This window comes from Nicotiana tabacum, chromosome 20 (assembly GCF_000715075.1).
Source record: "Nicotiana tabacum cultivar K326 chromosome 20, ASM71507v2, whole genome shotgun sequence".
Classification (NCBI taxonomy): Eukaryota; Viridiplantae; Streptophyta; class Magnoliopsida; order Solanales; family Solanaceae; genus Nicotiana; species Nicotiana tabacum.
In genome coordinates, this window is record NC_134099.1 from 81,646,299 (window position 1) to 81,707,246 (window position 60,948).

The window sequence follows — 60,948 nt, forward strand, 5'->3', positions numbered from 1 at the left end:
CATTTCAATCTCCTCTTTTCATTTCTTTTCTAGCACTTGCTTGCTCATTCTCCTTCCCTTTTTTTTATTTATTATCGCTCTTTTCTTTCCTCTCATTTCTCACATGCCATGACTTCAACTTCTTTTTTTTCTCTCTTTTTTTTCCTTTTTCTTTTAATAAAATAAAAAAATAATTCGATCGAACCCTATGTGGGTTGCCTACGCATCATGACGTTGCATGAATCAGATCTTTGCGTAGTTCGGGAAGATAGGGAATAGAATAAACAAACTAACGTTCTCAATTTCTTTTTTCATTTTTTTCTTCTTTTCTTTCTTACCTTAATGACTACTCTGATGAGAAAAGAGATATAAAAGAAGCAAATCCTTTTTTTTATTCTCTAGACTTAATGTTCTATAACCTATTCTAAACTCAAGTTTAACAGATTTTTTCCTTTTTTTTTCTTTTTGAAACAAATACTCTATTAAGGAAAAATCCTAGAAGAGAAAAATATTTTTTGACCTTTTTTTAGGAAGGAACTATAAAGAATAAACCGAAGAAAAATATTTTGAATTTTCATTTGATATCCCTGAAGAAAGATTTAGAAACGAGAAATGAACAAGATAAAACAATATTTTTTGATTTCAGTTTGATTACCTAAGAAAGAAACTTTAAAGATAAAGTATGTTATTTTTTTTCCTTTTATGTACAATATCCTAAAGTTATAGCAAAAATAAAAAGAATTTTTTTCTATTCATTTTTCATTAATTTCCCAAGGAAGAACCTCAAAAAAAAAATCTTTTTGGATTTTGGAATTAATACATTAAAGAAAACTTTTAAAGAGGTACTAAAAGAAATTTTTTTTTTTTTTGAATTTTTAGTCTTAATGTACTAAAAGGAAATATAATAGCAATTTTTATTTTGAGTTCTAGATATTGATTTTCTAAAGGAAAACCACCTTAAAAGAATTAGTATTCTAAAGAAAACTTCTAACAGAAATATAAAACGCGAAACCTCTTTTTTTTGGATTTTTGAGTTACAACATACTTTTTCAAATATAAAGTAGAAAGTACAATAACAGAAGACTCGACATTATTGTACAAAACTAAAAGTAAAAGACGAGACTCAAAACATAAAAACTAAAACAAATCTCCTAAAGCAACTCCTGAATGAGCGATCTTGACTGGATGGTCACGAGATGTTTGTCATGCTCAAACCCCGGTAAATAGACCCACACTTGTATGAGAAAAACTCAAACCAACACTAGGTGAGACAATAACACTCCCTATTGGACACATGCAAGACATAATTGAGGTTGTTTTTGCAAAATAGCTTATTTGGCCAAAAGGTGGCTAGAAAAGCGAAATTTGGATAAGACCCCGCAAAGCCAAGAACCTAAGATTTATTAGGAAGACCAGACCCTATGTGGGTTGCCTACGTATCACGCCCCGAAAGACGAGAATTAGGTATGCGTAGTTCGGGCAAATTGGATACGGGCGAGAAATAAAAATAACAACTAATTCAAAGAAAAAAATATTTTGTCTTTTGTTTTGAAAAAATGATGAAATATGTAAACTCTTTTTGGATTTTCTTTTTCCTCTTTTTATTTTTTTTGAAAAGATGGTAGGGAAAGTGCAAAATCTTTTTGTTTTTTTTCATTTTTTTGTCTTTTTCTTTAAAAAAATGTGAAAGAAAACATAACTGAGCCCTACTTGCTTTATTTTTTTACATTTCACCTTTTTTTTTTCTTTTCGTTTGCCCTCAACTATCATTGGTTCGCCAGATGACCCTTTTACCCTTGAAAAAATGCAACATGTAGCACATAGGATGCATCAAGATGGTCTGTTATTTTGGGTACGTCTGTCCTAGATGGACCCAACCCCTGTGTTGAGTCCCCAAAGTCAAATGCACGTGATGAAAACAAGTGTTCCTACCAGGGATCCGACATAAGGCTATGTTATTCTAGGTTTAAAAACCTGGGTTTATTTATTCTAGACCTGGCTTACCTGAGCGGACAACTCGAGCAGGGGGGGGAGGGCAGCGTACCGGAAATACAGAAGCTTCACCGACTTTGCAACTTGTCCGAACCTCGTTCTAAAATTGGGATATGACTCTAACAGAAGAGAAGTCACACGAAGTGCACACTTCCCAGATGATTTAGAAGATTCAGAGAGAAGAGGGTTTCGTAACAATTTATATACAGTCCAAACAATAGCGGTAAAAAGCGACAATTACCACATTAGGCTCAAACATATAAAAATCAAATAATAAATAAAGTCAACTATAAAAGATATTCTAAGATCAAATTCTAAACCTTGAACCAGAGATTCTGGGTTCTTATTTCCCCAGCAGAGTCGCCAGAGCTGTCACACCTCCTTTTTACTACTCTCGAAAGGGATAAAGGAGTTTTTTCCAATTTAAGTGACAATCAAAACGAGATTATTTATTTAAGATCAGAGTCGCCACTTGGGATGATTTATGGTGTCCCAAGTCACCGGTTCGAATTTTGAATCGAGGAAAGATTGACTCTGTTTTACAGTCCGCAAACACAGAAATCCGGGTAAGGAATTCTGTTAACCGGGAGAAGGTGTTAGGCATTCCTGAGTTCCGTGATTCTAGCACGATCGCTCAACTATTATTATTGGCCTAATTATCTAATTAATAACACATTTAAAACATACGTGCATTTTAACTTTTTAGCCTCTTTTAATATTTCAGGAAAATTCAAGGTTATTTAAAACACATCGTAAGCCATGCTACATTAAATGCACCCGTGATTTACGACACGCTTTATTTAATCTTGTTGGAAATTAGAATAGGGTCACATAAAATGCACCCCCGGAATTAGCACATATATTTCATTATTATTATTCAAAATGTTGGCAAGGTCACATGAAATGCACACTCGAACCCTTTTAATCTAATTTGACGTAGTTTAGTTGGTGGATAGCGACTCAATTCTATACTATGACAAAATCATATTCAGCTATAATCAATTCAAGTAAACCCGAGCAGATAACCGAGCGAGCAAATTCAAAATTACAGAGATCAATTACAGAATCAAAGGGATCATATCACCAAACAAATAATTAATATCAAGCTTGCATAAAATGAATAGAGGATGAAAGAGTTGAACCTTAATATAGCCAGACAATTGGTTGTTTCAATGTTTAACACTAAAAAATGTGACGAACCGTAGACGGAACTCGACTTAGCACCGCAAAACTCAAACAAACCTGGAATCAGCCCCAAACGAGCTCAAGCAATGGACTTCTGATATTAAAACTCCAACTCTGTTTCTGTTTTGATTTTGTTCTTCTCGAAATGATATTGAATCAAAAGAAAACAAAACGTCTTGGTATTTTCTTCATTGCAATAACCCTGTCAATCCATTTCGGTATCCCATTTGTGCAAATTAGTTGTCACCTTGTAAATACAAAGGGACGAAACACGACATTTATGCAAAATCAACAGAAACAGAAAATAAGAGCATAATAGAACAGAAAATTTAAACCCTATGTTTCTTTTTAGTCGAGATTCAAAAGGTTTTGGCTTAAAGATAGCTCTCTTCAATTAGAAATCTTCCTCTTAGTAGTATACACAAGCAAAAACGAAACCATGACCAACTTTTTCACTATGTGAAAATCAGCAAGTATACATGAATCCGGCAATGAAAATTTGAACGAAAATAGCAACAAATCGCTACAGGGACTTGAACCAACAAAACGTGACCTCGACTAACACCTCAGATAAGAATCCTAATCGAACATCAGAAGAAAACCAGAAGTCGACATGAAAATCGAAAAGATTCGAATTCGAAATCAGAATGAAACACAAATCCCATCCGTTCACTTCCTCTGTTCTCACTGTCCGCTGTGTGTGTTCAGAGGAAGACGAGTCCTTGTTTTTGAGGTCTAGGTTTGCTGTTTTCTTCTTCAATAAGAGTGAGATGTGGGAGATGGGAGCTTGGCGACGGTGAGCAGGGGTGTGTGTTCAATAGCTGGTCGTGAATGGTTGACCTACCGGTGGTCAAATCCGGAGACTGGTGAGGGAAGCTTAGGAAGTTCAACCTTCTGCTTCGAAGATGGTGATAAGGATGTGGCTATGGAGGAATTAAGGGTGGCTCTTTGGCGTGGAGGTTTGGAGGTGATGGTCTTGGGGAGGAGGGCTCTTTGGGGTGTATTGCCGCTAGTTTTTTTTAAGGGGATGGGGTGTGAGGAAGATGGGTTTCAAGGGGGTGGGGTCTAGATAAAAATGGCGCTGATAACAGCCTTAGGGTCTTAGGTCCCTTAGGTCTCTAGGTCTAATGTGTATTTTTGTGTATTCTCTTTTTGTTGATTGTATATCTTTTCATTGATTTAGGCGTTAGTCTATATATAGCTGATTGTAGAGTCTAGGTCTAGATTTTTGTAGGTTTGTTAGGTTAGGGGGCATGAGCCTAGAAATTATGGGCTAGGTCCAAAAATTAGGCCTAAAAATGGGGTGCTCGAGCCCAAGTTTTATTCTTTCCCCGCGAACGAGATTAAAAGTGCGATCTCATTTATTAATTAATCCTACTTAAGTAAAATAAGTAGTAAAATAAGGCTGACTGTTAAAACAAAACTATTTTTGGTATTTTTCAAGATTAAAAATGACTACAAAACATTAATGAAACTATTTTTTTGTAATTTTATTTTCTTGAAATAAAATAAAGTAAAAGAGTTAAAATTAATTTAAATAGCGATATTAGGCCTAAATTAAATATTAACAAGCTAAAATATATAAAAAATATTGGGGAGGGTCAAAAATCACATGTCTATACCAGCCAACTAGGGAATCAGACAAAGAGACCCCATTTTACCCTACCTTTTCATCATGTGCATGGAAAGACTTTCCAAGCTCATTAACAATGCAGTCCATACCAAACAGTGGGTACCAATCAGTATCAGCAAGTCTGGCCCTAAGATCTTCCATCTTTTATTTGCTGATGACCTAACTCTATTTGCAAAGACTGACTCTAGGAACTGTAACATAATCATCCATATTCTGAACTCATTCAATGATGCATCAGAGGGAAAAATTAACCTAACTAAGTCCAGGGTCTTCTTCTCCTCTAATTGTAAACCTAATCATATGGAGGCACTTACTGCCAACCTTTCCATCCAAGACACCTCCTCCTTTAGTAAATATCTGGGCTTTCTCATATTCCACAAGAGACCAACTAATAGTGACTTCAAATTCATCATTGACAGTATGTAATCTAAGCTGGTTGGATGGAAAATAAGCTACGTAAACATGATTGATAGAACCACCCTAGCCAAAGCATCACTAAGCATCATCCTAAGTTATGTCACGCAATTCATCAGACTACCTTCTAAAATAGCCAAATTGATTGATAGGGTCGAAAGAAATTTTATTTGGGGCACCACGCCCAATAGGAAAGAAAATGCACCTAGTGGGTTGGGAAAGGGTTACAACACCAAAGAGTCAGGGGGGACTAGGTTTGCAAAAAGTGGAGTGCAAGAATAGGGCCTTCCATGCCGGATTAGCCTAGAGGATATTCCACAATACCTTATCTCTCTGGCAAGAGTCCTCATATCGAAACACTGTAATTGGAACTATATTCCAAAAAATCCAAAGCTCCAATTTGGCAGTGTATTCTCAGGGAATAGGATGCATGCAGGAGGCTAGTAAGTGGGTCTTTAACAAAAGGGACATGGTAGGTTTCTTTAATGACGCTTGGATAACAAATAATACATCCATCAGAAATATGATTGGGGGTCCTCTATCTTTAATTGACCTTAATGCAAGGTGTCTACCATCTACAATAATGGGGAATAAAATACCTCTTCCCTTTCTTTAGTCTCCCTGAAAACATCATGAATCTGATCATATCTACATTCATTATTACTAATTCAGTCAATGAGGATAAGATGATTTGGGGTCTGACATCAAATAACATATTTACCGCTAATTCAACATACACCTTCCTTAGTAGTAAAGCCGAGCCAAAATAGGCCAAGAAGAATAAAAACTTCAACTGGATATGGAAGTTAATAGTTCCCAATAAGGTTATCATCTGGCTGTTGTATCATGGATGACTGTCTACTGGAGCTCTCCTTCATAGGATTGGGTTTAATTGTAACCCTGCATGTTGTTTCTGCTCCTCTACTCCTGAAACATGTGCCCATATCTTCTTTGATTGTCCCAATGCTAAGCTGTTCTGGCATAATCTTACCACATAAAGCACAACTTCCAGCCAACAGCAGAGCCCCAACTTTACAGCTCAATCCTAATCCAATACATAGACCAACTTAAAGAAAAAGCCTTTCAAAAACATCATATCCTGGGAGGTTATCCTTCCCTTCTGTTTCTGGCATATATAACTAACAAGGAATCACAACTTATTCAAGAAAATGAAGGATCCCATCTCTACTTCTAACACCATTGCAAAAGCCAATGAATACTACATAACAAATATGAAGAAATTGAGAAATGCAGTTACTATAGGTGTTAAATGGGAACCTCCATTTAGGGATCATTATAAACTTAATACTGACGGGGTAGCTCTAGGTAACCTAGGGATAGGTGGCATTGGAGGTGTCTTTAGGACCTCCAGTGAAGACTGGATCCTAGGCTACCTGGAAAACATGCCCCACGCCACTAATACTCTAGCAGAGTTAACGTCCCTTTAAGGGGACTTCAAATTGCAGAACAAAGAGGCCTAACACCACTGAAAATAGCTACCGACTCTATAGAGGTAATAAGAATGTTAATAACTGGTAATAACACTTATGACTCTATTATTTCTGAATGCAGGGTGTTGATCCAAAGGATGAGCTGAACATTGGTCAAATACAGCTACATAGAACAGAATATGGTGGCTGATATGTTAGCAAAAGAGGGAGCAAAAACAAAAAATTTGGGAAGAACAACAATGCTGGCAATTCAGTATGCAAATGAATTTTGTTGGGCAAACATCCTAGGAACTATAGTACCTAGAACTATTTTGGATTATAATAGTGATAGTTTGATACAATCTATGTCCACCATAGGGGGAAACCAGTACCCTCCTAACAATCCTAACTTTGCTAACTAATTATTAATATATTATAATCCCTTCACAAAAAAAAAAAGAGTTATTCTTTATGAACTGGAAATAATTGACCCTTTCTTACATAACTATTTTAAGATTTATTTTCTTATATCAATAATAATAGATTCATTTTACTAAGTCTAAGAATGATATGATAGAAGAAATTCAATTCTATTATACCTTAATATATTACTTATTGTAACTTTATGTCATCTTAGTTTTGAATCGAGGGTATAATACTTTCGAATGGAAAGTAGAATATATATTTGATTGGTAAATTAATGTTGGTAATTAAACTTTTTTTGCATAAAATTAACAGTGTATAAACGTATCACTTGAAGTAGTCAAAGTAATCTCATAATCTCCAGTATAAGTTTTTGGTCAAAGCTTTATAATCAGGAGCACTTATGCGCACCCTAATGGAAGTCAAATTGCATCATTTCTCAAGGGAAAATTGGCCCTTATTCTTTTGTTCTGGAGCAACCGTTAGTGGGGAGGAAAATTTTGAGCTACTTGACTAAAGTAGAGGATATTTAAAAAAAAAAAAAAAAAAGACAGCGCAAAGTTATTCTATTTTGAATTATTCAGGGGTATATTTTGGCCATTTTCTCTAAAATCTATTGTCACACCTCCTTTTTCCGCCCCCGCGAGGGGTGAAGGAGTTTTTCCAATTAAAGGACAATCGAAACGAGATTTGTTTATTTATTTCAGAGTCGCCACTTGGGAGATTTAGGGTGTCCCAAGTCACCAATTTAATCCCGAATCGAGGAAAAGAATGACTCTGTATTACAGTCCGCGAACCAGAAATCCGGATAAGGAATTCTGTTAACCCGGGAGAAGGTGTTAGGCATTCCCGAGTTCCGTGGTTCTAGCACGGTCGCTCAACTGTCATATTCGGTTTGTTTATCTGATTTTATACAATTATGAGCTCATGTGCAAGTTTTAACTTTTAACCGCTTTCGTCATTATTATTATATATTTTTTTTAAGAATTGCAACATCATGGAAATACATCTCCAACCACGTCACATCAATGCACCCGTGGTTGTTGGCACATTTCAACTCTGTTGAGATTTGGATTTGGGTCACATAGATGTGCACCCGAGTTTTAAGAAAATTAAATTATTAAAAGGCGTGCCTAAAGCGACTAGCGTATCATTTACTTTGGGTAGGGCTGTGAAATTTTGCTAAACGGTCCATCCCGAAGTCTAAGCAATTTTAAAGCAAATATTTACCGAGGGCCCCACAATTTTGTATTATTATTCGGTGGGACTCATCTCATTCTTATTTTTTAAAGGAATTTGCAACGTCATGGACATGCATCTCGGACCACGTCACAATCAATGTACCCGTGATTAGAGACACATTTCGACTCCGTTGAGATTTGGATTTGGGTCACATAAATGTGCACCCGAGTTTAAGAATGTAATTTAATTAAATTGCGTCTAAAAAGTCTAACGCGTTATTATCTTTGGGAAGGCAGTGAAATTCACTAAACAGTCCATCCCGAATTCTAAGTATTTATTATGACCAATTATTGAGGGCCCCGCAATTTGCATTTTTATTTGGCGAGGTTCGTCTCATTATTTATTTATTTTCTAAAAAAGATAATCTTAGAATGACTACATTTTTTTATTTTTCGTTTTTCTCTAAAATAAATGAAGAAAATGTCCTACTTTATTTACATACTTTCGAGTTATTATAGTTAAGTTTCGAAAGTGAGTCGTTTAAAGAGTTTACATGGGCAGGGCATAGAATGTTCTACATACAGACAATAAAAGAAAGAAAAGACTACATTAAAGTACAACTTCAAATCTTTCTCATTTTTTTGCATTCATGTTTCGAGTAGCTTACAAGATGAACCAGTGTATCGTTTGTGTACCTGGTATTGTCAATACAAGAAGAAGAAGGTCAGCAAAGTAGTATGTAACACAGCAACATACAGCAGCAGAAAGCCCAACACAGTAGCTTCAACACCTCAATCCAGAAATCCCAGCAACACGGAGAAAACTAGTAAAAATGGAGAAGAAAAATAGTGCAAAAATCTCTCTTTGTTTTTTATTTGTAGATTTGAACTCTCTATGGTGTTCTTCCGCTCTCAATATTTCAGAAACTTTGGTTCTATCTTTTTTACTCTCTCCAAAATGAATTCTGTCACTGTATATTCCATGTATCCAGAGTGTATATCGAGTGTATACTGCTCTCTCCGCCCCCTTTTTTTTTTCTTCTCTCTATCTAGTTTTTCCTCTTTTTTCCCACTCCCTTCTTCCTAAATTTTCTCTTCTATTTATAGCAAAATTTTCGAAATTTTCAGATTTATTGTTTTATTTTTTTAATTAAAAGAAATCCCACTTACAATTTGCTTTTATTTATTTAGAAAAAGAAATCTCACCTTTATTTACTTTTATTTTTAAAATTCCAACTTTAATTACTTTATATTATTTAAAATCCCACTTTTTATTTTTTTAAAAGAGAATCTCACTTTATTTAACTTTTCTTTAAAAAAAACAAACCACTATCTTTTCTTTTTCTTTCAAAAATGCTACTTTCAATTACTTTAAATTTTTAAAATTTTCAGATACCTTTATATTTATTTTTTAATTCCAACCTTCTTTTACTTTTTACTTTTTTAAAAATTTCCACAAAACTTTTTATTTTTTTAAATTTTCTACATTCTTTACTTTTTTTAAAAAAGAAGAGAATTCCACCTATTTTTTATATATATTTTTTTATTCAATACTTCCCTTTTTCTTATTTTTTTAAATCATTCCCAAAATTATTATTTTTGTTTTAAAAAAAATATTTTCGGATTTTTTTATATAAAAAAACAAAAAATAATTATAAAAATATTAATAGTGATAATTCAGCTTTTAATTTTTTGGTATTTTTATCCTATAATAAAAAGTGTAATAAAGCTAAAATAATAGTAGGTTAAAACCCCCTAAAATATTTACATAAAAGAAGTGATAAAAAAAATTAAATGTTGTCAAAAATTAGGTGTTCACAGCTGCCCCTTTTTGCTCGAAAACACGAAGAGCTTTCGGGCAAAGATAAAGTGAACAATGCGACTAATTTTTGATCATATCGTTATTCAAAATAGGAAGAAAATAAAAAAGGAAAGGCGTAACCGAGTCCTGGTTTTGGACAGCCTACATATCCCTGGTTATAAGGGAATCAGGTCGCGTGTAGTTCAGAAAGTTTTGGTAGCTGGGACTACCATGGGATTGCGATGTTACTGTTACTGATGTTGCGTGCTGTTACCACTACTTTTCGATCTCCTTATTACACCATTGCTAGAAAGAAAACAAGAAGTTATACTAAGCTATGATCTATCAATTACAAAGATTTATTCTCAAGCTTGGTCATGTGATTGTTGCTGCCTTGTTGCTTTGTGTTTCCTCTGGTATTTCTTTACTTCTAGATCGACTTGTGGTCTTCCTTCTGATTTCTGCTGGGGATTTTTGTTGTAACCCTCTACTTTACTGACTTCAAACTTCAATGTATTCTCCTGTTCCGCAAGTGGGCTCCTGACTCCACCTTGACTTTTGAAAGATGACACAACCTCCATTCTCCAGGCGGGCTCCTGACTTCTTCAACAATCTTGGAATTTAACGCCATTCATCTCTTCAGGCGGGCTCCTGACTTCAACTTTAAAAATAAAATGTCATTCCTTTCTTTAGGTTGGCGAGATTTAAACAACTTTAAAAATAAAACGCCTTTCCTCTCTTCAGGCGGGCTCCTGACTTTGACAACAACTTTTAAAAATAATTCAGCCTCCGTTCTCCAGGCGGGCTCCTGACCTCAACAACAACTGAACATTGATAATCTTAAGAAAACTAAAAAAAATGACTCCCTTTTTTTCAAATTCAAACTTCTTCTTTTTCAAATTATCCTAGGAGAAAATTCATCAGACTAGATTTTGATCCTAGGAGAAGATTCATCCGACTAAGATTTTATTATATTATCTTGGGAGAAAAATTCCATCGGACCAAGATTTTGACTCTAGGAGATAAATCGTCAAACTAGGTCCATTTTGTTGTGATCTTAGGAGAAAGATTCATCGGACTAAGATTTGATATCTTAGGAGAAAATTTCATCGGACTAAAATTTCTATCTTAGGAGAAAAATTCATCGGACTAAGATTTGATATCTTAGGAGAAAAATTCATCAGACTAAAATTTGATATCTTAGGAGAAAGATTCATCGGACTAAGATTTGATGTCTTAGGAGAAAATTTCATCGGACTAAAATTTCTATCTTAGGAGAAACATTCATCGGACTAAGATTTGGTATCTTAGGAGAAAATTTCATCGGACTAAGATTTGATATCTTATCTTGGGAGAAAAAAATTCCATCGGACCAAGATTGTGACTCTAGGAGATAAATCGTCAAACTAGGTCCATTTTGTTGTGATCTTAGGAGAAAGATTCATCGGACTAAGTTTTCTATCTTAGGAGAAAAATTCATCGGACTAAGATTTGATATCTTAGGAGAAAATTTCATCGGACTAAGATTGTATCGGGAGGGAAATTCATCAGATTAGGACTTTTTATCCTAAGAGGAAAATGTAAAGATCAATGATTTGAGAAACTTACCTTTGTAATTTCTTCTTTTCTTTTCTTTTTCCTTTGCGCTGCTTTGTTCTTGCTTGCTGGGGATAATACCACTGAGGGAGTCTCCTTTCTTCCCCTCCTTCAATTTTTTTTATTTTCTCTCAACACTGCTGGGGATAAAAGTGTTATCTTCTTGGGATAACGTTGTTGAGGATAACGCTGCTGGGGAATTTTATTCCTTCAAATCGATGCTTCATTCTTCTGGAAGCTGCTGGGGATGATAATGGCTTTTGCTTTTTCTAAACACCAGTTTCATCTTTTTGGTTCTGTCCGCTGGGGATACAACTCCTTTTATTAAAACTTATTGTGTTGGGGGCAACACTGGTTCAAAGACCACTTCCTTTGAGACTGGTGTTATCTTTATTCTTCCCCGAATGGGTACCTGACTTCCAGAAAATTTTCTAAATGAAAGGAAAATTTTCTGCCCCAGTTTGACAATCTCCCTTATGGCATGCATTTCCGACATCAATGCCATTTCCTTTACCTGTTTCAAATCAAACAAAATTTGTTAGTTTAAAGTGCGGTAGTTGGTTGTGATACTCCTCTGGGATGACTTTTCCCTTTCTCCTTCCTTGTTCTGCGTTCCACAACTTGTTGGGGATGATATTATTTGCTGGGGATAATCTCTTTCTGCTGGGGATATCCCTCTTCTTTTGTAGCATAGCTCGGAAACTGGCATTTCCCCGACCTTTTAGTCTTGCATGAATTTCCCAAATCATGCCCATTGCTCTTCTTGATTTGTCCACAGGCCTTGGCCTTGAGGTTTATAACCTTTGATTTCGGCAAGGATATCGCTCTTGACACTCGTTGATCCTTTTGTCAATCTCCTTTTGCTGGAGATATCTTTCTTGACACTGGCCTCGCGCTTGTTCCTTCCTGACTATATCACTTGGATGTACTAGTCAGATCTCATCTTGCATGATTGGAAAGTTGATAGCAGATTTTGAAGTCATTATTCGTTCTGACCAAACAGACTCTATTGGGGAATTTTTCTATGAAAGGAGAAAGATAAAAAGGAACAGAATAAAAGACAAAGGAAAGAGATGACTCTCTAATGAGGAAACTATAAAATCAAAACCTATCAAATGTGGATACCAACTCTAATGGTCATGACATGCACATATGGCCTGTCCTTCGTCGTTAATCGCTTTTCACAACTTTTGTCTGGTGATTTCCATCTGATTCTCAATCTTTATTCGACTTATAGTGCCTGAAGGGTTTTAACTGTCAAGCCTCTCTCATTTTTTTTAAACTTTCATCGCCTTATGGTGCCCGTGAAGATTTTCACCGATAAGACTCTCTCATTTGTATCACTTTCCAGCTGGGGATTTGGAGTGTTGCCGGTATGACTCTTTCTGCTGGGGATTAGAGTCCTTTCTGCTGTGGAACAGAGTGTTATGTTCACCGGCAAGACTTTCATTTGTTTGACTTGACATCTTTTGAAGATTGATCAGAAGGTCTTTCTTTGGACCGTAATGTGGGTATTGGATAGGCTAGAAAGAAAGGGTATTAAAGGCTCAAAAATAAATTTGGGGTTCAAAATTACAACCTTCGGAACCATATTTGTTTACAACAAGCGCAACTCTTGCCCCAGTTTTTAGTTTGGGGATTTTTATTTTTGTTATACTATGTTACACTATGCACATTATGCACCCTATGACCGAGCCGTGAGGCGCCTACGTATCCTCTTTGAGGAATCAGGTCAAACGTAGTTCCCAATTCCTCTGTTTTCTTCTGACTTTCTTTTGTTTTTGTTTTTTTGTTAGCATTTTTCTTTTCTTTTCTCTTTTTTTTTTCTTTTTATCTTCCATGTTTTGTGTTTTTAACTTGTTGTTACCGATTTCGAATGAGGGGTATGAAAGAAAAATAAATAAAGTTCAAAAGGGGTAACGAAGGATAAAGTGTTTAGGTAGCAGAACAAAATGCCTTCGTCATTCCAGTCTTCAAAACATGCCAAGTGCAAACAACACAATTAAACATCGCAACATTAAATATCCACGAATTCACCTTTTTATTTGTCATTTTGAAAACAACGCTGGGCAATACTCTCACTTTCATCACCACGAACGGCCCCCTTGTCAATATGGATAATTTGCTTTTACGGTTTTCTTTATGTTTTACCTCACCCCAGTTTCACACGGTTCGGGCTTCAAATGATCTCAAACTGTTCTTATTTTCAAAGGGGTCCCGATCATCCCCAAATGGCTTTACGATCAACTTTTAAGATTAGGCCTAAACTGTGCGCGCATGTCATGTCACTAGAATCAGCGTTGAACAAAAGCAAAACAAAAGGGTAAAGAAAACTAAACAAAGAAGATGACTAGAGATAATAAAAGACCGGAATTTGCATTTAGACAAACAGTAGAACTGTTTAAACAACAAAATAAATAGTTACAACCCTAAAACCAAACCAGATAACACCACATTAGGTACTAGACAAATAAAAGGATAAGGGGGTTTGACCACAAGACAATATCCGAATTACAACCCTGAAATAATCCGGACGACAGAAATGACAACAAAATAAACCACCAAAACTCCTCTCTGGCTGACCAGGAGATGGAGCGCCTTTCCAATTGCCAAACACGGTGTTTTAGCCATTGAGTTCTGCATCATCATTGCCAAGACCATTACCAACTTCAATATCATTATCATCAGTTAGCAGCTTCCCGGGATGACTCTCAAACTCCATGTCACCAGGCATCCTCCCCATAAAGTGTGCATCATGATGTGCAGGTAAAGGATTCTGCGCGATATTCTGGGTGTCACTATCTTGGATCACAATCAGATTTTCCTGGATCATCCTTTCTATTTCTCTTTTCAAATCCCGACAACTTTCAACATTGTGCCCCTGGGCATTGGAATGGTATTCACACCTTTTAGAAGAGTCAAAGCTTCTTGCACGTGGGTCCACATGATTTGGAGGAATAGATGCAATCATGTCGTGATGCTTTAACCTCTCAAATAAGCTTTCATAGGACTCTCCTATTGGTGTAAAATTATCTTTCAACCTTCATTCCCCTTTATACATCTGGCTTGGATGTGGGTTATAGGGCACCTGAAAGTTATGTGGAGGCTTCTGGAGATTTTGTGACGCTCGTGCTCGCCTTCTGGGGTGTTTTGGTGGCCGGGCAACATACTGAGGTGGAACAATAGAGTGTTGTGGGTTCTGAGGGGGATAATATTGCTCAGGGGATTCATAGAAAACTTGAGGAGGCTGCTCATACCTTCGAGATGTTCTCCTAGGACCTCTTCTTGACCCTGATGTCATCATGATTTCTTCAATCTTCTCATTTGTGTCGCAAAAATTATCAGACTCAACCCGGACAGCGTGAGTTGCAGCTTTAAAAACTGCTTGACTTATAATTTTTCCTATCTTAAGACCATTCTCTATCATTTCTCCCATTTTGATTGCTTCCGAGAAGGATTTGCCAACTACGAACATCATGTTCTGAAAGTAATCTGGCTCTTGCGCTTGAAGGAAGACAGTTATTAGCTCGTGGTCATCCATGGGTGGCTTAACTCGAGCTGATTGCTCTCTCCATTTAATGGCATATTCCCTGAAACTTTCACTTGGTTTCTTCTTCAGGTTTGAAAAGGAAATGCGGTCTGGGGCAATGTCGATGCTGTATTGGAATTGTTTGACAAAGGCTTGTGCCATGTCGTCCCAGTCATACCAGCGAGACGTGTCTTGATCCATAAACCATTCGGAAGCTACTCCCGTAAGGCTTTCCACAAAATAAGCCATTAACAATTCTTCATTTCTTCCCGCACCTCTCAGTTGATTGCAATACCTTTTCAGGTGGGCAATGGGATCTCCATGTCCATCGTACTTTTCAAATTTGGGAGTCTTGAAACCAGGCGGCAAGTGGACATCGGGGAACATACATAGATCTTTGAAGGCAACACTCTTTTGACCAGACAACCCTTGCCTGTTTTTCAACCATTGTTCTAAGCTTTTCACTCTTTGGGTCATTTCTTCTTGTACCATCTTTCGGGCAGGCTCTTCAATCTTTGCAGGAAGATCAAACGAGTACGGGTGGTACTTAGGAGAGTGGTACTGCTCTTGTTGTGTCGCAAATTGTGACTCATGACGAGGCTGTCCTTGCCCACTGGCCCATGCTTGACACACTCCGGTCATTTGCTGTTTCAGTATTCTATTTTTCTCCGGCACAGTAGACTCTTGTTGAACCCTCTGACTCTGAGTCTCTTGAGCATTTGTAACAACTTTGATGTCAGTTATCATTTTCTTTGGATCTTGTGTTTCCATCTTACCACAAACCGACCAACTCAACTTTCTTCACAATTCAAAACAAAACATGTTAGAATGGACTCAGTCGGTTCTAATTACTAGCAACATCTTTTTCCTTTTTTTCGATTTTTTTTTCAATTTTTTTTTGTTGTGGTCGAATCTTATAGAGATTGCCTACGTATCATGACCCCGCATGAATCAGACCTTGCGTAGTTCGGACCAATAAAAGATAAACAATAATAAACATTTTTTTTTCAATTTTCATATTAAAACAAACTGGGTTTCAAAGGTTTGAAGATGACCTACAAACTCGAAAATCAAACAACCCACATATTCTAATCAAAAGATTTACAAACTCAAAAATAAAAGGCCAGCTTCCTTTCTCTGTTTGACAAATGCAACCGAACGGTTATTTTTGCAAACGTGGCCCCTTCCAAATTTCACATGAATTTTGAGGCCGGGGAGGGTTATTTTACGACACTTTACCAACTTGTCCGTTCTTTTACGAAAATAGCCTTTCGACAACTGAAAGATACTCTAAGGCTATTTCGGCAAGAACGGTTTAAGACGCGGCCGAAGCTGGCTCGACTTATTTTTGACTAAAAATTCAAATGGTATTCACTTGACCGCTGACTCTTTGTTTTTTTTTTCTTTTCAAATTACAATAAAACCTGGTGTTGCAAACACGGCCCTTCAGCGCCTCGGGGACGGAGATTTTTAAGGCTGTGTGGGTCAACTGGACCAAAAAATCCTAAACATGACCCAAAAGGTGGCTGTTTATGCAAAGTCAGTCTTCCGGCGTTTCTTTCGGGAACATTCGGCTATGTTTTGACAAAACAGCATCACCTGACTTATTTATGACTCTTTTTATCATTTTTCAAATTACAAAAACTCAATATTGCAAACACGGCCCGTCAACGTCTCGGGGACGAAGATTTTTAAGGCTGTGTGGGTCAACTGGACCAAATCTTAAAAAATGACCCAAAGGAGGATGTTTATGCAAAGTCAGCCTTCCGGCGTCCCTTTCGGGAACATTCGGCTATGTTTTGACAAAACAGCGTCACCCGACTTCTTTATGACAGAATTAAAATTTTGACATGTTTTTTTTTCTTTTTATTATTATTTATTTATTTTTGGCTATTTTAGCAAAAGGTGGGGTTGGACCCGATGAGGGTTGCCTACATATCTCACATCCGGTGAGAATCAAACCCGCGTAGTTCGGGCAGATCATGAATAAGTAAATGAACTAACTTTTTTTTTATTATTTTATTTTTTGAAGGAAAGACTTATAAAGAAGAAATGGAGCATTTTTGCAAAGAAGGATTTCTAAGAAAATATTTTTGGAATTTTACTTTCAATGAAAGAAATGCTTCTAAAAGTATTTTTTTGAATTTTGAATTTTCTTTTCAATTTTGAAAGAAGAAGGAAAATATTTTCGGATTTTTTATTTTATTTATTTTATTTTATTTTATTTTTAAAATAATTAAAAAGACTTAAAAAGACTTTCTAAAGAAGTCAATAATGAAAAATATTTTTGGATTTTTTGTTTTGAAAATTGGGGGTCTAAAAAACTTTTCTAGACTTTTTGGCAAGACAAATATTTTTTGCAACAAATAAAGATATATATATATATATTGGACATAAAGAAAAACTTTTTGGATATATATATATTTGCAACAAATAATAAAACTACTATATATATATATATATATATATATATATATATATATATATATATATATATATATTTGCAACAAATAATAAAACCACTTTCAACGCCCGACTCTTTTTATTATTTTTTTTATTTTGGCATTTTCATAAACAAATAAATAAATAAAAAAAATCATTTTAAAAACAAGACTCTTTTTCATTTTCATTTTTATGGCAAAACAAACTATTTTTTTTTCTATTTTTTTTGAAAAACAAGACAGAACAACGCTTTTTTTTCTATTTTTCCTTTGCTTTTAATAAAACAAACTAATAAGACATTTTTTTTTCATTTTCTCAAAATTCCGGCAGAGTTTTAACAGTATTTGGGCATTGGGTTTTTTTCAAAAATAAACAATCAATTCCCTAACTGCTATTTCTTTTTTTTTTCTTTTCAATTTCAACATATTATTCCTGATATTCAAAAGTTAGTCAACACACAAGTCCGAATCAAATAAATGCGCAAGTAGAAGAAAGTAAGATGCATCAGGATGGTCATTTTCATCTTTTGGTACACCTGTCCTAGACAGACCCAACCCCTGTGTTGAGCCTCCAAAGTCAAGTGCACGTGATGCAAACAAACGTTCCTACTAGGGATCCGGCATGAAGCTGAGTTATTCTAAGTGAAAAATCTGAGGCATATTGTTCTAGACCTGGCTTACCCAAGTGGACAACTTGAGCCGAAGTGGGGGCAACGTACCGGGAGCACGAAAGTCTACCCGGCCTAGTTACTTGTCCCAACTTCGTCTTATTTGGTATGAGTTCTAATAGAAAGGTGGGCCACGCGCACGTGTGCACCATAAATTCAGAGGACTCATAAAGAAGAAGGGTTTCGTAGCAAGTTTTATATACATAATTCAGATAATATTAAAGCGGTAAAAAGCAACATTTAGCACATTAAGCATAAACATGTAAAAATCAGATAATAAATAAAGCCAACTATAACAGTTATTTTAAGCTCGAATTTCTAACCCTGAACCAGTGGTTCTGGGTTACTAGGTGCCCAGCGGAGTCGCCAGAGCTGTCACACCTCCTTTTTCCGCCCCCGCGAGGGGTGAAGGAGTTTTTCCAAGTAAAGGACAATCGAAACGAGATTTGTTTATTTATTTCAGAGTCGCCACTTGGGAGATTTAGGGTGTCCCAAGTCACCAATTTAATCCCGAATCGAGGAAAAGAATGACTCTGTATTACAGTCCGCGAACCAGAAATCCGGATAAGGAATTCTGTTAACCCGGGAGAAGGTGTTAGGCATTCCCGAGTTCCGTGGTTCTAGCACGGTCGCTCAACTGTCATATTCGGTTTGTTTATCTGATTTTATACAATTATGAGCTCATGTGCAAGTTTTAACTTTTAACCGCTTTCGTCATTATTATTATATATTTTTTTAAGAATTGCAACATCATGGAAATACATCTCCAACCACGTCACATCAATGCACCCGTGGTTGTTGGCACATTTCAACTCTGTTGAGATTTGGATTTGGGTCACATAGATGTGCACCCGAGTTTTAAGAAAATTAAATTATTAAAAGGCGTGCCTAAAGCGACTAGCGTATCATTTACTTTGGGTAGGGCCGTGAAATTTTGCTAAACGGTTCATCCCGAAGTCTAAGCAATTTTAAAGCAAATATTTACCGAGGGCCCCACAATTTTATATTTTTATTCGGTGAGACTCATCTCATTCTTATTTTTTAAAGGAATTTGCAACGTCATGGACATGCATCTCGGACCACGTCACAATCAATGTACCCGTGATTAGAGACACATTTCGACTCCGTTGAGATTTGGATTTGGGTCGCATAAATGTGCACCCGAGTTTAAGAATGTAATTTAATTAAATCGCGTCTAAAGAGTCTAACGCGTTATTATCTTTGGGAAAGCAGTGATATTCACTAAACAGTCCATCCCGAATTCTAAGTATTTATTATGACCAATTATTGAGGGCCCTGCAATTTGCATTTTTATTTGGCGAGGCTCGTCTCATTATTTATTTATTTTTTAAAAAAAGATAATCTTAGAATGACTACATTTTTTTATTTTTCATTTTTCTCTAAAATAAATGAAGAAAATGTCCTACTTTATTTACATACTTTCGAGTTATTATAGTTAAGTTTCGAAAGTGAGTCGTTTAAAGAGTTTATATGGGCAGGGCATAGAATGTTCTACATACAGACAATAAAAGAAAGAAAAGACTACATTAAACTACAACTTCAAATCTTTCTCATTTTTTTGCATTCATGTTTCGAGTAGCTTACAAGATGAACCAGTGTATCGTTTGTGTACCTGGTATTGTCAATACAAGAAGAAGAAGGTCAGCAAAGTAGTATGTAACACAGCAACATACAGCAGCAGAAAGCCCAACACAGTAGCTTCAACACCTCAATCCAGAAATCCCAGCAACACGGAGAAAACTAGTAAAAATGGAGAAGAAAAATAGTGCGGAAATCTCTCTTTGTTTTTTCTTTCTAGATTTGAACTCTCTATGGTGTTCTTCCGCTCTCAATATTTCAGAAAATTTGGTTCTATCTTTTTTACTCTCTCCAAAATGAATTCTGTCACTGTATATTCTATGTATCCAGAGTGTATATCGAGTGTATACTGCTCTCTCCGCCCCCTCTTTTTTTTCTTCTCTCTATCTAGTTTTTCCTTTTTTTTCCCACTCCCTTCTTCCTAAATTTTCTCTTCTATTTATAGCAAAATTTTCGAAATTTTCAGATTTATTTTTTTATTTTTTTAATTAAAAGAAATCCCACTTACAAATTGCTTTTATTTTTTTAGAAAAAGAAATCCCACCTTTATTTACTTTTATTTTTAAAATTCCAACTTTAATTACTTTATCTTATTTAAAATCTCACTTTTTATTTTTTTAAAAGAGAATCTCAGTTTATTTAACTTTTCTTTAAAAAAAAACAAACCACTATCTTTTCTTTTTCTTTCAAAAATGCTACTTTCAATTACTTTAAATTTTTAAAATTTTCAGATACCTTTATATTTATTTTTTAATTCCAACCTTCTTTTACTTTTTAATTTTTTAAAAATTTCCACAAAACTTTTTATTTTTTTAAATTTTCTACATTCTTTTACTTTAAAAAAAAAGAAGAGAATTCCACCTATTTTTTATATATTTTTTTTATTCAATACTTTCCTTTTTCTTATTTTTTTAAATCATTCCCGAAATTATTATTTTTGTTTTAAAAAAAATATTTTCGGATTTTTTTATATAAAAAAACCAAAAATAATAATAAAAATATTAATAGTGATAATTCAGCTTTTAATTTTTTGGTATTTTTATCCTATAATAAAAAGTGTAATAAAGCTTAAATAATAGTAGGTTAAAACCCCCTAAAATATTTACATAAAAGAAGTGATAAAAAAAATTAAATGTTGTCAAAAATTAGGTGTTCACATCTATTATATCATACTAATAAATATGTAAATTGTAGTAAGTTAATTGAATTTTTTCTGTACTAATGTCCAACAAGCTTGAAGTTAATTATTTTTTTTTTCATAATGATGTTGTCTGGACTAATTTTGCATTGTTTTGCGAGTAACAATGTCCATTAAGAGATAGACATACAAAAAAACCTGAGCATTTTAATGATGTTGTCTGGACTAATTTTGCATTGTTTTGCGAGTAACAATGTCCATTAAGAAATAGACATACAAAAAAACCTGAGCATTTTTTTGTATAAATATATATGTATATCTATGAATTTTGAACTTTGTTGATACATTTCATTTTCCTGGATTGCTAGGTCACACCATTATATATGTATTAACAACTTGTTTGGATGGTTGTTACATATCGTTTTATAATGTATCTGCATTCTATTGTATTATTCCCTCTGTTTCAATTTATGATATATATATATATATATATATATATATATATATATATATATATATATATATATATAATGATGTTGTCTGGACTAATTTTGCATTGTTTTGCGAGTAACAATGTCCATTAAGAGATAGACATACAAAAAAACCTGAGCATTTTAATGATGTTGTCTGGACTAATTTTGCATTGTTTTGCGAGTAACAATGTCCATTAAGAAATAGACATACAAAAAAACCTGAGCATTTTTTTGTATAAATATATATGTATATCTATGAATTTTGAACTTTGTTGATACATTTCATTTTCCTGGATTGCTAGGTCACGCATATATGTATTACCAACTTGTTTGGATGGTTGTTACATATCGTTTTATAATGTATTTGTATTCTATTGTATTATTCCCTCTGTTTCAATTTATGTGAACCCATTTGATTGGATACAGAGTTTAAGAAAAAAGAGTAGACTTTTGAACTTGTGGCGTAAAATAAGGTACATATAGTTTGTGTGGATATAAATTATTGCATAAAAGTAAATTATTTCCAAATATGAAAAGAGGTCATTCTTTTTTGCATTGACCAAAAAGGAAATAGGTTCACATAAATTGAAACGGATGGAGTATTATTTTAATGAATAACGTGTGGATGGATTATATCGTTTGTTGCTATTATATGATATCATGTACCAACAATATGAATGATAAACTTGTAATATTACAAAAAAAAAAGTATTTTGAACTTTGTTGATACATTTCATTTTCCTGGATTGCTAGGTCACGCATATATGTATTACCAACTTGTTTGGATGGTTGTTACATATCGTTTTATAATGTATTTGTATTCTATTGTATTATTCCCTCTGTTTCAATTTATGTGAACCCATTTGATTGGATACAGAGTTTAAGAAAAAAGAGTAGACTTTTGAACTTGTGGCGTAAAATAAGGTACATATAGTTTGTGTGGATATAAATTATTGCATAAAAGTAAATTATTTCCAAATATGAAAAGAGGTCATTCTTTTTTGCATTGACCAAAAAGGAAATAGGTTCACATAAATTGAAACGGATGGAGTATTATTTTAATGAATAACGTGTGGATGGATTATATCGTTTGTTGCTATTATATGATATCATGTACCAACAATATGAATGATAAACTTGTAATATTACAAAAAAAAAAGTAGGGTAAGAGATAAGATTATTTAATAATAAGGAAGGCCAAGTTGAGAAAAAAAAAAGGTAACGATACAATCACACTAACTCGATTTTTATATAAAGTGACACTTTCCGTTACGCAAAGACAGATTTAACGATATGATACAATAAAATTTAAGTAACAATCAAGACTAATAGTATATTATAAGTAACAATACTAGTAAAGTATTAAAATTTCATTTCAACTAGTCAATTTTGTATAAATCATTTATTCTATTTTCATGTTATTCTTAAATATTCAAAAGTCTAATTATTTTTTAAAATATTCCAGCTTTGTAATTATCAAAATAAAAAGTAAAACTTTCGAATGGTGATATAGTTTATAGGTTATATAATAGTTACGAATTTCGAAAACCTCTTGAAGATATTACTAATTTTTTATTTCATGCAAACGATCGGCAAATAAGGTATTATTTCCTGCCTCAAAACACTAGAGCGATTTAATGAAATAGGAGTACTCATTTTCTATACAATACTATTGGACCAAAAATATTAAGTGTAGTAATGATTTTTTTTCTTTTTTTTTAATTATTTGAAAGTAAATTCTGTGTTTCGAGGCCTTAAAAATCTCTTTTTGTCTCACCTCGATTTGCGCGCACAGTCCGGACGTGTTTCCGGAAAGCTCTTATGTGAAATCTAAGTAAAATAAGGAAATTGGCCTTTAAAATTGATTAAAGTTGACCTTGGTCAACATTCTTGATAAACGGACCCGAACCCGTGATCCAACGGTCTCGTAGGGTCTGTAATAAAATATGGGACTTGGGAGTATGCCCGGAATCGAATTCCGAGGTCCCAAGCCCGAGAAAAGAATTTTTAAAGAAAATTATTTGCTGGAAAATATAAAGGCTTTAAGAAGTAAATTAATATAATTTCTTGATGGTATCGGGCCCGTATCTTGATTCCGGAGCCCGGTACAAGTTTAAAATAATAAATTAGTTGTGTCTATAAATTTGATAAGATCGGAGTTCGTTTGGTATAAAACAGACCTATAGTTGAGAAAATAGAAATTTCAATATTCTTGAGTGATTTCATGAATTTGAGATTTAATTCGTAGTTGTTGATGTTATTTTGATGATTTAATCGTACGAGCAAGTCCGTATGATATTTTTTGACTTGCGTGCATGATTAGTTTGGATCCCCGAGGGCTCGGGTGAGTTTTGAATAGGCCACAAAGTGAATTTAGACTTAGGAAATAACTGTTGCAGGTTCAGAGAAGTTACAGGTCTCTGAAATGAGCTTCGCGATCCGCGGTGAATCTTCGCGATCGCGGTGGGGTTTTCGCGGTCAGCGGTGAGCAAGGCCATATCTTCGCGGCCGCACTCGATATTTCGCGGTCTGCGGTGGAGCTCCGCGGCCGCAGTCCTTTTTATGCGGTCAGTGGTGATGGTCTGAGAGGGGTATATATAAACGGGACTTTCCATCCATTTTTCAATTTTCAAAACCCTAAAACATAAGAGGCGATTTTTCAAACACTCTTTCTTCCCCAAAATATTAGTAAGTGATTTTAAACTCATTTCTTTCACTTCTTAACTTCTTTCTACAAGATTTCATCCTAGAATCTAGGTTTTCATGGTGCAATTGGGTATATCGGGTAGAACTTAAGAATATCAAATTTTGGGTATTTAGACCTCAAATTGAGATCGGATTCCAAAATCAATTGGTCCGGGCTCGGGGGTGAATGGGTAATCGAATTTTGGTCTGAATTTCGGGTTTGGACCAAGCTAGCCCGGGGTCGATTTTTGACTTTTTAGGGGAAACAAGGGAAAATTTATTTTCATGCATTGGAATTGGTTTATTTAGTAATTATTAACGTTATTAAGTAAATTGCGGCTAGATACAAGCGGGTTGGTGGTGGAATTAAGAGGTAAAGCGGTAGTTGAGGCTTGATTGTGTTCGTGGCATTGAGGTAAGTGTTTGGTCCAACCTTAGCTTGAGGGAATATGAGTTGGTGTCTTATTTGCTATGTGTTACTTGTTGAGTATGACGTATAAGTGTGGTGACGAGTACCTATACGTTTGTGTCAAGCATGCCCGTGAGTCTTATACTATTTTTGTTGTGACTCCATTATGTATCATCCATGCTTAATATGAAAATTTTCAATATGGAACAAGGCTTGTAGAAGTATTCTTAGTAATTGAACATTATAGGGCATTGGCTCAAGTTGAGAGTTGAGTTGTGAAGTAATTGTGGAAAAGAGAAGAGGTTTATGATATTGTCTCCCTTGCCGGGATGTTGATGTTGATATTGTTTTCCTTGTCGGGATGTTACTGCTCATGATATTATTTTCCTTGCGGGGATATTATTGTTATACTATTGTTCCCTTGCCGGGATTCTATTGTGATTTTATTGATTCCCTTGCCTGCATTGCTTTGTGATTGTTTCTTGGGTAAGGAAGAATGTAAAAGCACGAAGGGTGATGTCGTGCGTGATATTTGTGAGTGAGTGTTAATGCACGAAGGGTGATGCCGTGCCAATATGTAAATGTAAAAGCACGAAGGAGGATGTCGTGCCATGATATGAGTGATAATGCACGAAGGATAATGTCGTGCCATGATTATGTGAGGTAATAGCACGAAAGGTGATATTGTGCCGAATATATTGATTCTTATGTGAGAATGAGAGTAAAAGCACGAAGGGTGATGCCGTGCACGTGTTACTGTCTTTCCTTATTCTTGCTCATAATTGATTTATGGTGTTCTTTATACTTCTTTACTAAAATTTTGTTTGTACATGATATTCCCCGAAGCTTGTTCCCCCTTCCCATCTTTAACTGCTAGTTTCTGTTGTTATTATTTGTTGTATATGATATAACTGCACAGGTTTATTTGGTAGTCTTGTCCTAGCTTCGTCACTACTTCGCCGAGGTTAGGCTCGACACTTACCAACACATGGGGTCGGTTGTGCTGATACTACACTCTGCACTGTGTGTAGATCCCGGTGCCAGGGCATTTGGACCATAGCGAGGTGGTTGCCTTCAGTCCATTGGCGGAGATTCGAGGTAGTCCTGCAGACGTCCGCAGGCCTTGGCATCTCCTTCTATCTTTCCCATTCTGTTTTTATGTATTTCAAAGACAGATTTGTATTTTCCATTCAGACCACTGTTTGTAGTATTCGTAGATAGTCCGTGACATTGTGACACCAATTCTGAGTAGAGTTGTATTTTGGATTTTCGTATTGGTATTTGGTTAAACTATTAGATTTTGTCTTCCGCATTTCTATTTATTATGATTATCCCACTGTTGATTACCTGTTAATTCGTAAATGATAAAAGGTTAAGGAATCTATAATACTCGGCTTGGCTAGCTTTCATGAGTAGGCGCCATTATGACTCTCGAGGGTGGAAAATCCGGATCGTGACAAGTTGGTATCAGAGCTCTAGGTTGCTTAGGTCTTACAATTCACGGACAAGCTTAGTAGAGTCTGACGGATCGGTACAGAGACGTTTGTATTTATCCCCAGATGCTATAGAGTTAGGAAAAACTTCACATCTCTTCTTTCCTGCCGTGCGACTTGATTTCTCAATGATAATTGAACTTCCACTCTATTTTTTCGAGATGATGAGAACACGTACCGCTTCATCAGCTGACCAGCAGCCCGAGCCCCCAGTAGTAGCTCTTGCGAGGGGCATAGGATGAGGCCGCGCTAGGGCCCAAGGCAGAGGCAAAGCTCAGCCCAAGGCTCGAGCAGCAACACTAGCTGCAGAGCCTCAAGTTAAGTTTGACGATGAGGTTCTAGCCTAGATAGTTCTAGCAGGACCAGCTCAGGTCCCAGAGGGGTTTATCGTCACCCCGGTACTTCAATATGCTCTGGTCCGTCTAGTGAGCCTTATGGACAGTGTCTCCCAGGCAGGCTTGCTTCCTGTAGCACCAGACGTCTCTCAGGCTGGATGAGAAGCCCAGACTCGTGCCACTCGCACTCCGGAGCAGATGGCTCCCCAATTTCAGACTCCAGCAGCTCAGCCAGTTGGGGTAGTTCAGCCTGGTGTTGGGGCACAAACCGATGAGGGGCCAACTATGTCTGTTGATGCCTTGTGGAGGTTGGACAGGTTCACCAAGCTTTTCACTACTACTTTTGGTGGTACATCTTCTGAGGATCTCCAAGATTATTTGGACAGCTGTCATGAGGTTCTACATAACATGAGGATAGTGGAGACCAATGGGGTCGACCTTGCTACTTTTCGGCTGTCTGGATCCCAGGCTGGAGGAGAAGCCCAAACTCGTGCCACTTGCACTCCGGAGCAGATGGCTCCCCAATTTCAGACTCCAGCAGCTCAGCTAGTTGGGGTAGTTCAGCCTGGTGTTGGGGCACAGACCAGTGATGGGCCAACTATGTTTGCTGATGCCTTGTGGAGGTTGGACAGGTTCACCAAGCTTTTCACTACTACTTTTGGTGGTACATCTTCTGAGGATCTCCAGGATTATTTGGACAGCTGTCATGAGGTTCTACATAACATGGGGATAGTGGAGACCAATGGGGTCGACCTTGCTGCTTTTCGACTGTCTGGATCCCAGGTTGGAGGAGAATCCTAGACTCGTACCACTCACACTCCAGAGCAGATGGATCCCCAATTTCAGACTCCAGCAGCTCAGCCAGTTGGGGTAGTTCAGCCTGATGTTGGGGCACAGACCGGTGATGGGCTAACTATGTCTGCTGATGCCTTGTGGAGGTTGGACAGGTTCACCAAGCTTTTCACTACTACTTTTGGTGGTACATCTTCTGAGGATCTCCAGGATTATTTGGACAGCTGTCATGAGGTTCTACATAACTTGGGGATAGTGGAGACCAATGTGGTCGACCTTGCTGCTTTTCGACTGTCTGGATCTACCAAGACTTGGTGGAGGGATTATTGTCTGGCTAGACCAGCTAGGTCACCGGCTTTGACTTGGGATCAATTTTCTCGGCTATTCCTGGAGAAGTTTCTTCTGATAACTTAGAGGGAGAACTATCAGAGGCAGCTTGAGCGTCTCCAGTAGGGTTCTATGAGTGTTACACAGTACGAGACCGGATTCATTGACTTTGCCTGTCATGCTCTTCTTATACTTCCCACTGAGAGAGAAAGAGAGTGATGAGGTTCAGTGAGGGACCCGGTCAACCTATTCGATTGCAGATGGCTAAAGAGATGGGGAGCGAGATTTCTTTTCAAGATGCGGCCAATGTGGCCAGGAGAGTTGAGATGGTTCTATTACAGGAGAGTGGTCAGGGGTCTGATAAGAGGCCTCGTCATTCGACCAGATTCAGTGGTGCCTCGTCTGGAGGAAGGGATTATTTTAGTAGGGGCCATCCTTCCAAGCCGTTTCATTCAATACTACAGGCTTCTCACTGTGCTCCCGGTGGCCATGGTTCTCATATGCAGTATTCTGATCAGCTACCCTACAGTGCACCGCCAGCTCCTATCAGTGCACCTCCATTCTAGAGTTTTCAGGGTGGTTATTCAGGCCGTCAAGGTCAGCAGTCTCAGTAGCCGAGGGCTTATTATACTTGTGGCGATACGAGGCATATTGCAAGATTTTTTCCTCGAGCACCGAGCAGTTCTCAGCATCAGGGTTCCTGTGCCATGGTTCAGGAACTGAGTGTTCCACCGCCCGCTCAGCCCGTTAGAGGTGGAGGTAGAGGTGCTAGAGGTGGAGGTCAGGCCGCTAGAGGTGGAGGCCAGCCAGCAAGAGGCCGTCCCAGGGATGTAGTTTAGAGTGGTGGGCCCCAGCTCCGATGTTATACTCTTCCAGCCAGGCCTGAGGCTGAGGCCTCCGATGCAGTTATCACAAGTATTGTTCTAGTTTGTAGTAAAGATGCTTCAGTTCTATTTGATCCAGGATCTACATACTCCTATGTGTCATCTTATTTTGCACCGTATTTGGTCATGCCTAGTGATTCCTTGAGTGCCCCTGTATATGTGTCTACACCGGTGGGTGATTCTATTGTGGTAGACCATGTCCATCGTTCATGTATAGTTGTGATTGGGGGTCTTGAGACCCGAGTAGATCTGTTACTTTTGGATATGGTTGATTTTGATGTCATATTGGGGATGGACTGGTTATCACCTTACCACGCTATCTTGGACTGTCATGCCAAGACTGTGACCTTAGCCTTGCTGGGTTTACCTCATTTGGACTGGAGAGGGACTCTTGGTCATTTTACCCGTAGGGTTATCTCATATATAAAGGCTCAACGTATGGTTAATAAGGGATGTTTGGCCTATTTGGCGTATGTTCATAATTCTGGTGTCGAGGTTCCTTTTATGGATTCTGTGCCTGTTGTTGGTGAGTTTCCTGAGGTATTTCCTTCAGACCTACCGGGTATTCCACCTGACAGGAATATTGACTTTTACATTGATTTGGCTCCGGGCACTCAGCCCATTTCTATTCCGCTGTATCGTATGGCCCTGCCTAAGTTGAAAGAATTGAAGGAGAAGTTGCAAGACTTGCTTGATAAGGGCTTTATTATACCTAGTGTCTCGCCTTGGGGTGCGCCGATGTTGTTTGTTAAGAAAAAGGATGGATCGATGAGAATGTGTATTGATTACCTGCAGTTGAACAAGGTCACAATCAAGAATAAGTATCCATTGCCGATGATTGATGATTTTTTTGACCAGCTTCAGGGTGCCAAGTGTTTTCTAAGATCGACTTGAGATCTGGCTACCATCAGTTGAGGATTAGGGCATCCGATGTCCCTAAGATAGCTTTCCGCATTCGGTACGGGCATTATGAGTTCTTGGTGATGTCATTCGAATTGACAAATTCCCCAGCAGCTTTCATGGATTTGATGAACCGAGTGTTCAAGCCTTACTTTTATTCATTCGTGATAGTCTTCATTGATGATATTTTGATCTATTCCCGCAGTCGGGAGGAGCATGAGCAGCATCTGAGAGTTGTTCTTCAGACTTTGAGAGATAGTCAGTTATATGCTAAGTTTTCGAAATGTGAGTTCTGGTTGAGTTCAGTTGCATTCTTGGGTCACATTGTATTAGCAGAGGGTATTCAGGTGGATCCGAAGAAGATAGAGGCAGTCAAGGACTGGCCTAGACCCGCATTAACTACAGAGATCCGGAGTTTCTTGGGTTTGGCAAACTATTACCGTCGGTTTGTGGAGGGGTTTTCATCTATTACAACCCCGATGACTAGGTTGACTCAGTAGGGTGCCTAGTTCAGATGGTCGGACGAGTGTGAGGCGAGATTTCTGAAGCTCAATATAGCTTTGGGTGCCTACAGGTTCAGGGACATATATAGTTTATTGTGACGCATCTCATATTGGACTTGGTGCGGTGTTGATGCAGAATGGCAAGGTTATTGCATATGCTTTGCGGAAATTGAAAATTCATGAGAAGAATTATCCAGTTCATGATTTGGAGCTAGCAGCCATTGTTCACGTACTGAAGATTTGGAGGCACTATTTGTATGGCATATCACGTGAGGTGTTCATAGATCACAAGAGTCTGCAGTACTTTTTCAAGTAGAAGGAGCTAAATTTGAGGCAGAGAAGGTGGTTGGAGCTATTGAAAGACTATGATATTACCATCTTATACCATCTCGGGAAGGCCAATGTAGTGGCTGATACATTGAGTAGGAAGTCGGTCAGCATGGGCAGTCTTGCATATATTCCGGTCAGTGAGAGATTGCTTTCTTTGGATGTTCAGGCTTTAGCCAATCAGTTCATGAGGTTGGATGTTTCTGAGCCAAGCCGTGTGTTAGCTTGCATAGTCACTCGTTCTTCATTATTTGAGCTTATTTGCTTGTCCTTAGAGACACAGTGCAGCACAGAGGTGCCAAGCAGGTTACAGTTGGAGATGATAGAGTTTTGAGGATACAGGGTCGTATTTGTGTGCCTAATGTGGATGGACTTCGTGAGTTGATTCTAGAAGAGTCCCATAGTTTCCGGTACTCTATTCATCGGGGCGCCGCTAAGATGTATCAGGACTTGCGGCAGCATTATTGCTGGAGGAGGATGAAGAAGGATATTATTGCATATGTGGCTTGGTGTTTGAACTGTCAACAGGTAAAGTATGAGCATCAGAGACCTGGTGGTTTGTTCCAGAAGATTGAGATTCCTGAGTGGAAGTGGGAGCGTATCACTATGGACTTCGTTGTTGGACTCCCACGGACTCAGAGGAAATTCAATGCAGTGTTAGGTTATTGTTGATAGGCTAACCAAGTCAGCACATTTCATTCCTGTGGCAGTTTCCTATTCTTCTAAGAGGTTAGCCGAGATCTATATCCGGGAGATATTTCGTCATCATGGTGTGCCCGTGTCTATCATTTCGGACCGAGGTACGTAATTTACCTCACATTTCTGGAGGGCAGTTTAGCGTGAGTTGGGCACACGGTTCGAGTTGAGCACAACATTTCATCCTCAGACGGACGGGCAGTCTGAGGGTACTAATTCAAATTTTGGAGGATATGCTCCGAGCTTGTGTTATTGACTTTGGAGGCTCGTGGGATCAGTTCTTGCCTTTAGCAGAGTTTTCCAACAACAACAACTACCAGTCGAGCATCAAGATGGCTCCCGATGAGGCTTTATATGGTAGGCGGTGTCGGTCGCTGGTTGGGTGGTTTGAGCCGAGAGAGGCTCGGTTGTTGGGTACGGATCTAGTACAAGATGCCTTCGACAAGGTCAAGATCATTCAGGATAGGCTTCGTATAGCTCAATCCAGGCAAAAGAGTTATGCTGACCGTAAGGTTTGTGATGTGGCATTTATGGTCGGCGAGTGGGTGTTGCTTCTGGTGTCGCCTATGAAGGGCATGATGAAATTTGAAAAGAAGGGCAAGCTAATCCCTAGATTCTTTGGCCCGTTTGATATTCTTGATCGAATGGGAGATGTGACTTACAAACTTGCGTTGTCGCCGAGTTTATCAACCGTGCATCCAATGTTTCATGTGTCCATTCTTCGAAAGTATCACGGCGATCCATCCCACGTGTTAGACTTCAGCACTGTCCAGTTGGACAATGACTTGTCCTATGAGGAGGAGCGGGTAGCTATTATAGACCGGCATGCTCGTCAGTTGAGATCGAAGAGTTTTCCCTCGGTTCGTGTTCAGTGGAGGGGTCAGCCTGTTGAGGCAACGACCTGGGAGTCCGAGTCTGATATGCGGAGCCGATATCCCCATCTTTTCTCTGACTCAGGTACTTTTCTTATGTCTGTTCGAGGACGAACGAGACGAACGATTATTTTGAAAGTAAATTCTGTGTTCCGAGGCCTTAAAAATCTCCTTTTGTCTCACCTCGATTTGCATGCGCAGTCCGGGCGCGTTTCCGAAAAGCTCTTATGTGAAATCTAAGTAAAATAAGGAAATTGGCCTTTAAAATTGCTTAAAGTTGACCTTGGTCAATATACTCTGGGTAAATGGAACCGTACCCGTGATCTGATAGTCTCGTAGGGTCCGTAGTAATATATGGAACTTGGGCGTATGCCTGGAATAGAATTCCGAGGTCCCAAGCCCGAGAAAAGAATTTTTAAAGAAAATTATTTGCTGGAAAATATAAAGGCTTTTAGAAGTAAATTGATGTAATTTCTTGATGGTATTGGGCCCGTATCTTGGTCTCGGAGCCTGGTACAAGTTTAAAATAATAAAATGGTTGAGTCTATGAAATTTGGTAAGATCGGAGTTCGTTTGGTATAAAACGGACCTATAGTCGAGAAAATAGAAATTTCCATGTTCTTGAGTGATTTCATGAATTTGAGATTTAATCCGTAGTTGTTGATGTTATTTTGATGATTTGATTGCACGAGCAAGTCCGTATGATGTTTTTAGACATGCCTGCATGATTAGTTTGGAGCCCCGAGAGCTCGGGTGAGTTTTGGATAGGCCACAGAGTGAATTTAGACTTAGGAAATAACTGTTACAGGTTCAGAGAAGTTGCAGGTCTCTGAAATGAGCTTCGCGGTCCGCGGTGAATCTTCGCGACCGCGGTGGGGTTTTTGCGGTCAGCGGTGAGCAAGGCCATATCTTCGCGACCGCACTCGATATTTTGTAGTCCGTGGTGGAGCTCCGCGGCCGCGGTCCTTTTTCTGCGGTCAGCTGTGAGGGTCTGAGAGGGGTATATGTGAGCACCTAATTTTTGCCCTACATGAAAATAACTCCTAAAAATAAACCAAAAATAATTTTTAAGGGATTTTAGAAGTTTTTCTTTATTTAGTTGCATTTCTTGCATTTTTAATATTTTTAAATCATAGAATAATCATAAAAATTGTCACGTTTTAATTTCATGTTATCTTAGGTCCAATTTGCATGTAGGAATTAATTTTTTTTAAGAAAAATCACAAAAAATGGTCATTTTTACATATTTACCTTTTAGTCTTTAGAAAGTAGTGTTTTATTTAGTTTTAAGTTAATTAGTTATTCTAATAGATAAACAATTTTAATTTTTACAAATTAGATTGATTTAGGATTTTATTAGATTTTAAAATCAAAGAAAAAGAAAAATAGAAAAAAAAGATTTTGATTCAGTCTTCCTACCCCAAAGATAATTAGCCCAAATTCATGAACTAAATCCCTTCAAGCCCAAAATATTGAGCCCATACCCATTCCCCATTTGACCTAACCTAATTCCTACCCCTATAAAATAATGCTAACCCCTAAAATCAAAAAACCTAAGAGAGAGCCTTCTCTCTAGGAAGAGAAGGAATAGTAATTCTGTCATCATTTTTCGGTCATAACTCCGGCATCCGGTGGTGGAAATAACCAAACTTGGTCTCAAAAGATACATAACTTCCTTACGAATAATACCCAATTGGTATCAACTTCAGATCTATAGTCAATTTTTGTAGATCTTAATTTCATTCTCATGAGTTACTGTAGCAGACAATGTTCTTCATTCAATTCTAGCAATCCAGCTAATTCCAGCGTTAGTGTTGAGCACAATAGCTTGTTTTGTTAACGTGAAAGTGTTCTCTTCTCTTATAAGATTGGATTGATTTATAAGCTTCATTTTTGGATTCACAGCCAACGCAGTAAGTAAAGTGAAGTTACTTCAAATTACAGTAGCATCGTTTACTTGCAAAGCTGTTGCACTTGTGTCATGTAAGTAAAGTGCTAAAGGATTACAACTGTAATGGACACACAGGCAGGTGGCCAGCCACATTTGGAGGCTGCGCTGCCTAAACAACCTCCTCCAAACATTGCACAAACATCAGGGAACACAAATAACAACAAACAGCCGATGGATTACTCCAAATTTCTGAAACCTTGCACTTTAAATGCTGCAATGCAAGAGCAACAGGAAGTTGAGCCAATTCCTATTCGTCCACCTACAATACTGAATGGAGAACATGTTATTCAGTTCACAGAAGCAGAAGTAGAAAGGATGGATATCATCGAAGGATTACAATATGCAATAGTTGGTAAATGTTCTTATGGAAACCCAGAAATTCAACAATTGCGTAAGTTAATACCAATTCAATGCGGAATTAAAGGTGAATGTAACATTGGTTTTCTAAGGGATAGAAATATTTTAATTAGAATGACGTTAAGGCAGGATTATCTTCATTTCTCATCAAAAACTCATTACATAAGGGACAGGGATGGCTATCAATATCAGCTTAGACCGTTGATTTATGACTCAAAGTTTAGAGCAGATGAAGAAACACCCAAGGCAATGGCTTGGATTTCATTCCCAGGTCTATTGCCAACCTTTTTTGTAAAGGAATGTCTATTTTCTCTTGCTTCAGCAGTAGGTAAACCTATGCATCTAGACATGGCAACAATCAATAAAACTAGACCTAGTTGTGCTAGGGTGAAGGTACTAGTGGACTTACTTGCAGATCTACCTAAAAAGGTGAGGATGGACATAGTAAATGAAGCTAATGGAACAACAAGAACTGAATGGGTGAGAATTCAATATGACATGCTACCTAAATATTGCAGACATTGTAAACTTCAAGGGCATGATCAATTTGAATGCTGGAGGATACACCCTGAACTATATGTGGAGAAGGATAATTACAACCAAGCAGATACAGCTAAGAAACAGGACATAGGGAACTCACAGCCTATAATGATGTTATCTAGTGGAAAGGTCGTGGGTAATGTTAATGTTACAGCAAAAGAGCAATGGAAGGAAGTGAAGGACAACAGAGTTAGAAATGTAGTAAATCAAAATACTAGTCTCACTAATAATGAAATGAAGATGACCCCAGCCAAGTAGTTTGAAAACAATAAGAACAAGGAGGGTACAAGCACTGTAGAGAGACAAGTAGAAGCACAAAGCAACAGTGATAAGGAGTTGGTGGCAGTAGACAATGAAGATAATGATCATGTTCAAATAGCTAACAAGTTTGCAATATTACAAGGGATGGATGAAGAGGAAGAACCTGTTAATCAATTGGCAATGGTGGCATCTAATATAGCAACAAACAGTTCAGCACTTCATAACCAAGCATCTACAAAGCAAAAACCAAAAAATATGGTCAATAATTGGGGAAAGTTAAATCCAGCAGCACAAGCTTTTCAACTATACTCATCGGGGACTATTTCGACTAATGGTCTAGTCAATGGAAATGAGGCATCAAAATCAAAAAACGATACCGCACAATGGGTAGAAAGAAGCTTCAAGGATAAAACAGGAGAAGGAATAGTGAAGATCAATAAACCATGCCAGGAAATCCCATCAAAAGATACATTAGTGAACAAGGTACTTAATAAAAATCCAAATTCTCAAGCAGAAGGGTCAAAATTGTCTACATTTAAAGAAAGAGTGCAAGAATGTGGAGGCAGACTATGGGAGGCACAAAGGGAATACGATTCAGAGGAGAACGAAGTACCATTAGGAGCACAAGCTGATGAGGAACCCAATGAGAATGACAAAGAAGAAGATGAGCAAAGTGTAAATGGAGAGATTCATCCCAATGACGACAATACAACTGGTAATTATTTAATAAAGGAAGGATCAAAAAATGGTGAGCACATCAATAATTTTCAGACAGCAGAAGTCACAGAAATTAGTAACTATGAAGGAAGAAGCCCAGAGGTAAATGATCCTGGAGGAACAGAAGATGATCAACTTCAGAAATCACAAGAAGAACCACAAGGACACAACAAAACAGAGAAGGAGAAACAACCAAAACAAAAAATAGAAATAGTAAATATTACTATTACATTGGAGAAAAACCAGTTGCAGCTATTAAAAAGAGGAGAAGAGAAAGCCTTGGTCCCTAAAAAGAATGCATTTGGAGCTACATCAGGAGGGAAGGAAGACAATGAAGAGGGAGAAGAACCTGGTAAAACAAGATACGACATGGATCAAGAATCAACTACCCAACACCTTATGAATGCTGCAAAGAAAGGTGACTTATCACCTACACAAGTGGAAAAGGCAAAATCAGCAGCAAAAGGTAAGAAGAAGCAACAAAAAGATAATATTGCAGCACCAAAAGCTGGGATGCACACAAGGAGAACGCTAACTAAATCAAACAATCAGTGATGAATGCTCTCATTTGGAATATAAGGTCAGTCAACACACATCATGCCTTTGAAAGGTTGACAAAAATGCATAGGCAAAATCACTATAATTTTGTAGGATTAATGGAGCCAAAGCAACAAGCAAAAAAACTGGAAAGGTACAGAAACAAGATAGGACTTGCACAGGCAATTTCAAATGTTTCCAACAAGATCTAGGCTTTTATAGATGAGGTATTTGAGGTAACTGTTATGTACAATATGGTGCAACAATTAACACTAAGATTGTTTCATACTGAATCGCATGTGGAGTTCGTCTTAACATTGATATACGCAAAATGTGATGCAATTGAGATGATAGAATTGTGGGATTCATTATATGCAATGGCAAGGGATATGGATGCAGCATGGCTTGTAGGAGGTGATTTCAATGTAATATGGGACGAAGAAGAGAAGTTTGGTGGGTTACTTGTGTCATTGAATGAAATTGATGATTTTCGACACTGCATCAACACTTGCAATCTATTCGACCTTGGATTTAAAGGAAGCATATTTACATGGTGGAATGGGAGAGCAGAGGAAGACTGTATATTCAAAAGACTAGACAGATGTTTGGCCAATGTTGAGTTCCAACAAACATTTCCAGGAATAGAGGTGCAACATTTGTCAAAGACTGGCTCTGATCATAGTCCAATGTATCTGAAGTGTAATATTGAGACTCCACCTATAAAAAAACCTTTTAAGTTCTTGAATTTTTGGGTGGAACATGCGACTTTTAAAGATGTGGTGAAAGAGAATTGGTATGCTGAATTCAGTGCAAATCCTTTTATTCTTTTTAATCACAAGTTAAAAAAGTAAAGAAGGCCTTTTCATTGTGGAGTAAGGCTACATTTGGAGATATTTTCCAAAAGATAGCAAGTATGAAAGAGGTAGTGATGGTTCATGAAGCAGAATTTGAAGCAAATCCTACAGGGATGAACATGGAAAGATTACAAAAGGTTCAGGCAGAATTGATCAAATGTCTGGCACTAAAGGAGAAATATTGGCAACAAAAGGCAGGCATGACTTGGTTCAAGGAAGGGGATAGGAATACTAAGTTCTTCCACGCACAAGTGAGAGGTAGGAGGAAGAGACTTCAACTTAACAGAATTCAAAACAGTGGAGGAACCTGGATTGAAGAAGAACAAGAAATTGCAGAAGAGGCAATCAAATTCTACGAGGAACAGTTCACAGAAGTAGCTACTCCTGCATCATTTGATATCGTAGAGCATGTTCCTAATCTGATTAACACTGAGCAGAATGCAGAATTGATTAAGCAACCAACAAAAGAGGATGTTAAAATGGCAGTACTTGGACTTAATGGTGATAGTGCTGGGGGGCCAGATGGTATGACAGGAAAATTTTATCATTCTTGTTGGGACTTAATAGGCGATGACCTATACGACATGGTGAGGGATTTTTTCAATGGTCATGAGCTACCCAAGTGTGTAACACACACAAACCTAGTTCTTCTACCAAAGAAAAAAGAAGTTACCACATTTTCTGATTTAAGACCAATAAGCCTCAGTAAGTTTTCTAATAAGGTTATTTCAAGGGTGGTACATGAAAGGCTAGTGAAATTTCTCCCAAGTCTGATATCGGAGGAACAGGCAGGTTTTGTTAAGGGAAGGAATATAGTATAAAACATCCTTCTAACTCAGGAGATAGTGACTGACATTAGACTTAGAACTAAGGCTAGACCTAATGTCATCCTGAAACTAGATATGACCAAAGCTTATGATAGAATATCTTGACTATTCCTAACCAAGGTTCTGAGAAAAGTTGGGATTCACAGAAAGGTTGATAGGGTTTGTCTTTGAATTAGTTTCAAACAATTGGTATTATATTCTAATAAATGGTCAAGCTCATGGGTTCTTTAAGTCCTCAAGGGGAATAAAACAAGGTGATCCTGTATCTCCAACTTTGTTTATATTGGCAGCAGAAGCATTATCTAGGGGTCTCAATGCACTACATACTAACCTGTATTTTTGTGGATTTGGGATGCCAAAGTGGAGTCCAAAGATCAATCATTTGGCGTATGCAGATGACATGATTATTTTCTCATCCTCAGATGAAACATCTCTGATGCTGATTATGCAAGTGCTGAAGGCATATGAAAATGCATCTGGGCAGCTTGTTAACAAGACCAAATTAGCTGTGTACCTGCATCATTTAACAGTCATGGAAGTGGTCAGCAAGGTGGAAAGGATCACAGGCATTCATAGGAATGATTTCCCTATCATATTTTTAGGTTGTCCAATATTTTATGCAAGGAGAAAGTTGGAATTTTATTAGCCCCTAATTACTAAAGTAATGGACAAACTGCAATCATGGCAGGGCAAGTTATTATCAGTAGGGGGCAGGGCAGTTCTCATATCCCATGTATTGCAAAGCATGCCTATGCATTTACTATCAGCTGTAAACCCTCCAAAGTATGTGATAAATAGGTTGCACAAATTGTTTGCTCAGTTTTTCTGGAGCAGCGCTGTAGGAGGAACTAGTAGGCATTGGGCTTCATGGAATACCTTATGCATGCCAGTTGAGGAAGGAGGAATAGGTTTCAGGTCACTGCATGATGTAACAAAGGCATTATTCAGCAAGTTGTGGTGGAATTTCAGAACAAAACCAAGCCTATGGAGCTCTTTCGTATGTCAGAAATACTGTAAAAAATTAAATCCTGTAATTGTTCCGTGGAAAAGGGGGTCTCACATCTGGAGAAAAATGTTGGAATGCAGAGATCTGATTTAACATCAAATCCTTTGGCAAGCAAAAATGGGATCCTCACTATTTTGGTATGAAAACTGGACAGGTCTTGGGGCACTATATTTTTTGTGCCTCAGGACTTTGACATTGATGAAAATGTACAAAATGTACATGATGTTACCTTAGATGGTGAGTGGGATGTGGACAGGCTTTTTGAAGTGCTTCCTGAAGAGTTAGCAGTACACATTCTGGAGAAAATCAAACCACCTTCAACAATGAGGGTTCTTGATAGGCCTTTTTGGATGCTGGAAACAACAGGATATTTCAGAGTTAAGTCAGCATGGGAGTATACGAGAAGAAGAGACGAACCAAGAAAAGCTTATAGAATGATTTGGGTAAAGGGACTGCCTTTTAAAATAGCATTTTTCATGTGGAAAGAGTGGAAAGCAAATCTACCTTTAGATGATTTCTTGAAAAGGGTAGGTTACTGCATGCCATCTAAATGTTGGTGTTGTGTACAGCCTGACGAGGAATCTCTTCAGCACTTGTTTTTTAGATCAGAAACTGCAAAGACAATTTGAAAGTATTTTCTATCGAAGGCAGGAATAGATGTGGAAGGACTTACATTGCACCAAGCAATCACAAAATGTTGGACTGCAAATGTGTGCTTAAGATTAAAACCAGTAATGCAAGCACTCCCCTCATGCGTAGTCTGGGAACTTTGGAAAAGAAGAAATAGTATGAAGTATGGGGAGGGGGTGACAACTAGCAGGGTGATTTATCAAGTTTCATCAAATCTACAGGCATTAGTGAGAGTGAGAAAGCCTGGGATGGACATGGTACCTCACAAATGGCAAGATCTATTAGCTAGGATGGAAAATTTCACTCCTAAACTTAAGGTTACAAAAGTCATGTGGGAATTTCCAAGTGGAAGATGGCTAAAAGTTAATACGGATGGTGCATCGAGGGGAAATCCAGGCAGGAGCTCAATAGGTTTTTGTATAAGAAATGAAAATGGTGACATAGTCAAGTCAGTAGGGAAAGAGATAGAGGAGATAACAAACACAGTAGCTAAAGCGAAGGCCATGGTAGTGGAAACCGCATCAAAACCAACATATGCAAAGAACAAAACTGCAGAAGCTTTGAAAATCCCACGAACGCCAAATGGTGCAAAAAGGGTGTAATTCTTGGTATCTGACTTTATTAGGCCACAGATGATGATGAAAAAGATCACGAAAATGTGAATGATTGTGGCGATATAATTGAGGCGAGATGAACCTTTTGTACTATAAATTGCAATAAGACAGATGATGAGGCAAACACCAACAGCAATAGGATCTAGCTCGTTGTATCCGTCTGCTAAACCATTCACCTTGATGAGGAATTTGTTGGAGTTGAAGTTTAGTAGAGTTGCAAAATAGGAAGTCCACGTACGAGCTACTGCAGCACCAGCAATCACATATTCAAGAAGTATATTACCAGCAGCAATGAAGGCAACAAAGTCACCTAACTCCACCCTCAAGTAAGCAAATGAACCACCTAAAACATCATTATTGGACTTCGTTACTGATACTTAAAGAAGAAATATTAGGACTTAACTTAGAGATTAACTATTAACACTGCCATGTAAAGAATAGTACATGTTACATAAGAGATAATTGGTAAGTGTAAGGATTAGTTATCTAAACAAGTAAACAGGTTAACATGCACGGATTGCAGAGGTGAATGGAGTATATACCTGATGAGTTTACTGAATCCCGTCTTTTCGACAAGGAGTATGAGTATATATGAAAAAGTCTTTGAAATTTTGACAAATTGAATTTTGGACACATCATTTCAGAAGTATTAACGGATTCAGTTATAAAACCTACTTGTTGAATCCACCAAATATAAATCCTGAATCTGCCTCTGATTGATTTTGTAGCAATTCTTTACACTGATACTGCAAAATAATATGGAAAAATCCATTTACCTGCTACAGGAATCTCGACAGCAAACTCAGTATAGCAAAAAACAGAGAGCAATGCAGAGATCCCAGATACAGCATAGGATAAAACAACAGCAGGGCCAGCTTCTTGATTAGCTTCAAGACCTGTGAGAACAAATATTCCAGCTCCAATAACAGCTCCCATTCCAAACCATATCAAATCCCACCAAGTAAGTGTCTTCTTCATTTCATTCTGGCTCCGTGACTTTGCCTGTAACTCTTCCGCTTCTTCAGAACGTGTTAGGATCCTGTCTATTAGCCTTGTTGGCGTTTGTATCAGCGCATTCGCGTAATTTCCCCAGCTTTTAAATGATTCCTCGGGCAGAAAATCGTCTTTTGTGCATGAACATACTCTTCTCCTTATTCCTACTTCTCCTCCTTCTGACTTTGTCTGTTGATCACCCTCAGTCCCCATTCTTCACTACCTTGCCTGCTAAATTCAAAAAGTTTCAACACAAAAGAGATAAAGAAAAGCCAATGCAGCAATAGAAAAGCGGCACAAGTATACATAGGCGAATTCGGAATTTAGCGTCATTTTATTTAGTTATTTCTTTATTTTGCATATGTACATGCAGAGGCGGACCCAGGATTTGAGCGCGACGGACTAATCACCAGCGATAATATTCTAAAGAAGAAAAAAAAACACCGAACATATATATATATATATATATATGAGAAAAAGAGATTTCTTCGCAAAATAAGTGCTATGGGAAGAGAAGGAATAAAATTAATTAAGTTGACTATTGTGTATTAGTATTAAACTATAAATGAAATATAAAAAAAGAGATAAAAGTAAAAAAATAATTTGCTATTAAATATAAATTATATTGTAATCAAAGAACTAAAATATTAATTAAGTTAACTATTATATATTAGTACTAAATTATAATTGAATTAAAAAAAAAGAGATAAAAGTAAAAGATAAAGCAATTTGCTATTAAATATAAATTATATTGTACTCAAAGAGTAAAAATAGAAAGGAGGAAAAAAAAGAAGCTAAAGGGCTAAAGGGGATTTCGAACTTGCGTCACCAGCAAAGTTGGGAATTTAAGTGCTCAAAGCAACCAGTTCGCCCATCTACTTCTTTGTTTCTGGGGGCACACTTAAAACATTTAAGGGGTCCCATATAAATGTACATATATATATTATACTATATACAGGCTTTTTGCCGAGGCTAACGGGGTCACGTGACCCCTCAACCCTTAACGTAGGTCCGCCTCTGCTTGCAGACTAAATGCACCTCTATATACATACACTTATATATATACTTCAAGTCGAAAGTAATGAGTTCACTTGAATCCGTCCTAAATAATAATGTTAGCAAATACTTCTTGACGAAAGATTAAACCCGTCACAAATTTCGTCCACATTGATAAATTTCGTAATATAATATTCATAAGTCCGACAGGATGTTGTGACCGATCGACCTCCTACTATATATGTTCTTTTCACCCGAGACATCCTCTGTGAAATTTTTCCGAAGAAGTTTGATTGAAAAAGAAACAGAATAATGGGGTCAAGATTAATTAAGATTAGTTCAGTTGCTAGTAGAATCAGAATAAATGGTCGGAAAATTATATTTTGGAAACTGAAACAAGAAAATAAAATAAAAATGGGTACCTATGAGAAATGGCTGGTTGAGCGCAAGAACCAAGAGAAATTCACAATGTAGTGTAGTACTATCTGCATAAACGTATATAACTAGAAGGTAAGAGTATGTTTCTTAACGATATTTTCTCTGAATTCATCGTCCGGCAAAAGATACTAAAACAGCAAGTAATAGATTCCAAAACAAGTCTTTTTCAAAATCATATATAAGGTTATATATTTAATACTTTTGGTTACTCTATGAAAAAGATCAATTTTCAGCTAAATATTAGGAGTAGTAATATTTGTAACAATATTATTTATGAGTCCTTGATTGTACAATATAATTGCATATATAACTAGAAATAGTTTCATAATCTAAGCAAAATAGGTCCTTTATCATCAACCGATATCAATGATCTTATCCAGAAACGGCCATGTAAAACGAATTTTTGCGACCTTACTATACTAGTGTTTACCCTCAAAATCGGATAACAATTGAATTTATATGCGATTTTAAGGATACGTGATATAACTTGATACAAATCAAGAAAACATATTAATGTTGAAATTACTGATAAGAAGATAAATGCAAACCACACAAATTGAACAGCCTTGACTTTTAAGTTTGATCACCTTCGAGCCAAGAAATACCTCAATTGATATTAGAATAGAATAACAAGATGATAAGAGCTAGAAATAATAGTGTATTGCTTTTTGCTGCGTATTACAATGTGTGTTACAAATGATCAAACCTCCCTTTATATAGTAGGGGAGTCCTACTCTTGATACAATTCTATAAAAGATAACCAATCTCATGATTTGCTAATTAATCGGCCTCCCCTTAATACGTGCCGAGAATTCCGCCGTGATCTCCAACCGACCCCAGATATTTCGGCCTTCCGTTATTTGGCTCGACAAAGTTCTCTCGATCTTGTTTGGTCTTGGAGTCACGAGCTCAAAGATTTAGCTTCGCGCCTTGGTTCGATATAATCCGAGCTCAAGCTCTGACATGTCACGTTTCAGCCTCGGCTGTGTTGAGGAAGCGTGTCAAGATAATAGAAGGAAAATGATATTTAGGAGAGAAAAACAATAAATTGCACAAGACAAGACAAGACAAGATTTACGTGGTTCGGCAATTTTTGCCTACTCCACGGCTACACAAAGAATAGCTCTTTATTAATTGAAGAAAGAAAGAAGAAGTTTTGGGATGATCTACAAATGAAAATGTAGACCCCTATTTATAGGCATTTGAATGCCCTGCCGAGGTAAGCGCTTACATCATAAGAATGCCGATGTAAGCGCTTACATCATAAGAATGCTGAGGTAAGCGCTTACATCACAAGAATGTCGATGTAAGCGCTTACATCATATTTTTATCTCTTTTTGATTTTTCTTTCTTTTGTTTTGTCTACTTTCACATACAACAATAGGTTTGGTCCTATCAATCTCCCCCTCAAACCTATGTTACATCAAGAAAGAAAATAAAGAAAGATTTGCTATTCTCTGGTGGAGCCTTCACTCTATCAGTCTTGAAGGCTAACTGAGGCAGTGCACAACCTCAGTTTGTCAACACCGACAACTTTGGTCAACATGTCTGACGGGTTCTTTGATCCTGGTATCTTCTGTAGGGAAAGAGTTCCTTCATTTAACAACTCTCGGATATGATGATACCTCAACCGGATATGCTTCGATCTTGCATGAAACACTGGATTCTTGGAAAGATGAATTGCACTCTGGCTATCGCTGAAAAGCTCACAATTGTCCTGCTCTTTACCTAGCTCTTTAAGAAAATTCTTAAGCCAAATCATCTCTTTTCCAGCTTCTGAGATTGCCATGTACTCTGCTTCAGTGGTAGATAGAGCAACACTTTTCTAAAGTTTGGACATCCAACTAACAGCAGTACCACCCAAGGTGAACACGTAGCCCGTGGTACTTTTTCGACTATCTAGATCGCCGCCTAAATTTGCATCAGCAAAACATTGTAAGATAATATTGCTCTTTTTAAAATAAAGTGCCATACCTGAGGTGCCTTTGAGATATCGCAATATCCATTTTACACCTTCCCAATGCTCCTTTCCTGGATCTGACATGTATTTTCTGACAACTCCAACAACATGGGCTATGTCAGGTCTAGTGCAAACCATAGCATACATCAAACTTCCTACTGCTGAAGCATACGGAACTTTGGACATGTACTTCCTTTCTTCGTCTGTCTTAGGTGATTGGTCCTTTGACAGATTTAGATGGCTTCCGAGTGGAGTGCTTCTGGTCTTTGCATCATGAAGATTGAACCTGCTTAGTACCTTCTGTATGTACTTTTCTTGAGACAATTTTAAGGTTCCTTCCGACCTGTTTCTGCTAATCCTCATCCCAAGCATTTGCTTAGCTGGTCCTAAGTCTTTCATTTCAAACTCCTCTGCCAGTTGTTGCTTAACCAAATTGATCTCATTTATGCTAGATCCTGCAATTAGCATATCATCAACGTACAACAGTAAAATAATATAGGATTCATCAAGATTTTTGATATAACAACAATGGTCCATCTCACATCGTGTGAAACCATTTTTATGCATGAATCCATCAAATTTCTTGTACCATTGTCAGGGAGCTTGTTTCAAACCATACAAACTCTTCTTCAACTTACACACCAGGTTTTCTTTACTAGAAACTTGAAAACCTTCAGGTTGCTTCATGTAGATGTCTTCTTCAAGGTCACCATGCAAGAAAGCAGTTTTAACATCTAGCTGCTCCAAATGCAAATTTTCTACAACTACGATACCTAGCACTAACCTGATAGTAGTTAATTTGACTACAGGAGAGAAGATCTCGGTGTAGTCAATTCCTTCCTTCTGCTGAAAGCCTTTTACTACTAATCGTGCTTTGTATCTCTTCTTACCATCATGCTCTTCCTTGACTCTGTACACCCACTTGTTCTGCAATGCCTTCTTTCCTTTTGGTAACTCCGTAAGTATCCATGTTTTATTCTTTTGAAGAGAATTCATCTCTTCTTTCATGGCTAGCTTCCACTTATCAGAGTCTATCACCTGCATTGCTTCAACAAAATGCTCTGGTTCTCCAGCATCAGTAAGAAGTAAATAGTGAAGAGAGAGAGAGTTAACCTATCTAGAGTATTCGTGACTCTTTTAGATCTCCTCAATGTAGGTTCATGAGTAACAAAATCCGAATTTAATTCAGGTCCTGATTCCAGATTTGGTTCTGCATTTGATTCTATCTTTGGTTCTGGTTTTGGTTCTGATCCAGGTTCGGCTTCTAGTTCTTCTTCAAATTCGTCTTCTGGTTCTTCATCTTCAATTTCAGAATTAGTTTTAATCCCTCTAGCCATTTCATTTTCTAAGATTTCTTCTAACTCAACTGTTTCAGACATTGTCTGTTTGCTGGTGTTGGTTGGTTCTACTTCAAGCTTGTCCTTGTACATTACATTTTCATTAAATGTGACATTCCTGTGTCTTAGGATCTTTCTATTCTGATCATCCCAAAACCGATAACCAAAATTATCATCACCATAGCCAATAAAGAAATATTTTTTGGCTTTAGGATCAAGCTTATCTCTATCATTAGAGTTTACATGCACGTAAGCAACACAACCAAAAAATTTCAGATGTGAGAGAGTTACCTCCTTCCCTGTCCATACCTCCTCAGGAATTTCAAAATTCAGCGGTACAGAGGGTCCCCTATTTATGAGGTAAGCTGTCGTGTTAACGGCCTCATCCCAAAAATACTTCGGCAATCCAGAATGTATTCTCATACTTCTGGCTCGTTCATTCAGGGTTTTGTTCATCATCTCAGCAACACTATTTTGTTCCGGTGTTCTAGGAACTGTCTTGATCATTCTGATCCCATTCTCCGAGCAAAATGCTTTGAACTCTTGGCTATCATACTCTCCTCCATTGTCAGACTTCAGACATTTTAACTTTAGACTTGTCTGATTTTCAACTTCAGCTTTCCATCTTTTAAAGGTAACAAACACATCAGATTTATTTTTCAGAAAATAAACCCATACCTTTCTTGTGGAATCATCAATGAAAGTGACATAATAGCGTGAGCCTCCTAGAGAAGTTATAGGAGCTGGTCCCCACACATCTGTATGCACTAGTTCCAGCTTCTCTTTCTTTGGCGTCCTTCCCACCTTTGAGAAACTAATTCTCTTTTGTTTCCCATAAATTCAATCTTCGTACAAACCTAATTCAACATGTTTTAGGTTTGGCAACTTTTCTTTGGATGCCAAAAGCTTCATTCCCTTCTCACTCATATGTCCGAGCCTCCGGTGCCACAATGTTGTATCACGACTATGATCAACTGTTGCTATAGTAGCTCTTTCTATTGTAGTTGCATACAGTGTTCCCCTTTTGAAGCCTCGTGCCACAACCAAATTCCCTTTGGTTATCTTCCACGATCCGTTGCCGAATGTTGTTGTATATCCTTCATCGTCAATCTGACCCATAGATATCAGATTTTTCTTGAGGCCAGGAACATGTCGTACATTTTGCAATTTCCATAGCGTGACTTGTGAAGTCTTTATATGAACTTCACCTTTTCCCGCAATGTCGAGAGGTTCGCCATCTGCTAGATAAACTTTCCCAAATTTTCCAGCAATATAATTATGCAATAATTCTTTGCATGATGTAGAGTGAAAGGATGCACCTGAGTCCAGAATCCAAGATTCGACTGGACTGTCTGCACAACAAATTAGTGCATCACCGACTTGTTCCGCAATTACATTTGCTGAATTTTCTTCCTTCTTCTTTTTTGGTTCTCTACACTAGCTACTGTAGTGACCCTTTTTATCGCAATTCCAACAAGTAATGTCCTTGCGATTTTTGGATTGTCCTCTTCTCCTTGACTTTGATCTGCCACGACCATAACTCTGTCCTCTTTGGTTGATTATCCCCTTGCTTTCGGTACTAAAAGCAGATCCTGGGGAATCACTTGATTCTCTTCGGCGAATATCTTCGCTTAGAACCAAGTCTCTAATATCATTCAATTTGAGTTTGGTACTTCCTGATGAACTGCTAACTGCAGTTACTATTGCAGACCAACTCTCCAGTAGAGATGATAGTAGAATCAACGCCCTGATTTCGTCATCAATTGTTATATTAACAGAACTCAACTGAGTTAATATTGTATTAAACTCATTGATATGTTCTGTGATTGATCCACCTTCTGTCATTTTTAAGTTGAACAATCGACACATCAAATAGACTTTATTTGAAGCAGATAGCTTCTCATACATATTTGATAATGCCTTCATCAGGACTGCAGTGGTCTTCTCGTTAATGATGTTAAACGCCACATTTCGTGTTAGTGTCAAACGAATCACACCAAGAGCTTGGCGATCTAATAGATCCCAATCCACTTTGGACATAGTCTCCGGTTTCACCTCGGTCAGAGGTAAGTGTAATTTTTCTGGTACAAATAGTCCTCTATTTGTATTTTTCTGAATCCAAAATCTTTGCCATTGAACTTGTCAGTCTTAACCTTCTCTTCTTCCGATGCCATTTTTCACAAAAACAATTTATGTGAATAGTGCTTGTAAATAGTAACAATGATCAATAGTGTCGCACTATTCTTGTGAATAATACCTGCACCAATACTGTATTTTTCTACCAGAATTACATTGTCTGTGCTCTGATACCAGTTGTTGGGTAAGTGTGTCAAGATAATAGAAGAAAAAGGATATTTAGGAGAGAAAAGCAATAAATTGCACAACACAAGACAAGACATATTTTCGTGGTTCGGCAATTTTTGCCTACTCCACGGCCACACAAAGAATAACTCTTTATTAATTGAAGAGAGAAAGAAGAAGTTTTGGGATGATCTACAAATGAAAATGTAGCCCCCTATTTATAGGCATTTGAATGCTTTGACGATGTAAGCGCTTACATCATAAGAACGCCGATGTAAGCGCTTACATCATAAGAATGCTGAGGTAAGCGCTTACATCACAAGAATGTCGATGTAAGCGCTTACATCATATTTTCATCTCTTTTTTATTTTTCTTTCTTTTGTTTTGTCTACTTTCACATACAACAATAGGTTTGGTCCTATCAGGGATTAGCAATGGACGAACCCGGTTTCGACCGTATACAACTAGCTTCACCTACCCTTAACTCATGATCTCTCCTTCACTGCCATCTTCAAATTTCACTTCCTAAAATGTCACTTCTACTCACTTGCAACCTCGAATGGTTAATAAAAATGGCAAATATTTTTTGCTCTGAATAATATTATTTCACTTTACACTCCTACTAAGTAAGGATTTAACTGATCTATTTAATTTAACACAAGTGTTATGTTTACATATGGTCAAATTTGTTTATGTATTGTTCGAAATTGAACAACTTTATCCTTAATTTAGCTTTTGGTTTAATATTACCCTACCTTTAGGAAAACTCTTGTTTTTCTCTTTGAAACGAAACTCAAACCCAAGAACAATTTTTGGATTATAGTCAAAGGTTAAGGAACTATACACTGGAGTTTATGTATTTCATGTTGAAGTTCCATTAGTGAATGGCTATTAAGAGCCTGTTTGGCTAAGCTTCTGAGAAACTAAAAATACTATTTTTTTTAAAAAGTACTTTTTGAAAAATTTAAGATGTTTGTCCAAAATAAAAAAGTATTTTTGAGTAGCAGCAGAAACAATTATCACTACTAGAAATCTGGTAATTAGCGACCAAAATTTTGCGACCAAAGTTGGTCGGTCCAAAAAAGCGACCAAAGTTGGTCGGAAATGGGGAGAAAAACATTTTATATTTATTTTAAATAAACTACGTACCGACCAAAGTTGGTCGGTAAAGTGGTCAACAAGTTGACTCAGCTGGTCTGACTTATTTAGTTAAAGAAAATTTCACATTACCGACCAACTTTGGTCGGTAATGTGGGACCCAGTTATAAAATTTTAATAGTTATATTATTATTTAAAATATTTTATAAAATATAAAGAAATCTTATTTAAAATTACCGATCAAAGTTGGTCGGTTAATACAGGGGAAGCATTTACCGACCAACTTTGGTCACTATACTTTAATTTCTGGAAAATAACCGACCAAAGTTGGTCGGTTATTAGGTCAACATTGGTCAAAATTAAAAATCACTTTTATATTTAGTATCTAAATATAATCCGTTAACACTTTTGTAATACAAGGGATGAATACACTAACATATACTATAACATGCTATATATGTAGTTAAAGTAGTACAACGAAGCGTGTTATATATATATATATATATATATATATATATATATATATATATATATATATATAGGTCAGATGTTTTGTTTTTAATATTCAACGATGTATCTAAGTAAGTTATAAGTCGATGAATCAATTTATAAACAGATATATTTGATGATAAATTATATATACTAATTAGGATTTTCACAAGTCTATCAATCCCTAAGAGAACCCGACCCTTATCTATATAGATATAGATATAGGTCAGGCGTTTTGTTTTTAATATTCAACGATGCATCTAAGTAAGTTATAAGTCGACGAATCAATTTACAAATAGATATATTTAATGATAAATTATATATACTAATTAGGATCTTCACAAGTCTATCAATCCCTAAAAGAACCCGACCCTTATCTATATAGATATAGATATAGGTCAGACGTTTTGTTTTTAATATTCAATGATGCATCTAAATAAGTTACAAGTCGATGAATCAATTTACAAACAAATATATTTGATGATAAATTATATATACTAATTAGGATCTTCACAAGTCTATCAATCCCTAAAAGAAACCGACCCTTTGGACTTTTAGTTTATAAATTAAAATTTTAGGATATGAATTGAAGTTTTAGGATTTGTAGTTGAACTTTTAATTTATGAATTGGACCTTTTGGATATGAATTGAATTATTAGTTTATGAATTCAATTTTTTGGATATGAATTGAACTTTTAGGATTTGTAGTTGAACTTTTAGTTTATGAATTGGACATTTTGGATATGAATTGGACCTTTTGGATATGAATTGAACTTTTTGGATATGAATTGAACTTTTAGTTTATTAATTGAAATTTTAGGATATGAATTGAACTTTTAGTTTGTAAATTGAAATTTTAGGATATGAATTGAACTTTTAGGATACAAATTGGAAATTTCAGGATATGAATTAACTAAAAAAAGATTATGATATGAATTAACTAAATTAATTTGTTCTTGTTTTATTTGTATATATGGAACATCGTACTTGGAAGTACAATAGAAATTATCCTAATCGGCGGGGATTGCGGGAGGATTTTGTAGAAGGGGTTGATGACTTTATTAGACATACAATGTCACTTCCACCATACCAAAGTGAAGGAGTAATTAGGTGCCTTTGTGTTAGGTGCGATTGTATGAAGTTTGAAAAATCGGAGGAAGTTAAGCTTCATCTTTGTAGGAAGAGGTTTATAGAGAATTAATTTATGTGGACTAATCATGGAGAGATCAATGGTAGCCGTGGGATATTTCATAACATGGTTGTTGGTGAAAGTAGTAGGTCGGTGGAAAATACAAATCGTGATTCTAGAATTCATAATATGGTTATGGATGCTTTTGGGATGCACTTCGGGGGTGAGCCCAATGAAAATGTTGAACAAACTCCTAATGATGACGCAAAACATTTTTATGAACAGTTAGAGAAAGCTAGTCGTCCACTACGTGAAGGAAGTTCGCACTCTGAGCTGTCTGTTGTAGTTAGATTACTAAGTATAAAATTTGATTGGAATATTTCTCAAGCAGCCATGGACTCTTTCATTGACCTTATGAGTGAACTAGTTGACCCTAATATCAACTTTGTATATGGAGAAATCGGAGGGTCCCATTTCTCGTCATTAAGGCATTGCAGAGGATCATTTCGAAGCCTCGAGGCTGTAAGGTTGTGGCCGAGTTTCCTCCCTCGAGGTTCGTCGATGCCCGACCTAGGGATTACGTTGGCCGCGACCACAACAGATTGGGGAGTTCCCAAGGAGTGCAGCCAGGGCCGATAAAATCTGTTAGGCTAGTCTGAGGCTAGTCTGAACCGGCAACATGACATTAGCTAGTTGTCCCATCCCTGTTTCTTTATCATTAATATATTTTGTACTATGTTGAGATTTCCCTCCTATATAAAGAGGGTCTTTGACACTTTGTTTGGTTCTGTTGCTTCAGTTACTCCACACGAAATATACAAGAACTTCCTATTTGCTCTCTAACGTATTCTCTTGATATATTGCTTTCATTTATTATCTTCATATTTGTTCATCATTTATTTCTTATCATTGGCCATAAAGAACCTCCGTTAATTTTAGTATAATTGCTAGTCACATTACAACTGCCTTCAATAGCTCGTAGTCAAGCTCCGGAATCGACCTCGAGACCCCGAATCCACAAACTCGAGGCCCCGAATCCACAAGTTCGAGGCCCCGATAATTGGCCCAACGGTTTGATTATCGCCATATCCTTAACTCTTATTTCATTTCTAAGTCTCACATACGTAGCATCAACTGCTTAACAAACTAGCATAAAAATAGATCACATATTTTTAGAGTCCCATAAAAAAATTTAATTGTTATTACCATTTTCACGGTAAACAGTTTGGTGCCCACCGTGGGGCTAAAAATAATAGTGATTATTTTCTTGCTGGTTTCGTCATATAACGCAAGTTATCTTTCACACTTTTTCTTGTCCAAGATTTTCGATTTCAGGTCAAAATATCTAACTCAGTGAATGGAGGTGAAAACAACAATATCGAGGACCACGGAGAAAGCGGTGTGGATGTTCCAGGTATTGGTGTGCCACCACAAAACCCTGGGAATGTGCTGGAACTGATCCCCATGGATGCGGTCTCACACGACGCCTAACTGGTCGATATAAGCTCGCATACCGATAGGAGAGTGCGTCAAGGAGATCCATAAGAAGCTCAGAAAACCCAACTAGGGAAGAACGTGAGGTTATCCTTCATGTTATTTTTGAAATGTTGTAGGCATAACAGCTCGCTATTGCCCAACTGCAAAGTCACCAGAAAACTCCTAACACGGTAGTGCTAGGGATAGCTCCCCCAACCGAACAGGTACTGGAGAGATCGAGCAATAACGGGTTGATAGCCGACCCTGTTATCGTAAAAATGCTCAAGGACCTTACCATGAGGATCGAATTGGGCGAGAAAATGATAGAAGCCAATGACAAGAAGGTCGAGACCTACAACTCCAGGGTCGACCAAATCCTGGGCGCACCCCCGGTCCTGAAAGGTGTGGATTCGAAGAAGTTCGTGCAAAGGCCGTTCCCAGAGGAAGCGGCTCCGAAACACATTCCAAAGAAGTTCAAAATGTCAGAACTCCCAAAATACAATGGGACTTCCGACCCCAATGAGCACGTTACTGCTTACACTTGCGCAATGAAGGGTAACGACATAAGGGACGATGCTATCGAGTCTGTCTTACTGAATAAGTTCGGGGAAACACTCTCGAAGGGGGCCATGATATGGTATTACAACCTAGCTCCTAACTCCATAGACTCATTTTCCATGCTAGCAGACTCCTTCATAAAAGCACATGTCGGTGCCATCAAAGTAGCAACGAGGAAATCCGGCGTCTTCAAAATTAAGCAAATGGAGAACGAGATGTTGCGAGAATTTGTATCTCGCTTCCAAATGGAACGGATGGAACTACCGCCAGTCTCCGACGACTGGGCAGTGCAGGCTTTCACTCAAGGTCTGAATGAACGAAGCTCGGTGGCTTCAAAACAATTGAAAAAAAATTTGATCGAATATCCCGTTATGACCTGGTCGGACATCCACAACCGATACCAGTCAAAGATCAGGGTTGAAGATGACCAGCTGGGAGCCCCCTAGGGATCAGTATACCCAAGCATGCTCCCGACGAAGGAACCAAAGCCAAACAAAGAAAGATATCAGTCATACACCAAAGACAGGAGGAACGCCCTGAGGCGCAACCTACCTCGTAATGATCAAAGGATAGACCGAGGATAGGATCCTCGGGGACTTATCAACAGAGATAGATTTGATAGGAACGCGGGGCCTATAGGGGCACCTCACTTATCATAATACAACTTCAACATCAATGTATCAGAAATCGTGTTCGCCATCAGTAAAATCAGAGATGCCAGGTGGCCCAGGCCTGTAAAATAGGATCCTTCACAAATGAATCATAAATTAGTGTGCGAGTTTCACAACACGCACGACCACATGACCGAGGATTGCCACCAACTCCGAGAAGAGGTAGCTCGACTACTTAACAAAGGTCATCTCTGGGAATTCCTTAGCGACCGAGCCAAAAATCAGTTCCGAGAAAGAGAGGCGACCAAGAAAAACGAAACAAATGATCCACAACATGTCATCCACATGATTTTGGAAGGCGTCGATGCCCTGCAGGAACCCGTGATGAGAAGGATAAAAATAGCCATCACCAGAGAAAAGCGAACCCGGGGGTACATACCCGAGGATGCCCTCACATTCAGCGAAGAGGACACCGAGACCTTGTCTCAACCTCACAATGATGCACTGGTAATCTCTTTCCTTGTAAATGCTTTTCAAATAAAACGAGTGCTCGTGGATCCAGGTAGCTCGACCAACATCATCAGGTCGAGGGTGATAGAGCAGCTCGGACTACTTGACCAAATCGTGCCTGCCACTCGAGTCCTCAACGGATTCAACATGGCAAGTGAAATAACGAAAAGAGAAATCACCCTCTTAGTCACTGTGGCAGGCACAAACCAAAATGCTAAATTTCATGTCATCGAAGGAGACATGAGGTACAACGCCTTGTTCGGACGGCTGTGGATACACTACATGAGAGCAGTACCATCCACTCTCCACCAAATGATGAAATTCTCGACAAAGGATGCGATTAAAACTGTCAACGGGGAACAACATGCGGTAAGGGAAATGTTCGCGGTGCACGATGTGGCACCAGCACCAATACCTCCGCCCGCAAAAGAGCCAAAGGGTAATCAAGCCACACCCTCGATTAAGCCCTATTAAACAAAGCAAAGGACCGTACCGCATTCTCATCTCGAGTAACTAGGACATGTCGGTCCTCGAAACATCGCCGACACTCACACTAAGGTATAACCATCTCCTTTTTCATTTCATATTTCATATTAAAAAACCTAATGCAGGAGCCCGACCGAAGCAGTCAGCGCGCTAACCCAGCTCGAAGACCTTAAGGTTTTAAAGCATCCATTACACTCTTTTCCTTCGACCGAGTTTTTATCCCGAAAAGGATTTTACCGGCAAGGTTTTTAACGAGGCAACATCCTCATGCTACCTAAGGGAGACTCAACAAGTATTCGAGGCATCTTTTGCAATCAACCTCAAACACTGGGGGCATCACCCCTGGAAGGTCATCCGCTCAGAAAAGCCAAGAAACACCAAATGGGGTCCCAATATGAAAAATGATGTACCGGGCCAAACGGTCGAACTAACCGTGTCCACATAGACGGACCCCCGATGGCGAAAACATGTACACTTGTACCAAACAATTGAAGAATATCTTTTATCAAAGCATCTCACACTCTAAAAGAAGCTCGGTACCTCCGCAAAAATGACTTCTCCGCTGAAAACGTCCCTAACACTCGGGGACTAGCGTCGACAACTCAACACATGAATGACCTCCCGGTCGGGACTCCAAGATCATAAGACCTCAATGAGGCAACATGAAAATCACGAAACGTCTCCAAGGCCGAAAGTGCCCCGAATACTCGGGGACTGGAGTCAAAATCTCAAAAAACGTATGACCTCAGGGTCGGGATCTCCAAAATCGTAAGCCCTCGACGAGGCAATACAAAGTTTGCAAATAATGGCTCCCAAGTCAAGTAACCCTCGACGACTCGGGGACTACTGTCAAGCGCCACCTACATCGACTTATCAAAACCCGAGGCCATAAGACCCCGAGCGGGCAGACTCGGTCACGTAAGACCTACATAAGGAAACAACTATATCTGTAAGACCTCAAGCAAGGCATGAACAATACTTGTACAAAGTATCCAAAACTGTAAGACCTCAATGGCATGTAAAACTTGTAACACCTTCCTAAAGGAATGAACCCGATCCCAAAGTTTCGGCTATATATCGAACTTGTAAGACCTCTAAAAAGACATACCCTTGATATAGATGCCGAAACTACTTCACTCGGGACTCAAAGGCTCCGGCCAAACACAAGTGACTCCGGTCACACGGCTGTACCAGCCGAACTAATGCGACTTGGGGATGCCCGACCGCCGCTACAAAATCACATGCCTTCAATTACTTCGAATCTATTTCGAAAAGAACCGGTTAAACAGGCTATCCTCGATATAGGCAAAAGAGCTTTGACCATGTCAACTCCTAAATACTGGCTTTGAGATACTCAGCCTCCGAGCCAAACATCCCGAGGTGATCGATCATCGCTATATAACGACTCACAATCGAGGTTTTTTGTTAAGCCGTCAAAGAGTCAGGCAAACACTATTTATCCTTATCGAGGGAAAAGTAAAGCCAATAAAAGGTCGCATCGACTAAGAGCATAAGAGCCATTGTCGCCAGCCTAATAAGCCCCAGGGTCATACACATAAAAGACCGCATCGGCCTAAGGCATAAGAGCCATTGTCGCTAGCCCACAAAAATACAAAACTTAAGGGTCAAATGAGCTCGAGTTGTAACCCGATTTGGAGGCTGAACCCAAAATAGTTAACCTAATATGCCTAAGAGTAAGGCGTAAGAGCCACTGTCGCCAGCCCACACTAAAAGACCGTATCGGCCCTAAGGCATAAGAGCCATTGTCACTAGCCCACATACACTAAAAGGTCACATCAGCCCAAGGTGTAAGATCCATTGTCACCAACCCACATATACGGAAAGGTCGCATCGGCCAAAAGTGTAAAAGCCACTATCGCAAGCATAAATTTCAACCACTCGAAGGACAAATAAGCTCGAGTCGATGCCCGCCTCGGGGATTGAGCCCAAAACGTGTGGCCTAAATATGCCTAAGAGCAAAAGTACGTAAGAACCTATGGACCAGCCTAATGAGTCCCAGGGCTATACCACGACTCTAAGGATTCCTACCAACTCAAAGACCAGTTCACCTGGCCAAATTCAAGATAGAAAGAGATACAAAGGAAATAAAGTTGCAAGGTTCCTACAAAAGTGCTACATACAAACACTCTAGCCAAGGTTCCTACAAAAGTGCTACATACAAAAGAGATACAAAGGAAATAAAGCAGGAACTTTGGCTAGAGCGTCCTTCCTCTCTACAGCCTGAGCCTCCGCCCGAGCTTTTAGCTCATTATGCTCACGTCTGGCCCGACCAACTTCATCTCGAAGGCGCCCCAGAGCCTTTATCTTTTTCTGCAACTGAAATAAACTAAGCGTTAGCCTCAGGAACTAGGAGGCAGAATGCACGCTCACCCGGGATAGAAAATTACCTGCTCCTTCAGGTGGTTCTCGTAATTCAAGCTCCGCCCCACCTCATACTGCAAGTGTACCAACTCGACTTCCTTTTCATCACAAAGGAGCCTAAGGGATCTCTCCTCATCTAGAGCTTTCCGTAGCCTGACTTCATAACGAAGCAACCCGGACTTAAGCTTGTCGAATGCCTGCAAAAGAAAACCGAATAAGGAAGGGAAGACGCGAAGCTCGAAAGACCTGTATCGAAACTTACCACAAAGTGAAGCCGCTGGGCTTCCTCGAAGGTCGAGCCCATACCTACCAATCTATTTCCTTCAGCCCTGAAAGAGTCGACTCCGGTCGAAGCACAGTCGCTTGGTGTATGCGACCCCATGGTTTCTAGTATCTCCCGAAGTACTATCGGCGGAAAAGGAAAGCGACAGCAACAGAGAAACCCTCTTTCCGGAACTAGGAACCACGGGCGCGACAGGCTCGGATGATACTTCCGCTCTGAAGCCCCAGTCTTGTTTTGCCTTACTTTGAGCGCCATTGTCCTGTAAAAGCATCTCTCCCTTATGGTTGTCGTTCTTCAGCCCGGGAGTTGGCAACCCTTCCTCCTCTCTAGAGGAGCGCGACCTCGCCTCGAAAGGCTCTCCAATGCCTACAACAACAAGATTAATACGCATAAAAGGAATATGCTTCTAAATATGAAAGAAGGGAAAGGATAGTATAATAGCACTCACCATGATGTTTTGTTTCCCATCTGCCCCGGGACAAAGATCGCCACTTGCGCTCATCACAGGTCGAGTGGGTCGTCAACTTTCGGACCAAATCCGGAAAATCAGGAACATCGCCCGGCGCCCATGAGACCGTTGCAGAATAAGAAAGGAGGGCACGGTTACGAAACCAGTTCTCTCCATAGGCAAAGCTGAGAAGGAACGAAATGCACCGCTTACGTGTATAATTCTATTTCTCAGGGAACGGAATAAGCTCCACGGGGATAATGTCAGCAGTCCGCACTCGTACGAAGTGACTCATCCACCCCCGGTCTCCATTTTCTCCATCATCAACAACGAAGGCCGTGGTCGATCAGAATAAGGTTAGGCTTTAGGAGGCCAATAACTCCTTCGCCAGCCCCGTGGTGGTACCCGACCACGAGGATCTCCATCAAACAGAAGTTAGGATTTAAAAGGCCAACGGCATCATCGCCAATCCTGGGGTAGTACCCGACCTCGAGGATCTCCATCAAACAGAAGTTAGGCTTTAAGAATCCAACGGCATCATCGCCAGCCTCGAGGTGGTATCCGACCTCGAGGATCTCCATCTAAAAGAAGTTAGGCCCCAGGGAGCCATTGGCATCATCACAAATTCCGGGATGGTATCCAATCTCAAGGACCACTTTCAAAAAATAAGTTAGGCTCCAGGAGCCTTTAACAACATTGCAAATATCATCTAAATCTGGCCAGTCCCTTATACGGGACCTATCTACAACGCCTTAAGGTTACATACATTAAGTTAAAGACAAGTCTCCAAATGCCCCGAGTCAACCCTCACTCGGGGACTACTCTCGAAGGTTTAAAGGCTAAGTCTCAGTTTAGGGGGTTCGAAGCCCTACTTCCATCCGACTCAAAGTAAGGATCCCGACGACCCAATTTTTTCGGTTCAATCCAGGTTTGGCCCTAGAACGACAAAGGATTCCGCGAGAAGCCATTTTCATCAACCGAAAGTCAAAAAGAATGCTCTCACTCGGGTTTGATAGTGGCAAAAATAGATAGAGTCATACATTCAGAGTCTCCACAAACATAAAAGAATATAGCGAGCATCAAAGATAAAAGTTGAGGAAACGTCTTTATATTCATGAACATTTGATTACAACAGCATGCAGGGGGTTCTTACATATTACAAAAGCCCACGAGGGGTCCTTACACAGAAACAAAGATTCAAGAAGGTGTACATATAGTAAAAGCCTAAGACCCTAGCCTATTCTCAAAGGTGCATCCTCGGAAGCAACACTTTCGGGCATCATCTCCTCGGTCATGCACCCTCAAAGGCAATATTTCTAAGAATGATCCCCTCGGGAGTCTTGTCTCGATCCTCCAGAATGGCATCTTCAAAAGGGGAAACGACAAAGAGGAAAGCGATGGAGAAGAGCAAAGTGACGCGGAAAAGGCAGGAAGGAACGAAGAAATGGCTGGATGAAAAATCTGGCTAGTATGGATTTTGCCAGGCTACTATTGTAAAGCCACTTCTTGGGACGTTGCCCCGGTGCGAGATACAACAGTTAGTAGATAGTACCACCTCACTCGATGGAAAGCAAAGGGAGTGAGGTGCGTCACCGGGTAATCAGGGAAGGTGAGCAACGATGTATAGTTCTAGCTCCCTCTTGAGCAATGGTGTGTAGACCAAGTATTTCCTTGGGTTGGCAGAAATCGGTCCTCTGCTTCATCATCCCGAGACAACGACAACAGCAACAACAACAAAATAGCGTAATCTCGCTCTTCCAGAGAATGTCCAGGAGATAGGCCACAACATGACTGTTAAAAGTACCTCCATACAATCTTGAGGCCATGGGCCTCAAACATGGTGAATGACAAAGAATAAAGATAGTGAGGAGGGAAGAATGGATAGATACGGGAGGATACTTGGATGAAAGGTTGATCCAAGGAGGCTCCTATTTATATAAAGGGAGGCAGCATAACTGACGGCACCATTATCGCCCTTGAAAGACATAACGATAGGCTCATTTAATGTGTCCCTAGGAGCTGAATCGGCGGCGACATTATGGCTTTGAAGAATGAGAAACCACAATGCTTTGAATAATCCTGAAGAAGCGAATGTTTCAGTAATCACGGAGGCTTACATCATCAGTATGACTTCATCATGGGAAGTCCGAGGAGTCGGATGTCAAGGTTGTTTCTTATCGCTCCCCTCCAAGAAATGCGGGGACTATCTGTATACGACAAAATTGGAGGGTCCCATTTCTCGTCATTAAGGCATTGCATAGGATCATTTCGAAGCCTCGAGGCTGCAAGGTTGTGGCCGAGTTTTCTCCCTCGAGGTTCGTCGATGCTCGACCTAGGGATAATGTTGGCCGCGACCACAACATATATGGGGAATTCCCAAGGAGTACAGCTAGGGCCGATAAAATCTATCAAGCTAGTCTAAGGCTAGTCTAAACCTGCACCATGACATTAGCTAACTGTCCCATCCCTGTTTCTTTATCATTAATATATTTTGTACTATGTTGGGATTCCCTTCCTATATAAAGGGGGTCTTTGACACTTTGTTTGGTTTTGTTGCTTCAGTTACTCCACACGAAACATACAAGAACTTCCTATTTGCTCTCTAACGTATTCTCTTGATCTTATTGCTTTCATTTATTATCTTCATATTTGTTCATCATTTATTGCTTATCATTGGCCATAAAGAGCCTCCATTAATTTTAGTATAACTGTTAGTCACATTACAACTCGTAGTCGAGCTCCATAATCAACCTCGAGACCCTGAATCCACAAGCTCGAGGCCCCGATAATTGGCCCAACGGTTTGATTATCGCCCTATCCTTAACTCTTATTTCATTTCTAAGTCTCACATACGTAGCATTAAGTGCTTAACAAACTAGCATAAATATAGATCACTTATTTTTAGAGTCCCATAAATAAATTTAATTGTTATTACCATTTTTACGGTAAACAAACTTACATGGTGATTTCTATAAGGCAAAGAGATTGGTTTCTAAGTTAGGACTTTCGTCAATGAGAATTGATTATTGTGAAGATGATTGCATGTTACATTATAAAGATGATGCAAATTTAGACAATTGTAAATTTTGTGAAAAGCCTCGTTTCAAGAGGCTTTCCAGCGGGAATATGGTCACTATCAAAGCGACGCATTATTTATCTCTTATACCTAGGTTAAAGAGGTTATATATGTCGATGAGTTCTGCTCCTCATATGAGATGACACTTTGAAAATAGAAGACCACTTGGTGTTATGTGTCATCCTTCAGATGGAGAAGCTTGGAAGCACTTTGATAGGACATATCCAAATTTTGCTAGTGAACTAAGAAACATTCGGTTAGGTCTGTGTGTGGATGGCTTCACGCCTTTTTCTGTATCTGCGACACCATATTCATATTGGCCTGTCTTTCTTACACCTTATAATCTACCACCCGAGTTGTGCATGACTAGTCCATATA

General features: G+C 38.3%; 3 protein-coding genes across 4 annotated transcripts; 2 read left to right on the forward strand and 1 right to left on the reverse strand.

Moving 5' to 3' along the window:
• Positions 1–33,522: 33,522 nt before the first annotated feature.
• On the reverse strand, positions 33,523–41,292 carry LOC107763868 (cationic amino acid transporter 1-like). 2 transcript variants are annotated; one of them, XM_075239895.1, is made up of 7 exons: positions 40,776–41,292; positions 39,260–40,342; positions 38,985–39,108; positions 38,081–38,263; positions 35,881–35,961; positions 34,978–35,046; positions 33,523–33,923 (listed from the first exon to the last, which is right to left on the reverse strand). In XM_075239895.1, exons 1-2 carry the CDS (start codon positions 41,203–41,205, stop codon positions 39,648–39,650), a joined length of 1,125 nt encoding a protein of 374 aa, XP_075095996.1. In that variant the 5' UTR covers positions 41,206–41,292; the 3' UTR covers positions 33,523–33,923; positions 34,978–35,046; positions 35,881–35,961; positions 38,081–38,263; positions 38,985–39,108; positions 39,260–39,647. The 2 variants fall into 2 exon arrangements, with proteins under 2 accessions (XP_075095996.1, XP_075095997.1); XM_075239896.1 differs by lacking the exon at positions 35,881–35,961.
• LOC142174434 (uncharacterized) lies at positions 36,323–36,919 on the forward strand. Its single transcript, XM_075240227.1, has one exon. The coding sequence runs from the start codon at positions 36,323–36,325 to the stop codon at positions 36,917–36,919; it is 597 nt and encodes a 198-aa protein (XP_075096328.1).
• On the forward strand, positions 36,997–39,384 carry LOC142174435 (uncharacterized). Its single transcript, XM_075240228.1, has 5 exons — positions 36,997–37,447; positions 37,896–38,290; positions 38,438–38,686; positions 38,800–38,892; positions 38,941–39,384. The coding sequence occupies exons 1-5, from the start codon at positions 36,997–36,999 to the stop codon at positions 39,382–39,384; spliced, it is 1,632 nt and encodes a 543-aa protein (XP_075096329.1).
• Positions 41,293–60,948: the final 19,656 nt, after the last annotated feature.

Coding starts and splice junctions, on each gene's coding strand:
- LOC142174434 (XM_075240227.1), top strand. CDS start 36,323: ATGGTGCAACAATTAACACTAAGATTGTTTCATACTGAATCGCATGTG.
- LOC142174435 (XM_075240228.1), top strand. CDS start 36,997: ATGGTTCATGAAGCAGAATTTGAAGCAAATCCTACAGGGATGAACATG. Junction 38,291..38,437: donor ATTTAACAGTCATGGAAGTG/GTCAGCAAGGTG, acceptor CAATCATGGCAG/GGCAAGTTATTATCAGTAGG. Junction 38,893..38,940: donor ATGGGATCCTCACTATTTTG/GTATGAAAACTG, acceptor TTTGTGCCTCAG/GACTTTGACATTGATGAAAA.
- LOC107763868 (XM_075239896.1), bottom strand. CDS start 41,205: ATGGGGACTGAGGGTGATCAACAGACAAAGTCAGAAGGAGGAGAAGTA. Junction 40,343..40,775: donor TGTCGAGATTCCTGTAGCAG/GTAAATGGATTT, acceptor ATGATGTTTTAG/GTGGTTCATTTGCTTACTTG.